Source organism: Papio anubis, chromosome 20, assembly GCF_008728515.1.
Source record: "Papio anubis isolate 15944 chromosome 20, Panubis1.0, whole genome shotgun sequence".
Taxonomy (NCBI): domain Eukaryota; kingdom Metazoa; phylum Chordata; class Mammalia; order Primates; family Cercopithecidae; genus Papio; species Papio anubis.
This window is the reverse complement of record NC_044995.1, coordinates 3,814,036-3,875,772: the sequence shown is the minus strand read 5'-3', so window position 1 is coordinate 3,875,772 and position 61,737 is coordinate 3,814,036. Positions and strand designations below refer to the sequence as shown.

Here is a 61,737-nt window from a genome sequence, read left to right as displayed (position 1 = left end):
GAGCCCGGGCATATGTGTTTCTGTAGTGTGGGGGTCCCAGTGATAACCCACAGCTGACTTCAGCCCCAGTTGTCTCTGGCTGGCCGAGTGTGTGGTGTTTGGGAGTGTTCCTAACATTGAATCTGGGGTGATGCTGTGATTGTTGAGGTGTGACTGCCTCACATGGCGTGAGGCACTTTTACTCAGTGGTTCCACGGGGCCTCTCTAATGGACCACATCTGTGGTTTTTTTGTTGTTTTTTTGTTTTGAGACGGAGTCTCACTCTGTCGCCCAGGCTAGAGTCAATGGCACGATCTCGGCTCACTGCAACCTCCACCTCCTGGGTTCAAAAGATTCTCCTGCCCCAGCCCCCTGAGTAACTGGGACTATAGGCGCGCACCAGCACGCCTGGCTAATTTTTGTATTTTTAGTAGAGACGGGGTTTTGCCACATTGGCCAGGCTGGTCTCAAACTCCTGACCTCAGGCGATCCGCCTGCCTTCGCTTCCCAAAGTGCTGGGATTACAGGCGTGAGTCACCATGCCCAGCCACACATCTGTAGTTTGACTCTGGGGTATGTCTCTGTGTGTCAGTTGGGGTTTGTAATGGTTTCCTGTTGCCACTATAACAAATCACAAATTCAGTGACTTGAAATGATGCTAACTTTTTTTTTTTTTTTTTTTGAGACAGAGTCTCACTCTGTCGCCCAGGCTGGAGTGCAGTGGCACAATCTCAGCTCACGACAAACTCCACTTCCCTGGTTCAAGCCATTCTCCTACCTCAGCCTCCCAAGTAGATGGGACTACAGGCCTGCACCACCACACCCAGTTAGTTTTTCGTATTTTTAGTAGACACAGGGTTTCGACAGTTTGGCCAGGCTGATCTGGAACTCCTGACCTCAGGTGATCCACCCACCTCAGCCTCCCAAAGTGCTGGGATTACAAAAGGTGTGAGCCACCGTGACAGTCAAACAATGCTAATTTATTCTCTTACAGTTCTGGGCATAAGAAGTCCAAAATCGAGGCCAAGCATGGAGGTTCACACCTGTAATCCCAGCACTTTGGGAGACTAAGGCAGGAGGATCCCTTGAGACCAGGAGTTTGAGACCAGCCTGGGCAATATAGTGAGACCCTGTCTGTACAAAAAAAAAAAAAAAAAAATAGCCAGGCAAGGTGGCAGGCACCTGTAGTCCCACCTACTCGGAAGACTGAGGTGAGAGGATTGCTTGAGTCTGTGAGTTCGAGGCTGCAGTGAGCTATGATCGCACCACTGACTCCAGCCTGGGCAACAGAGTGAGACCCTGTCTCAAAAAATAAATAAGTCAAAGAACCATGGTGTCAGCATCTGCTTCTTGTGGTGAAGGCTTCAGGCTGCTTCTACTCATGGCAGAAGGCCAAGGGAACCACACGTGTGCAGGGATCACATGGCAGGAGGGGAAGCGAGAGAGAGAGAGAGAGAGAGAGAGAAAAAAGTGCCAGGCTCCTTTTAACATACATCTCTCATGGGTGTTAACGGGGAGAACTCATTCACCTGCCAGGGAGGGCATTAATCTGTTCATGAGGGATCTGCCCCCGTGACCCAAACACACCTCACATTAGGCCCACCTCCAATCTTGGGAATAAAAGTTTTTTGTTTTATTTTTTTGAGACGGAGTCTCGCTCTGTCGCCCAGGCTGGAGTGCAGAGGCCTAATCTCGGCTCACTGCAGCCTTTGCTTCCAAGGTTCAAGCAATTATCCAGCCTCAGTCTCCCAAGTAGCTAGAATTACAAGCACGCACCATCATGCCCAATTAATTTTTGTATTTTTAGTGGAGATGAGGTTTCACCATGTTGGCCAGGCTGGTCTCGAACTCCCGACCTCAAATGATCCGCCCGCCTCAGCCTCCCAAAGTGCTGGGATTACAGGTGTGAGCCACTGCACCTGGTCCAAATTTCTTCTTTTTTTTTTGATACAGAGTCTCACTCTATCACTCAGGCTAGGGTGCAGCGGGAGATCCTAGCTCACTGCAACGTTGACCTGGTCTCCAGTGAGGGGATCAAATTTCAACATGAGGTTTTGAAGGAAAAAATATTCAAACCACAGCACGGAGGTGTTTTTTGTTTGTTTTTTGTGGTTTTTTTTGTTTGTTTGTGTGCTTGTTTGTTTAATCTGTGGGGGTTCTCTGGGTCATCATGGTGAGACGCTGTCGCTACGATAGACGAAAACATTTAATGGCTGACCATGGCACTCTGTGAATGTAGTTGCATCTACTTAGGAGGCCAACTGCCTTAACAACTTCCTGGATGTCATCGCTGGGATCCGTGAATGGCTGTGTGTGTGCACACAAACACTCGTGCACACGCACTTCTGGATGGCCTGTGTGAGCACTGACTGGGTGACTTGTGTGTGCCTGGCCCTCCTGACCGGGATGTCCATGCATCTTTCTGTTTGCAACCGTGTTTCAGTGTTTCTGACCCAGACCCTGGGCTCCGGTATCTCTGAAGCTGCCAGGCTTGAAGGGTATGTGAACGTCCTTTGCTGGCCAGGCACGATGGAACTACACGCCTGTACCATCACGCCCAGCTAATCTTTGGGGAAGGCAAGGTAGAGAGAGGGTATCACTATGTAGGCCAGGACTGGTCTCAAGACTCCCGAGCCCAGGTCAACATAGCAACACGCCTCGGCCTCCCAAAGTGCAGGGATTACAGGCATGAGCCACCGCACCCAGCCAATACTTATGTTTAATCCTTAGAGCAACTTGCAGGTTTGCTCCAAGGTTTAAATATGAATATCAGTCAAGCTAATTGTGCTCCCCTCCTCGTATGCAGTGGCCGCAAACAGCAGTGCCCTCCGTAGTATACACAGCCTGCTGCATGTAGGGATGGCCTTAAGGGACCTTGGAGATAGCCCTTTCCAATATATGTTCATGTTTCCGACTTTGACCTCACCCCAGTCTAGACTCCAGACAGGTATGCAAGGCGCCTTTGGAAAGCCCCAGGGTGTGGTGACCAGGGTTCACATTGGCTAAGGCATCACGTCCATCTGCACCAAGCTGCAGAACATGGAACATGTGATTGAGGCCCTACCCAGGGCCAAGTTCAAGTTCCCTGGCCACCAGAAGACCCGCATCTCAAGGAGGTGGGACTTTACCAAGTTTAGTGCAGATCCATTTGAAGACACGGTGGCTGAAAAGCAGCTCATCCCGGATGGCTGTGGCATCAGGTACACCCCCAATCATGGGCCCCTGGAATAGTGGTGAGCCCTGCTTACTCACACCCACCAATAAATCCTGCTTCCTGTCCAAACCGATAAAAAAAAAAAATGAACAGGGCACAGTGGCTCACGCCTGTAATCCTAGCACTTTGGGAGCTGGAGGTGGGCAGACTGATTGACCCCAGGAGTTCAAGACTAGCGTGGGCAATATGGTGAAACCCTGTTTCTCCAGAAAAAAAAAAACAAAAAAAGATCAAAGGAAAAACAAAAATTAGCCAGTGTGGTGGTGCACGCCTGTAGTCCCACCCACTCAGGAGGCTGAGGTGGGAGGATCACTTGCGCCCAAGAGGTCAAGGCGGTGAACCAAGATTGAGCCACTGCATTCCAGCCTGGGTGACAGAGAGAGAGACCTTGTCTCAAAAAAAAAAAAAGGGGGGGAGGGAGAATAAATTATGTGCAGTACTTATTACAGGCCATGGCGCTGAGTAAAAGCTTCATAAATGGGAATTGCTGTTGCCATCATCTAAGAATTTTTGATAGTTTTGATGTCGGAGGAAAAAAAGTAGAGATGATGAGACCTATTATTTGTCCTGGTGGAAAAAATGGAACAATGAGGTCATAGCCTAAATGTGTATTTTAGCTACATTTTTTATTCCACAGTTGTAACCAAATTAAAGAATATAGCTAGGCATGGTGGCACACACCTGTAGTCATAGCTACTTGGGAGGCTGTGGCATGAGGATCACTTGAGCCCAAGGGTTTTAGACTAGCCTGGGCAACATAGTGAGACCCCATTTCTTAAAAGACTGAAGTGGCTCACATCTGTAATTCCAGCACTTTTGGAGGCCAAGGCAGGAGAACTGATTGAGCCCAGGAGTTTGAGATCAGCCTGGGCAACATAGCAAGATCCTGTCTCTACAAAAAAAAAAAAAATTTATATTAGGTACCTGTGGTCCTAGCTATTCAAAGGCTGAGGCAGGGCACAGTGGCTCATGCCTGTAATCCCAGCAGTTTGGGAGGCCGAGGAGGGTAGATCACAAGGTCAGGAGATCAAGACCATCCTGGCTAACAGGATGAAACCCCATCTCTACTAAAAATACAAAAGCAAAATTAGCCAGGTGTAGTGGCAGGCGCCTGTAGTCCCAGCTACTCGGGAAGCTGAGGCAGGAGAATGGGGTGAACCCGGGAGGCGGAGCTTGCAGTCAGCCAAGATCACGCCACTGCACTCCAGCCTGGGCGACACAGCGAGACTCCATCTCAAAAAAAAAAAAAAGAGGAGTTTAAAGCTGCAATGAGCTATGATTGCACCACTGCACTCCAGCCTAGACAACAGAGACAGACTCTGTCTTTAAAAAACATATAAATAAAGGGCTTGACTAACATGGCCAAAGCCTGGGTAACATGACAAAACCCTATCTCTACAAAAAAAAAAAAAAAAAACAAAACCACACACACACACACACACACACAAAATTAACCAGGCATGGGAGCGTGCATCTATAGTCCCAGCTACTCAGGAGGCTGAGGTGGGAGGACCACCTGACACTGAGAGATCAGGGTTACAGTGACCTATGATTGCACCACTATGCTCCAGCCTGGGTGACAGAGTGAGACCCTGTCTTAAAAAATATAATAAATAAAAGAAGAAATATAGTAGCTTTTTTATTTTTATTTTTATTTTATTTTACTTTATTTTATTTTTTTGAGATAGAGTCTTGCTCTGTCACCCAGGCTGGAGTTCAGTGGCACAATCTCAGTTCACTGCAACCTCTGCCTCCCAGGTTCAAGTGATTCTCCTGCCTGAGCCTGCTGAGGAGCTGGGATTACAGGCACCTGCCACCACGCCAGGCTAATTTTTTGTATTTTTAGTAGTGATGGGGTTTCGCCATGTTGGTCAGGCTGTCTTGAACTCCCGACCTCAGGTGATCCAACCACCTTGGCCTCCCAAAGTGCTGGGAGTACAGGCATGAGCCACCACATCCAGCCTATAGTAGCTTAAATAAGATGAGTGTCTATTTTTCTCTCATGTAAAGGCCCAGTGAAAACCTACATCTAGAATAGTAGCCAAGGATGTCAGAAATCGAGGCTCCTTCCACCTGGTTGTTCTGCTGCCCTTACCTCACACTTCCATTGTGTGGTCCAAAATGGCTGCTCCAGCTCCTACCATCACATCCACAGTCCAACCATTGGGAAGAAGAAACAAAAATCAATTGTATGCCCCTACCCTTTAAAGTTACATCCCAGAAGTCATACACATCATACACATCACATCCTATTTGGCCAGAATTCAGTCACATGACCACACCTATCACAACAGAGGCTGGGAAATATGATTTTATCTGGGTGGCATGTACCCAGCCAAAATTCAGGGGTTCTGTTACAAAAGGAAAAGGAGAGAACGGTTATTGAGGGACCACACGTGTATCTGTCACAACCAGGGCTCTGCCACCAAATGACTAAATGACTCAAGGTAAAGTGACTTCACCACACTGAGCCTCAGTTTCCTCGCCTGTAAAATGGGAGTCCCCTCCACCCCTCAGGGTTGATGGGCTGTTGGGCATTTAATGAGAGCGTGGGTGTCAGGCACTTGGCACAGGACCTGGCCCATCAGCAGCCTGGAGTGTGTTGGAAGTCCTCTTGTGCTTGTGGGTCTAGGCTGTGGGTGATGTGGCTTTTTGTGTATGAGAAACTGTCCCCGGGCCTGAGAGCTGAACCCAGCACTGAACTTTGTAAGTAACTTCTCTAAAACAAGGGATCTGGCCTGTGTACACATGGAAATCCCCTCAGCCTCCTAGACCTTGGGACTGGGCATGTGTCCTTCCACACTCTTCCCCCTTCCGCTGGAGAAAGGCAGACTCCAAAGATGGGGGAAGGGTCCTGCTTGGGGCCTCCAGCCTCCCAGCCTTCACAGAATTAAGCACTCATAGCCTGGCCAACATGGTGAAACCCCGTCTGTACTAAAAATACAAAAATGTGCTGGATATGGTGGCACACATCTGTAGTCCCAGCTACTAGGGAGGCTGAAGTGGGAGGATTGCTTGAACCCAGGAGGCGGAGGTTTCAGTGAGCCAAGATCATGCCACTGCACTTCCGCCTAGGTGACAGAAAAAAGAAAAATTTAAGCACTCACCCCTCAACTTCCAAGTTCCTCATGGGTGACAGTCCTAGCATTCCGGGGACAGCTCTAACGCCAGAAGTCGTATCTTCAATGTATCTCTCAGGGCCCCCAGTCGCTTGTTCTCACATCGAGTAAACCCAGGAAGGCAGAGGACACCTCTCCTAGATGTGTGCATGAAATCTGCCAAATTCTAAATGCCTGTGACATTCCAAAAAATGACTTTAAGAGCATTGGCTGGGCGCAGTGGCTCACACCTGTAATCCCAACCCCTTGGGAGGCTGAGGTGGGAGGACAGATTGAGCCCTGGAGTTCAAGACCATCCTGGACAACATAGGTAGACCCCGGCTCTAACCCCAAACATGGTGGCACGTGCCTGCAGTCCCAGATACTCAGAAGGCTGAGGTGGGAGGATTGCTTGAGCCCAGGAGCTCGAGACTGCAGTGAGCTGTGACCATGCCACTGCACTCCAGCCTGAGTGACAGCGTGAGAGTTTGCCTCACACACTACACACACACACACACAGAGTCAGGGCATCGTGGCTCACACCTGTAATCCCAGCACTTTGGAAGGCCAAGGTGGGTGGATTGGCCAGGAAACATCACACAAACACAAATCAAGGAGAACTTCTCCAAAAGAACTAGCCTATAATCTTCAAAAATGTCAATTCCATGAAAAACAAAGAAAGGCTAAGGAACTGTGCCAGACTGAAGGAAACTGAAGAGATGAAAACTTTTTGCTATGACAGTTTGGGGATAGCTGGCAATTTGCATACAGGCTGCACTGTTAGATACTAGTGTCACTGAGAAATGGATACTGCTCCTCTGTACTGTGGTGGTGTAAGAGAATGTCCTTACACTTGGAAATACAACTGAAGCATTTAGAGACAAAGGGACATAATGTCTGAAACTATTCTTGCAACTTCTCTGTAACTTTAAAATGATTTCAAAAGAAAAGCAAATGATTTCAAAGTAAAAGTCATGGTTTAAGAATCTGTGGGTTTGACCGGGCCTGGAGGCTCTCGCCTGTAATCCCAGCACTTCGGGAGGCCGAGGCAGGCAGATCACTTGAGGTCAGGAGTTCGAGACCAGCCTGGCCAACATGGTGAAACCCCGTTTCTACTGAAAATACAAAAAATTAGCCGGGTGTGGTGAGATGAGCCTGTAATCCCAGCTACTTGGGAGCGTGAGGCACGAGAACCGATTGAACCCGGGAGACGGAGGTTGCAGTGAGCAGAGTTGGCGCCACTGCACTCCAGCCTGGGCGACACAGCGGAATTCCGTCTCGGAAAAAAAAAAAGAGAAAAAAAGAAAGAAAAGTCTATGGTTTAAGGTTCTATGTTTCCGAGGATCTCTAAGTCTGTGCATGCATTTGTGGTCAGAGTCTGGGGAGTTGGGGGCGTGAATGAGCTGCTTCAGACACTGCTTTGAGGGTGTGACCCGGACCTTAGGGTGTGGTTAAGGTCTAGGGGTGGGGCTAGGGCCTTGGGGGTGTGACCACAGTCCAAGAGGCGAGGCCAGGGCCTCAAAGGTGTGGCCATAGTTTGAGGCGTGGCCGAGAAACTCCGTTCCCAAGGGAGGCGGTAACCCTGTGCTCAGAGCGCCCTCTTGTGGCTATACTCAGGTCTCCACTTTTTATTTAATAGCTTTATTTCGTTTTATTTTTTTCAACTTTCATTTTAGATTCAGGGAGTACATGTGCAGGTTTGTCACCTGGGTATACTGCATGATGCTGAGGTTTGGGGTACGATTGATCCCATCACCCAGGTAGTAAGCATAGTACCCAACAGTTTTTCAGCCCTTTCCCCCTCCCTTCTTCCCTTCCCCCTTTAGAAGTCCCCAGTTTCTATTGTTGCCGTCTTTATGTCCCTGAGTACTCAACGTTTAGCTCCCACTTACAAGTGAAAATGAGCAGTATTTGCCTTTCTGATCCAGCCTGTTTTATTGAGATATAATGTGTATACCATACAATTTACCTCTTTAATGTGTACAATTCTGGCCAGGCACCGTGGCTCACTCCTGTAATCTCACCACTTTGGGAGGGCGAGGCAGGAGAATTACTTGAACTCAGGAGTTCAAGACCAGCCTGGGCAACACAGTGAGATCTCGTCTCTAAGAAAATTAAAATGAAATTGTAAAAAGTGTACAATTCAGCGACTTGGTATATTCACAGAATTGTGCAATTATCACCAGATTCTTTTTTCTTTTTTTTGAGATGGAGTCTATGTCACCCAAGTTGGAGTGCAATGGCACTATCTCAGCTCACTGCAACCTCCACTTCCTGGGTTCAAGAGATTCTCCTGCCTCAGCCTCCCGAGTAGCTGGGATTACAGGCGCATCTCACCATGGCTGGCTAATTTTTGTTTTTTAGTAGAGAGGAGGGTTTCACCATGTTGCCCAGGCTAGTCTCAAACTCCTGACCTCAGGTGATCTGCCTGCCTTGGACTCCCAAAGTGCTGGGATTACAGCTGTCATCTGCCCAGGCTGGCCAGTGACTGGCTTCTTTCACTTAGCATCATGTTTTCAAGGTTCATCCACATTGCAGTATGTATCAATACTTCATTCCTATTAGCGGGGGGTGACGTGCACCTGTGGTCCCCGCTACTCGGGAGGCTGAGGCAGGAGGATTGCTTGAGCCCGGAAGATCGAGGCTGCAGTGAGTTGAGATCGTGCCACTGCACTCCACTCTGGGAGACAGCGCAAGACCCTATCTCAAAACAAACAAACAAAAAATCATTCCTTTTAATGGCCGAAGAATTTTCCGTTGTATGAGTAGACTACATTTTGTTTATCCATTCTTCAACTGATGGACTTTGAGGTTGTTTCCACAAGTCTTTGGGTAGATATATGCTTCCAATTCTCTGGGATATATATATACACGTAGGAATGCTCTAGCCCTATGTTTAACATTTTGGGGAAATGCCAAACTATTTTCCAAAGCAGCTGCACTATTTTACATTCCCACCATCAGTGGAGAGGGTTCCAATTTCTCCATATCCTTGCCAACACTTGTGATTGTCTGTCTTGTTTATGACAGTCATCGTAGTGGGTGTGAAGCCGCATTCACTGTGATTTTCATGTTCATTTCCCTAATGCATCATATTGTGGAGCGTCTTTTCATGTCATTCACTTCATTTGTATCCACTTTGAGGCAAATCTGGAAAAAGACTTCATATAGTTACAAAGCGGATACAAAAAACCTGTCAAATCTGGGAAAAGAGTTCATATAGTTGCAGATTTTTTTTTTCTTTTCTTTTTTAGACAAGATACTGGGTCATCCAAGCTGGAGTACAGCAACACAATCATAGCTCACTGAAGCCTCAAACTCTTGGGGTCCAGCAATCCTCCCACCTCAGCCTCCCCAGTAGCTGGGATCACAGGCAGCATCCCACCACGCCCAGTTTTTTGTTGTTGTTTTGTTTTTGTTTTTGTTTTGAGACGGAGTCTCGCCCTGTCGCCCAGCCTGGAGTGCAGTGGCATGATCTTGGCTCACTGCAGCCTCCAACTCCTGGGTTCAAGCGATTCTCCTGCCTCGGCTTCCTGAGTAGCTGCGATTACAGGCACGTGCCACCACACCTGGCTACTTTTTGTATTTTTAGTAGAGACGGGGTTTCACCATGTTGGTCAGGCTGGTCTCAAACCCTGAACTTGTGATCCGCCTGCCATGGCCTCCCAAAGTGCTGGGATTACAGGCGTGAGCCACTGCGCCCAACCTGTTGGTCTCAAACTCCTGGCTTCAACCAATCCTCCCACATCAGCCTCCCAAAGTGACAGGCTTACAGCCGTGAGCAGCGTACCTCTTCCAGCTTGTGGTGTTCACTGGTAATCTTTGGTGTTATTTGACTTATAGATGCATCACTCCAATCTCTCCGCTGCCATCATCATATGTTGTGTGTGTGTGTATGTACCTGTAACTGTACCCAAATTTCCTTTTCATAAGGACATCAGTCAGATCTAGGACCCACCCTGATCCAATAGAACCTTATCCTAATCTGATTACATTTGCAAAGACCTTATTTCCATATAGGGTCACATTCATAAGTTCCAGTGAACATGAACTTGGTGGGGAAGGAAATGATTCAACCCAGGCCACTCATCATTATGTGTTTATGACATACACTGCTAGTATTTGTGTTCAGTTTATTCACCTTAAATGCTGCACAAGAGTTTATTGTGAGAATACACCACAATTTATGTCGGGCTGCTGGTGGTAAACACCCACCTTGTTGCTACTTTCCTCCACTTCCGACAAGAATGCAGTTAACATCCCTGAACATGTCTCTTGGAGTTTCTTAGGGCAGTATTTTTCAAACGGCCAAACAAGATCCATTAGTGGGTTGTGAAATCAATTTAGTGGGTTATACACAATTTTTCCTTTAATGAAATGGAATTAAATAGAAGCTATCAGAGTGCATGCTCATAGTCCGAGTGAGAGCTCGTCTGTGAAACTTTTGCTTCAGGTGTCTATAGCTGTATTAATGTCCAGCAAAAGTGTTTACAAGCCACAGCTCTGAAGGAGGTAGCTGGACAAATGACCTGTCCATTTGTCCAAAGGTCTCGTGGATGCTGCTAAATTGCTCTCCAATATAGTTTGTCCATCTGCACTCATAGCAGCTCCTTGCCAACACTTGCATAGTCAACACTTTGAACTTTTGTCAGGCTAATGGGTTTTCAACCTGTTTTGTTTTGTTTTGTTTTGTTTTGTTTTTTGAGACAGAGTCTCACTCTGTCGCCCAGGCTGGAGTGCAGTAGCATGATCTTAGCTCCCTGCAACCTCTGCCTCCCAGGTTCAAGCGATTCTCCTGCCTCCGCCTCCCAAGTAACTAGGATTATAGTCATACCAGCATGCCCAGCTAATTTTTGTATTTTTATTTTTATTATTTATTTATTATTTATTATTTATTTTTATTTTTATTTTGAGATGGAGTCTCGCGCTGTCACCCAGGCTGGAGTGCAGTGCCACAGTCTTGGCTCACTGCAACCTCTGCCTCCTGGGTTCAAGTAATTCTCCTGCCTCAGCCTCCTGAGTAGTTGGGACTATAGTCGCGCAACACCACGCCCGGCTAATTTTTGTATTTTGATAGAGAGGGGGTTTTGCCATGTTGGCCAGGCTAGTCTCGAACTCCTGATCTCAAGTGATCCACCTACCTTGGCCTCCGAAAGTGCTGGGATTACAGGCATGAGCGACTGCGCCCAGCCTAATTTTTGTATTTTTAGCAGAGATGGAGTTTCACCATGTTGGCCAGGCTGGTCTCAAACTTCTGACCTCAAGTGATCCGCCCGCCTTGGCCTCCTAAAGTGCCGGGATTATAGGTATGAGCCACCGCAACCAGCCCGATCTTTTTTTTTTTTTTTTTTTTTTTTGTCGTTTTTTAATTTAAAGAAAAATTTTAAGATTTTCAATTCCTACAAGATAGTGGTGGGGCTAAGGAGGGGCTCAGGGTGCACTGGGAGGTGTGGCTCTCATCCTAAGCCCCCTGCCCAATGACCTCAAAGGGCTCTTGAGAATTCGGTGTGCAAATGTTTGCAAAGCATTACACACAGGGCCTGACAGACAGCAGGTATTCAATAAATGCTAGCTATAGCAGGTGTAGTGGCTCACACCTGTAATCCCAGCATTGTGGGAGGCCCAGGCTGGAGGATCGCCTGAGCTCAGGAGTTTGAGACCAGCCTGTGTAACATAGTGAGACATTGTCTCTACTAAAAATTAAAATTAAAAAAAAAATAGCCAACGTGGCAGTGTATGCCTGTAGTCCTAGTTACTAGGGAGGCTGAGACAGGAGGATCACTTGAACCCCGGAGTCAAGGCTGCAATGAGTGGTGATCAAACCACTGCACTCCAGCCTAGGAGATAGAGCAAAACCTTGTCTCAAAAAAATAAAATAAAGTAAAAGTTAGTTATTACTATTATTCTCTGATTCGAAGTTCTCTAGATATGTACACATTTGCTTTCAGAAGTTGGCCTGTTCTGACCAGGCATGGCGGCTCATGCCTGTAATCCCACCTCTTTGGGAGGCCAAGCAGGCAGGATTGATTGAGCCCAGGAGATCCAGGCTGTAGTGAGCTATGATCAGTCCACTATCACTGCACTCCAGCCTGAGTAACAGAGCAAGACCAAGCAAGACCCTGTATCACAGGAAAAAAAAAAAAAAAAAAAAGAAACAGAACTTGGCTTGGCCTGGGATGGGGCGTGGCCAGAATGCCTTGCTTAGGTGCGAGGCCCACAGCGCCCGCCCTGATGGCTGCCCAGCGAAGGCTGATGTTACAGGTTCTACAGGTTGGGTGAAAGCCACGCCCAGCCACCCCTACACAAACAAGTTGCTCCCCGCCCCCACAGTCTTGAACCCCATCCACCCGCCTAGCTTCTTCGGGACTCAGGAGTATCTTAACTCTGACCTGATTTCTCCCATGCCACACCATTATTAGGACCCAGAAATCTTGTTGCCAAATTCCTGCCCCCTCAGACACCCACTTGCCAACCCTTGCTTCTAGGGAACCCACGGGCCTCGTGGCTCTGTGCCTCCTTCCTCGGAGACAGAGAGATAGCAATGCCTCCCTGACCGGTTCCCCTTTGACATCTCAGTTATCTGACCTTTAACCCCATGCCACGACCAAAGACCCAGACCTTCGACAAGGTGCTGTGTCCAAGTCCCACCTCCCGGTAGCTCCCAGCCCTTCCCATCCCCTCTCCAAGAAGAGTCCTGTGGCAGGGCAAAGTGGCTCACACCTATAATCCCAGCACTTTAGGAGGCTGACGTGGACGGATCGCTTGAGCTCAGAAGTTCAAGACCAGCCTGGGCAACATGGTGAGACCCTGTCTCTACTAAAAATACAAAAAATAAAATAAAATAGGGAGGACTGGGGATGAGTACCTGTGGCCTCAGCTACTCGGGAGGGTGAGGTGGGAGGATCACTTGAGCCTGGGAGACAGAGGTTGCAGTGAGCTAAAATCTTACCACTGCACTCCAGCCTGGGCGACAAAGCAAGACTCTGTTTTAAAAATAAAATAAAATAAAATAAAAAGTCCCAGGCCTCTCCTAGCCCCTTGCCCCCCTCTGAAGGAACCCAGACATCCTACCTGCACTTCCCACCCACCCATTGAGAAGCCCCCTCCTATCGCAACCCACCAAAGCCACCCCACCCTGCTCCTTTTTGAGAATCAAACTCAAACCGCATCAGCTAATTTTTTTTTCTTTTTTGTATTTTTAGTAGAGACAGGGTTTCACCATGTTGGCCAGGCTGGTCTGGAACTCCTGACCTCAGGTGATCCGCCTGCCTAATCGCCTGCCTCAGCCTCCCAAAGTGCTGGGATTACAGATGTGAGCCATCGCGGCTGGTCAAATTTTACTTTATTTTTAATAAATTTTTTAGAGATGGAGCCTCATTATGTTGCCCAGGCTGGTCTTGAACTCCCGGGCTCACGTAATCCTCCCACCTCGGCCACCCAAAATGCTGGGATTACAAGCATAAACCACCGCTCCCGGCCTCCAAATCCCACCTCTCGAAGACGCGCGTGCCAGATCCTCCAGCCCCCGCCCGCTTTGGAGACACTAGTACCTGCAGGCCCCTCCCCGGTTCTCTAGGGCCCGCCCTCTCCTTTCACTCTGGGCGAGGCGGCGCCTACCCCGGCTGCACCGGTCCCTCCCGGCATACGCGAGGCTCCCATGGCTGTGGCGGTGGCCCCGTGGGGGCGACAGTGGGAAGAGGCCCGCGCCCTGGGCCGGGCAGTGAGGATGCTGCAGCGCCTAGAAGAGCAATGCAGCGACCCTCGGCTGTCCCTCAGCCCCCCTTCGCTGCGGGACCTGCTGCCCCGCACAGCGCAGCTGCTTCGAGAGGTGGCCCGTGCTCAGCGGGCGGCCGGCAGAGGCGGCCCCGGGGGTCCCGGCGGCTCCAGGGACTTTCTCCTAGTCTACCTGGCCAATCTGGAGGCCAAGAGCAGGCAGCTGGGCGCGCTGCTGCCGCCCCGGGGCCGAAGGAGTGCCAACGACGAGCTCTTCCGGGCGGGCTCCAGTCTCAGGTGAGCCTTCGCCCCAGAACAAAGTCCTCAGGGGTGAAGCCCAGGTTGCTCCCAGCCCCCTCCTCCCTCAGACCCAGGAATCCAGGCCCCCAGCCCCTCCTTCCTCAGACCTAGTAACTCAGGCCCCATCCTCTCCTCCCTCAGACCCAGGAGCCAGGCCCCCAGCAGCTCCTCCCTCAGACCCAGGAGTCCAGGCCCCCAGCCCATCCTCCCTCAGACTCAGGGATCCAGGCCCCCAGCCCCTCCTCCCTCAGACCCAGGGGTCCAGACCCAGCCCCTCCTTCCTACTGGAACCTGGAAAATGGGCCACCCAGTTTTCTCCTTCCTTGGGTGCCCACGCTCTCAGCCCCATTTTGCCTTTTCCTCGGTCACCCAGCAGCTCGATTCTGGTTCCCACTATCCCACTATCTCAGAATTCGGGGACCCTATGGGGCTTCCTACGTTGAGGATAAAATAAAAGTTAGCTATTACTATTATTATCTGATTCAAAGTTCTCTAGATGTGTGCACATTTGTGATCAGAACTTGGCCTGGTCTGGCTAGGTACAGTGGCTCACACCTGTAATCCCAACTCTTTGGGAGGCCCAGCTGGGAGGATCAGGCCTCAGAATGTGGAGACCCCATGGGCTCCTAGGTTGAGGAGAGGTAGATGGACACACCCGAAGAGACTGATCATTAGGTCCCCGTCACGGTTTCTGCCTGGACTACCCACTTGGTCTTTAGTTCCTGAGGAATTAGTTCCTCCAAGACCTGCCTGGAGGCCACCTCTCTGCTGTACTGCACAGAGGAAGGAACCTCAGAGTGACAGGGCAGACGAGGTTTGGGGCCCAGAGCCCAGAACAAGGTCTAGTTCAGTGACTCATGCCACTTCTTTATATCAAATATTTTGTAGTGTCTCTAATTTTTTGGTTTTTGGGACACGAGGTCTTGCTCTGTCACCCAGGCTGGAGTGCAGTGGCACCATCATGGCTCACTGCAGCCTCAAACTCGTGGGCTCAAGTGATCCTCCCACCTCAGCCTCCCATGGAGCCGGGACCACAGGCGTGCACCACCATGCCAGGCTAATCTTTTTATTTTTTGGTAGAGAGGAGGTCTTGCTATGTTGTCTAGGCTGGTCTCAAACTCCTGGCCTTATGCGATCTTCCCACCTCAGCCTCCCGCAATGCTGAGATTACAGGCGAGAGCCACCATGTCCAGCCAAGTGCTTCCTTAATTCATCCTGAAATGATATGCAGAGGTTTAACAACATACCCACCTATAGTTTTTTAATCACTATAATGCCCAAATTATAAGCGAGTGATAAAAGGAATTTTTTTCATAAATATTATCTATGTTTTAAATGAAAATGCCGAGGCACAGTCACTCTTGGAAGGCAGAGTTGACTAGTCAGACACTCGTACCTGTAGGTAGAACCACCATCATACAGAATCAAATAGTCTTCCCTTAATATATAGGAAAGCTGGATTTCTGCAAAATTCAGCATAATTTTTTTTTTTTTTTAGACATGGTCTCATTCTGTTGCCCAAGCTGGAGTGCAGTGATTTTGACTCACTGCAGCCCCCGCCTCCTGGGTTCAAGTGATTCTCCTGCCTCAGCCTCCCGAGTAGCTAGGATTACAGGCACCCACCACCACGCAGTGATAATTTTTGTAGTTTTTATTACAGACAGGGTTTCACCATGTTGGCCAGGCTATTCTCAAACTCCTGACCTCAAGTGATCCACCCACCTCAGTCTGCCAAAGTGCTGGGATTACAAGCATGAGCCACTACATCTGGCCAAATCTAATAAAAGGCATATATATAGTTTTTACTTTTTTTTTTTTTTTTTTTTTTGAGACAGAGTCTTGCTGTGTCACCCAGGCTGGAGTGCAGTGGCACGATCTCAGCTCACTGCCACCTCCACCTCCTGGGTTCCAGTAATTCTCCTGCCTCAGCCTCTTGAGTAGCTGGGATTACAGATGGATGCCACCATGCCAGGCTAGTTTTTGTATTTTCAGTAGAGACAGGGTTTTACCATGTTGGCCAAGCTAGTCATGAACTCCTGACTTCAAGTGATCCACCCACCTCGGCCTCCCAAAGTGCTGGGATTACAGGCGTGAGCTACCACGCCCAGCAGGAATGGACTCTTACCTTACACTGATGAGCCAGAGTCCAGAGCCTTGTCCCTGCAGGTGTTCCCCATGACGGGAGGAAGAGGGTGTCAGTGGGAGCCTCGAGGATAGCCAGAGTCCTTGCCCATCCCCACAGGCGACAGCTGGCCAAGCTGGCCATCATCTTCAGCCACATGCACGCAGAGCTGCACGCACTCTTCCCCGGGGGGAAGTACTGTGGACATGTGTACCAGCTCACCAAGGCCCCAGCCCACATCTTCTGGAGGGAGCGTTGTGGAGCTCGGTGAGTAAGCCTTTGTCCTCAGGGACCCTCAGCTCCCAGAGCCCCATCCCACCCTGGCCCAGGGACCCAGGAGTCCAGGCCCACAGCTGCTTCCCTCCTGCAGAGCGTCCCATCATAGGCTCCGAGAGGCCTCAGCGGTGTCTCCCCCACCCCTCTCCCACCCAGGTGCGTGCTGCCCTGGGCTGAGTTTGAGTCCCTCCTGGGCACCTGCCACCCTGTGGAACCAGGCTGCACAGCCCTGGCCTTGCGCACCACCATCGACCTCACCTGCAGCGGGCACGTGTCCATCTTCGAGTTCGACGTCTTCACCAGGCTCTTCCAGGTCAGGGAAGGCCAAGGCTGGGAGCCAGACTTGGGTCCAGGAGGAAGAAGAGGGCTGAAACCTGAATTCCTGGGTCTGAGGGAGGAGGGGCTGGGGGCCTGGACTCCTGGGTCTGAGGGAGGAGGGGCTGGGGCCTGGACTCCTGGGTCTGAGGGAGGAGGGGCTGGGGGCCTGGACTCCAGGGTCTGAGGGAGGAGGGCCTGGGGCCTGGACTCCTGGGTCTGAGGGAGGAGAGGGCTGGGGGCCTGGACTCTTGGGTCTGAGGAAGGAGGAAGCTAGGGTCCCACACTCTTGAGTCCTGGAGAAAGAAGAGCTTGGGGTCTTATAAAAGGGATATGCCTGAGGCTCACCATGGGTGTGAAGGAGGTGGCTGGATCCTCGGGCCCCTGGGGACTACTTAGGGATGTGACTGCTTTCCTGGTCTCTCTCTGATCCAAACTCTGCCCCACCCCAGCCATGGCCAACACTCCTCAAGAATTGGCAGCTCCTGGCAGTCAACCACCCAGGCTACATGGCCTTCCTCACCTATGATGAGGTCCAAGAGCGTCTGCAGGCCTGCAGGGACAAGCCAGGAAGGTAAAGGGTCCAGGGCTTGGAGGAACAAGGCTGCAGGGCTCAGGGATCTGGGCTCTGGGCTGGTGCATGGTGGAGCCCAGATGTCCTTCCAAGAGTGGGAACAGAGGTACCCGGGACCCCAGAGAGTTGATAACTCAGAGGCAGGACACTGAGTGCCCCTCCCAGCCCGTCTCTTCTCTGGAGACCTCCTGTACTGTCCCATAATCCTGCAGCTAAGGGATAGTGCCCGCTGTAGCAAGGAGCCCAAAGACCCTGCTTCAGGGTAACGTCCATTTCTGGTAGGTCAGAGCCATGTTGCACCATTTGTTCAATATTTGGAGGGTGACTTTCCCACCTATTGGCATAGGAGACTGAAAAACAAGATGTGTGAGTCCTTAAATTATTTCAAGCCAGGAGTTTTGAGCTCTTGGGTAACCCCCCCCCCCCCGCCCCCGACAATTCTCAGAGGGCTGAGAATTGAGCTGTCTAGAATACCAAGAGAATGGGAGGTCAGGTTTGTGAGTCTCTGCAGGGCTGAGTTGCAGAAGTAGGAAGGTGAGTGCGTTAGCATTCTTCCAGTTACACTTCAAACTGATTTAAGGGAAAAAAAAAAGGAAATAATAAATTCCTATAATTGAAAAGGCCAGGCCTGGCACAGTGACTCACACCTGTAATCCCAGCACTTTGGGATGCCGAGGCGGGCAAATCACTTGAGGTCAGGAGTTCAAGACCAGCCTGGCCAACATGGTGAAACCCCATCTCTACTAAAAATACAAAAATTAGGCCTGTCACGGTGGCTCACGCCTGTAATCCCAGCACTTTGGGAGGCCGAGGAGGGTGGATCACCTGAGGTCAAGAGTTTGAGACCAGCCTGGCCAACATGGCGAAACCTCGTCTCTACTAAAAATACAAAAAAAATTAGCCAGGCGTGCACCTGTAATCCCAGCTACTCAGGAGGCTGAGGCAGGAGAATTGCTTGAACCCGGGAGGCAGAGGTTACAGTGAGCCAAGGTCATGCCGTTGCACTCCAGCCTGGGCAATAAGAGTGAGATTCTGTCTCAAAAAAAAAAAAAATACAGTCGGGCGTGGTGACTCATGTCTGTAATTCCAGCACTTTGGGAGGCCAAAGCAGGCAGATCACGAGGTCAGGAGATCAAGACCATACCGGCTAACAGGATGAAACCTTGTCTCTACTAAAAAAACAAAACGAATTAGCCAGGCGTGGTGGCGGGTGCCTGTAGTCCCAGCTACTCGGGAGGCTGAGGCAGGAGAATGGCATGAACCCGGAAGGCAGAGCTTGCAGTGAGCCAAGATTGTGCCACTGCGCTCCAGCCTGGGTAACAGAACAAGACTCTGTCTCAAAAAAAAAAAAAAATACAAAAATTAGCGTGGCATGGTGATGTGTGCCTATAGTCCCATTTACTTGGGAGGTTGAGGCATAAGAATCACTTGAACTCGAAAGGCAGAGGTTGCAGTGAGCCAGGATCCTGCCACTGCACTCCAGCCTGGGCAACAGAGCAAGACTCTGTCTCAAAAAAAAAAAAAAAAAGGAAGGAAAGAAAAGAAGGCCAGGGTGTGGGTTTCAGGCATGGCTAGATTCAGGTGCTCAATGGCTACTGTCAGGAATCAGTTCCTGTTCATCCCCTTTCTCTGCTTTCCTCTGTTTGCTTCATTCTCAAACATGGTTTCTCCTCATGGTGGCAAATGACTTCTAGAAGTCCCAGCTGTGTACCCTACCTTCTTAGCAACCTCTGTAAGAAAGGGGGCACCTTGCTCTGACGCTTCCAGCGAAAGTCCCAGAACAGACTCCCATCACTGTAGTCAGGGGTCCTGAAATGCACTGATTGGTCAGCCCAGCCTTGTTTAAACTCCAGTGAAGCAGGGAGAGATCTCCAAATACAAATAGGGCTGTTTTTATCATAAAAGAGCCAAGCAGGCAAAAACAGCAGATATCACCTATAGAGGCAGGCAGGGATCTAGCACATGCCGTTGCCTAAAGAATGGGAAACTGGGGGTGAGGACTTAGACACCTGGATTCCCAACAGGGCGGGGGACTAGGAGTTCGCAAAAGGGACTGTGGTAACCACTCCCTCACCCCATCCTACCTACCTCTCCCTCCAGCTACATCTTCCGGCCCAGCTGTACTCGCCTGGGGCAGTGGGCCATCGGCTACGTGAGCTCAGATGGCAGCATCCTGCAGACCATCCCTGCCAACAAACCCCTGTCCCAGGTGCTCCTGGAGGGACAGAAGGATGGCTTGTGAGTCTCTATTCTGGAAGGAGGAGGGTGTCAGCAAAATCTGATTAGAAAGATCTTGCATGTTGAGCACTGCCAGTAGCCACCACGTTTGAGGTTGCAACCATTCACATAGCGGACATCTCAAATCTTGCAGTACTACAAGGTTCCAGCAGGTGGCAGTCAAAGGTCTTGAGGAAGGGGCGCCTCTGAGGTTGGCACAAAGTGGCCATAAATAGGGCCCAGCCACAGCTCTGAGAAGTGTGTGGGGCGTTGGCCACAACCGCAGGGGCTCCATTCCTTGGAATGGAGCTCAAGAGCGTTTGATTCTATTTTCTTTCTCTTTTATTTTAGTTAATTTTTTAAAAATGAGATGGGGTTTCGCCATGTTGCCCAGGCTGGTCTCGAACTCCTGGGCTCAAGCGATCTGCCCGCCTCGGCCTCCCAAAGTGTTGAAATGACAGGTATGAGCCACCGTGCCCAGCCAGCTTTTGCTTCTAGATATCAGATCCTGCTCTAGAATCTAGACTGATGGTGCAGAAACAGAACTGGAGAACTTGCTAGACTGGTGGTTTTCTTTTTGAGATAGGTCTCGCTCATCACCTGGACTGAGTGCAATGGCGTGATCTCTCGACACTGCCTTCCTCCCCTCCAGGTTCCAAGCGATTCTCACTGCCTCAGCCTCCTGACTAACAAATTACGAGCACGCGCCACCTGCATACAACTGAATTTTTGTTTGTTTTGTTTTGTATTTTCAGTAGAGACAGGGTTTCACCATGTTGGTCAGGCTGGTCTTGAACTCATGACTGCAAATCGATCTACCTCGGCCCCCAAAGTGCTGAGATACAGGCATGAGCCTGCATACAACCCCTGACCTTTGGATGTTAGTGGAGATGGAGTTTCGCCATGTTGGCCAGGCTGGTCTCAAACTCCTGACCTCCAGTGATCCTCCCTCCTCGGACTGCCAAAGTGCTGAGATTACAAGTGTGAGCCACCATACCCGGCCAAGAAGGCAGGTTTCTTTTCAGAGTTTCGCCTTCTGCCAGAAATTTCTTATCAGTCATATCTATATGGCTACTGACATACAAGAGAGGAGATAGGAAGGTAGGTAGATAGCTAGCTAGCTAGATAGATAGATATGCTGTTGATTATTTGCAGTAATTATTAATTTTTTAATATATAATTTTTTCTAACATTTTTGGTGGGGGCACGGTGGTTCACGCCTGTAATCCCAGCACTTTGGGAGGCCAAGGTGGGCGGATCACCTAAGATGACCAGGTGATCACCTCAGACCAGCCTGGTCAACATGGCAAAACCCCATCTCTACTAAAAATTTTTTTAAAAATTAGCTGGGCGCTGTGGCGGGCACCTGTAATCCTAACTACTCTGGAGGCTGAGAAAGAATTGCTTGAACCTGGCAGGTGGAGGTTTCAGTGAGCTGAGATCACGCCGCTGCACTCCAGCCTGGGTGACAGAGCGAGACTCCATCTGAAAAAACAAAACAAACAAACAAAGAAAACATTTTTATTGTATTTTTGCTAGAGATGGGGGGGGGGGGTCTCACCATGTTGCCTAGGCTGGTCTCGAACTCCTGAACTCAAGCAATCTGCCCACCTCAGCCTCCCACAGTGCTCAGATTACAGGTGTGAGCCACATGCCTGGCCAATTTGCAGTAATTATCTTCTATAAAATCACCACACACCCTGAATTATTGAATAACAACCCGTTGCTCCCAGGGGAAATACATTCCTGGATCCTGAGTAGCTAGGACTACAGGTGCACGCCACCACGCCCAGCTGGGTCCCCACATTTTTGTCAATCAATCACAACATAGTAAACTTTATGTATGTTTTTGTTTAAAGACACTTTATTCAAGGCCCGGCGCGGTGGCTCACGCCTGTAATCCCAACACTTTGGGAGGCCGAGGCGGGCAGATCATGAGGTCAGGAGATCGAGACCATCCTGCCTAACATGGTGAAACCCAGTCTCTACTAAAAATACAAAAAAAATTAGCTGGGCGTGGTGGCAGGCACCTGTAGTCCCAGCTACTCAGGAGGCTGAGGCAGAAGAATGGCATGAACCTGGGAGGCAGAGGTTGCAGTGAGCTGAGATCACACCACTGCACTCTAGCCTGGGCAACAGAGTGAGATTCCGTCTCAAAAAAAAAAAAAGGACACTTTATTCAGTACCTATCATTGGTTCATTAACATTGAACTTACAACCAACAGCACTATGACTTGTGTCTCAAGGAAGCTTATACAACACACACGTTTTCTCCATAAGACACATCACAACCTTCTTTCACTTAGGAACAAGAAACAACACTTCAGCTACTCTTGGGGACCATTTAAAGCAGAAAAATCAGAGGCCGGGCACGGTGGCTCACGCCTGTAATCCCAGCACTTTGGGAGACAGAGGCAGGCAGATCACTTGAGGTCAGGAGTTCAAGACCAGCCTGGCCAACATGGCGAAACCCCATCTCTACAAAAAAAAACTCCGTCTCTAGCCAGGTGTGGTGCTGTGCGCTTACAATCCCAGCTACTCGGGAGGCTGAGACAGCAGAATCGCTTGAACCCGGGAGGCTGAGGCTGCAGAGAGCCGAGATCGTGCCTCTGCATTCCAGCTTGGGTGACAGAGATTCCATCTCAAAAACATAAAAATAAAGTCAATCATAGAAGTCCCTTCTTATTGAGTGTTTTTGCACAGAGGAGAATGCTGCATTTATATATATGAAATACTGAACCCTCAGACCCACAGCGGGTCATGAGTCCTTGAGGCTAGTGGCCCTGCCTGGCCTGTCATGTGGAGCAGTGCAGGATCCCTGACCTGGGCCCCACAGTGGCTGTCCCACTAACACACTGTATGACCTGCCTGGGGCCACTCTACCTATATATATATATATATATATATATATATATATATAATTAAAAAAATTTATTCACGCTGGGCTCAGTGACTCACGCCTATAATCCTGGCACTTTGGGGAGGCTGAGGCAGGCGGATCACCTGAGGTCAGGAGTTCAAGACCAGCCTGGCCAACATGGTGAAACCCTGTCTCTACTAAAAATACAAAAAGTAGCCAGGCGTGGTGACAGGTGCCTGTAATTCCAGCTATTTGGGAGGCTGAGGCAAAAGAATCGCTTGAACCTGGGAGGTGGAGGTTGCAGTGAGCTGAGATCGAGCCATTGCACTCCAGCCTGGGGGACAAGAGTGAGACTTCATCTCAAAAAAAAAAAAAAAAAATTTTTCTCCAGGCATGGTGGCTCATGCCTGAAATCCTAGAACTTTGGGAGGCTGAGGTAGGAGGATCACTGGAGTCCAAGAGTTTGAGACTAACCTGGACAACATAGTGAGCCCCCTTCTGAATAAAAAGAAAAAAAGAAAAAAAATTAGATAGAGACAAGATATTACTATGGTGTCCAGGCTGGTCTCAAACTGCTGGACTCAAGTGACCCTCCCTCCTCGGCCTCCTAAAGTGCAGGGGTTACAGGTGTAAACCACTGCACCTGGCCAGTGCTGCATGTTTTTTTTGGTGTTTCTTTTTTTTGTGACAGGTTCTCACTGTCACCCAGGCTGGAGTGCAGTGACATGACCACAGCTCACTGCTGCAGCCTCGACCTCCCAGGCTCAGGTGATTCTCCCACTTCAGCCTCTCCTGAGTAGCTGAGACCACAGGCACATGCCACCCATGCCCAGCTAATATTTTTAATTTTTTTTTTTTTTTTAGACATAGGGTCTTTCTGTGTTGCCTAGGCTGGTCTCGAAGCCCCGGGCTCAAGCAATCCTCCTGCCTCAGCCTCTCAAAGTGCTGGGATTCAGGCATGAGCCACTGCTCCCAGCCAGAGCTGCATGTTTTATAAGCACTGTCTTTCTTTTTTATTTATTTATTTATTTTTTTTAAAGTTTTTTTTGAGACAGAGTCTTGCTGTGTTGCCCCAGGCTAGAGTGCAGTGGTGTGGTATTCATTCACTACAATCTCTGCCTCCTGGGTTCATGAAATTCTCCTGCCTCAGCCTCCCAAGTAGCTGTGATTACAGACATGCACCTCCATGCCTGGCTAATTATTATTTTATTTGTTTATTTATTTATTAGAAACGGGGTTTCACCATGTTGACCAGGCTGGTCTCAAACTCCTGGCCTCAAATGATCCGCCTGCCTCGGCCTCCCAAAGTGCTGGGATTACAGGTGTGAGCCACCGCGCCCTACCAGCACTGTCTTATTTAATACTCATCACAAATCTTTGCCTCAGGCATGATCACGTCCATGTTACAGAAGAGGAAACTGAGGCCAGAAAGGTAGAGTGGCCCCAGCCAGGTCATACAGTGTGTTAGTGGGACAGCCACTGTGGGGCCCAGGTCAGGGATCCTGCACTGCTTCACATGACAGGCCAGGCAGGGCCACTAGCCTCAAGGACTCATGACCCGCTGTGGGTCTGAGGGTTCAGTATTTCATGTGGTATACATGTGGGAATAATTGGAGTAGAGTTGAGGCATGCCAGATAGGCTGAGGAAATGATGCAGTGGGAGACCCAGGGAGTCCAGAGCTTGCTTCTCCGGTGTCCTGGAGCCCAGTGCTGAGATCTCGCCTACAACCCTGGTTCTGAGTCTCTCTGGTCCTTCCTGTGTGACCTTGGGTAGGTGCCTTTCCCACCCTGAGCCTTGGGTCACTGTCTGTGAGGGAAGCAGTGGTACAGGTGTTCTCAGAGGATCTTTCCCATCCTGTTATTCTCAGATTCTAGGATTTGGTCACTTTCATGATCTGTGATGCTAAAATCTGTTACACTTGGGCATGGAGGAGAAGGATGAGGTTTTAGAAGAGCTAAGCCAGAGATTTTTCTTTTTTCTTTTCTTTTTTTTTTTTTTGAAACAGAGTCTCACTCTGTCGCCCAAGCTGCAGTGCAATGGCACGATCTCGGCTCACTGCAACGTGTGCCTCCTGGGTTCTAGCAATTCTCCTGACTCAGCCTCTGAGTAGCTAGGATTACAGGCATGCACCACCACGCCCGGCTAATTTTTATATTTTCAGTAGAGACGGGGTTCCATCACATTGGCCAAGCTGGTCTTGAACTCCCGACCTCAGGTGATCCACCCACCTCGGCCTCCCAGAGTGTTGGGATTACAGGCGTGAGCCACTGTGCCCGCCCTAAGCCAGAAATTTTCATCCCGTTTTCTGGTTCTTATTCTATCTCATCCTTGTTTCTGGAGCTTGAGTCACTGAGGTTTCGTGTGCCCTGCCTTGGGAGTCTGAGGGGACATAGCCCTGCCCTGGGGTATCTGAGAAGATGCAGTCCCAATTAGAGGAGGGCGGAGGGAAAATAACCCCAGGCCAGCAATGGATTGGGGACAGATCCTCATCTCAGGGAGATATGGGCCCTGTAGGGGATAAAGGTCCTTATTCATCTGGGGGTGGGAGATACTAGATGGCCCCCCCGTCACCCTCTCTTCCCTTCCCCCAGCTACCTCTACCCAGATGGAAAGAACCACAACCCAGACCTGACTGAGCTCGACCAGGCAGAAGCCCAGCAGCGCATCCACGTATCAGAGGTGAGACCTGTGCCTGCACCCGCAGTCCCGTTCCCTGACCCTGCCACCCCCACGTTGCCTTGGCTCAGAGGCCTGGGGTTGGAGTGTTGGCTTGGTGGCTGCGTGACCTTGGGTAAATCACTTGACCTCTCTGAGGCTCAGTTATTCTTCCAGAGAATACGGCTCCTCCTAGCTCTTTCCCAGGGGTGATCACAGGGATTAAATAAGGAACTGATGCTGCTGAGATCATCAGGACAGCTAATGCATTTGGGCATTTGCCAGCGATGGCCCTGTGCCAGCTCTTAATCTTCACAGCCACCCCCCGAGTGAGAGAAAAACAACAATAATAAATACATAATTTATATTTTATTTATTTTTATTTTTAGAGACAGGATCTCTTCTGTCACCCAGGCTGGAGTGCAGTGGTGCGATCATGGCTCACTGCAGCTTCGACCTCCTGGCTCAAGCGATCCTCCCACCTCAGCCTCCCGAGCAACCAGGAGTACAGGTGTGAGCCACTGCACCCAGCTAATTTTTTTATTTCTCTGTAGAGATGGGGTTTCGCCATGTTGCCCAAGCTGGTTTTGAACTCCTGGGCTCCAACGATCCTCCCACCTCCACCTCCCAAAGTGCTGGGATTATAGGCATGAGCCACTGTACCTGGTCCTACATTTTTTTAGTATAAATATATCCCTTGCAATATTTGGGACATCTTTATACTTCCAACTGTATTCACTGTTTACATGAAATTCAAATTTAGAGGCCAGGTGCCACCGCGCCCGTAATCCCAGCACTTTGGTAGGCCGAGGCGGGCAGATCACCTGAGGTCAGGAGTTCAAGACCAGCCTGGCCAACATAGTGAAACCCATCTCTACCAAAAATACAAAAATTAGCTGGGTGTGGTGGCTCACACCTGTAGTCCCAGCTGAGGCACTTGAGTTGGGAGGCTGAAGCACAAGAATCACTTGAACCCGGGAGGCGGAGGTTGCAGTGAGCCGAGATCACACCACTGCACTCCAGCCTGGGCAACAGAGTGAGGCTTGGTCTCAAGAAAAAAAAAAAAGAAATTCAAATTTAGGTTAGGCGCGGTGGTTCATGCCTGTAATCCCAGTATTTTGGGAGGCTGAGGCTGGTGGATCACTTGAGCTCAGGAGTTCAAGATGAACCTGGGCAACATGACGAAACCCCATCTCTACAAAAAATGCAAAAAATTAGCCCACCTACTTTGGAGGCTGAGGTGGGAGGATCACTTGAGCCTGGGAGTTGGAGGTTGCAGTAGGCCAAGATCGCGACCCTGCACTTCAACCTGGGTAACAGAGTGGTGCCCCGTCTCGCCAAAAAAAAAGAAAAGAAAAAAAAGAATGAAATTCAAATTTAACAGCATCCAGTACTTTTATTTGCTAAATCTGGCACCACTGGGTGTAGACAACTGGGGAGAAGAAATCTCATAACAAGGAGTGAAGATATGGCCGGGCAAGGTGGCTCCCACCTGTAATTCCAACACTTTGGGAGGCCAAGGCAAGCAGATCACTTGAGGTCAGGAGTTCGAGACTAGCCTGACCAACATGGTGAAACCCCATCTCTACTAAAAATACAAAAATTAGCCACGTATGGTGGCTCATGCCTGTAGTCCCAGCTACTCAGGAGGCTGAGGCACAAGAATCGCTTGAACCTGGAGGCAAAGGTTGCAGTGAGCCAAGATCACGCCACTGCACTCCAGCCTGGGCAACAGAGCAAGACTCCATCTCAAAAAAAAAAAAGAAAAAGAAAAAGAAATAAATAAATTTTAAAAACACACAAAAAAAATGAGTGAAGACATGTAGGAGGCCGTTGGACATGCCAACCTTGGACTTAGGAGAGGGTTCAGGTCTGGCACAGAAGTTTGGTTTATATTTTTTTACATAGAAACAGGGTCATGCTATGCTTCCCAGGCTGGTCCAGAACTCCTGGGCTTGGCCGCCAGAAATGCTGAGATTACAGGCATGAGCCACAGCGCCAAGACAGAGGTTTGGGATTTTCTTTATTTCTTTCTTTCTTTTTTTGAGAGAGTTTTGCTCTTGTTGCCCAGGCTGGAGTGCAATGGCGCAATCTCAGCTCACTGCAACTTCCATCTCCCAAGTTCAAGCGATTCTTCTGCCTCAGCCTCCCAAGTAGCTGGGACTACAGGCATGCGCCACCACGCCCTGGCTAATTTTTGTATTTTTAGTAGAGACAGGGTTTCAACATAGTTGACGAGATTGGTCTCAAACTCCTGACCTCAGGTGATCCCCCCGCCTCGGCCTCCAAACTGCTGGGATTACAGGCGTTAGCCACCACAACCAGCTGAGGTTTGGGATTTTCTTCCTGTGGCCCAAGGGGTGTCCTCATGGCTGACGCATGCCCCTCACTGTCTTCTCTATCCTCTCACCTGCCAGGAGCAGCTGCAGCTGTACTGGGCCATGAACTCCACATTTGAGCTCTGCAAGATCTGTGCTGAGAGCAACAAGGATGTGAAGATCGAGCCGTGCGGGCACCTGCTCTGCAGCCGCTGCCTGGCTGCCTGGCAGGTGGGTCTGATCCCTGCGCCGCCTTCCTGGCTGGTCTCCCTCTCTCTACAGGGAAAGTCCCAAGAGGATCTCCTCTATGCCTCATTGATCATATGGGGGAACCAAAGTCCAGAGAGGGCAGAGAGCTGCTGGCGACCACTCAGGAGGCCGGCTGTCTTTCCCCGGGCCTCTGGTTCCACCCCACTCTGCACATGCTGCCTCAGTTTCTCCCTCTCCGGCAATGTTATCGGTGGAAAGCTCTCCTTCCTTCCCTGCCTGGGTGATGCCCCGCTAGTGGCTTCACCTCTCTGAGCCTTAGCCTCGTCCCCTGGAGGACAGGGCTGAGAAAAGTGACTTCCCAAGGGCCACAATGAGGCTGGGCACAGTGGCTCACATCTGTAATCCCAGCACTTTGGGAGGCCAGGGTGGGTGGATCACTTGAGGTCAGGAGTTTGAGACCAGCCTGGTCAATATGGTGAACCCCCGTGTCTACTAAAAAAAAAAAAAAAATGCAAAAATTAGATGGGTGTGGTGGTGGGTGCCTATAATCCCAGCTGCTCAGGAGGCTGAGACATGAGAATCGCTTGAACCCAGGAGACAGATGTTGCAGTGAGCAGAGATCGCACCACTGCACTCCTGCCTAGGTGACAGAGCGAGACTCCGTTTAAAAAAAAAAAAAAAAAAAAAAAAACAAGGGCCACAGTGAGGATCTGAGCCTGGAAAGGCCTGGCCCAGAAGCTGCAGCCAAGGCTCCATGGGGATCCCTGGCCTGTGTGCCCCCTCCTGACCTTGACTCTGGTTCCGTTCCTCTCTCACCTTCCCTCCCAGCGTTTCCCTCCACATTCCCCTGCTCTCCACGACTCCTCTTCTCTCCTTCTGTCTCCCTTCCTCTCTCTGCCCCACATCAATCTTTTGGGCAGGGAACTCCTCATTGGCCCAAGGGACAGGATGGAGAGCAGGGGGGCACTGACCCTTTCCCTCCCGACCTCCCCCAGCACTCGGACAGCCAGACCTGCCCCTTCTGCCGCTGCAAGATCAAGGGCTGGGAGGCTGTGAGTATCTACGAGTTCCATGGTCAGGCTACTGCTGAGGACTCAGAGGACGGCAGTGACCAGGAAGGCAGAGAGTTGGAGCTGGAGCAGGTGAGCAGGGTCAGCCGGGAGCTGGAATCCACATTCCTGAGGCCTGAGGGAGGAGGGACTGGAGCCTGGACTCCTGGGTTTGAGGGAGGAAGGGCAGGGTCTGGACTCCTGAGTCTGAGGGAGGAAGGGCAGGGTCTGGACTCCTGGGTCTGAGGGAGGAGGGGCTGGGGGCCTGGGCTCCTGGGTCTGAGGGGGGGGGGGCTGGGGTCTGGACTCCTAGGCCTGAGGGAGGAGAGACTGGGGGACTGGACTCCTGGGTCTGAGGGAGGAGGGCTGGGGGTCCTGGACTCCTGGGTCTGAGGGAGGAGGGTTTGGAGCCTGTACTCCTGAGTCTAAGGGAGGAGGGCTGGGGGTCCTGGACTCCTGGGTCTGAGGGAGGAAGGGCTGGGTCTGGACTCCTGGGTCTGAGGGAGGAGAGACTGGGGGACTGGACTCCTGGGTCTGAGGGCGGAAGGGCTGGGTCTGGACTCCTAGGTCTGAGGGAGGAGAGACTGGGGGACCGGACTCCTGGGTCTGAGGGAGGAGAGACTGGGGGACTGGACTCCTGGGTCTGAGGGAGGAGGGGTTGGAGCCTGCACTCCTGGGTCTGAGGGAGGAAGAGCTCAGGGACGGCACTCCTGGGTTCTAGAAGAGGAGGGTGCTGATAACAAGATTCTCAGGTCCTAGGGAACTGGTCTTTTGCTTCCCCAAGGGCTGGGGCTGTGGCTTTCCTTGACTGTAACCCTCCTAAGTGTTGGTACGTTGTCTTGGTCTCCGTTATATCCTGAGTCTAGAACAGTGCCTGAATGCTGGGGCTCAGGCAAGAGAACATGGAAGTGAGAAGAAAATGGCAGCTCACAAGTCCACTCTCCTTCCTCTGTACCCTCCAGGCGCCCGTTTTGGCTCCTCAGTTGCCCCCACGGCCAGATCTGCCCCCCAGGAAACCCAGAAATGCCCAGCCAAAGGTGGTGAGTCAGGCACTGGTCTGAGGTTGGGGGCCGGGGTCTCATTCACCTCCAGGGTCCCTGGTTCACCTGCGCACTCAGGGGTGCCAGGGAAGGGACTCATCCTTGGCACCCATTTCCAAGGTACCCATCCCCGCTGTGACCTCATCCCTTGTTTTCTTCCTGGCTCATTCCCCCTCAAGGACTTTCTTTCTTTTTTTTTTTTTTTTGAGACAGAATCTTGCTCTGTCGCCCATGCTGGAGTGCAGTGGTGCAATCTTGGCTCACTGCAACCTCCGCCTCCCGGGTTCAAGCAATTCTTCTGCCTCAGTCTCCTGAGTAGCTGGTATTACAGGCGCCCGCCACCATGCCCCACTAATTTTTGTATTTTTAGTAAAGACAGAATTTCACCATGTTGGTCAGGCTGGTCTGGAACTCCTGACCTCGTGATCTGTCCCCTTCGGCCTCCTAAAGTGCTGGGATTACAGGAGTGAGCCACTGTGCCCGGCCTCAAGGACTTTCCTGCTCTCCTTCCAGCATCCCAGATGTGTCCTACCTCAGGGCCTTTTCACAAGCTGTTCCCTTGGCCTGCACCGCCTTTCCTGAGGCTCGCCTTCCCATCCCTTCTCAGGGAGGCCTTCCCTGACCACTCTGTTCAAGATAGTACCTCCAGCTGGGGTGGTGGCTCATGCCTGCAATCCCAATACTTCTTTTTTTTTTTTTTTTTTTGAGTAAGAGTCTCGCCCCTGTAGCCCAGGCTGCAGTACAGTGGAATAATCTCAGCTTACTGCAACCTCTGCCTCCCAGGTTCAAGCAATGCTCCTGCCTCAGCCTCTTAAGTAGCTGGGAGTACAGGCACGTGCCACCATGCCTGGATAATTTTTGGATTTTTGGTAGAGACAAGGTTTTGCCATGTTGGCCAGGCTGGTCTTGAACTCCTGCCCTCAGTTGATCCACCCACCTTGGCCTCCCAAAGTGCTGGGATTACAGGCATGAGCCACCATGCCCGGCCTGCAATCCCAACACTTTGGGAGTCCAAGGCAGGAGGATGGTTTGAGCCCAGGCGTTTGAGACCAGCCTGGGCAACACTGTAAGACCCCAACACTACAAAAAAATTTAAAAATTAGCCCAAAGTGGTGGTGCACGCCCGTAGTCCCAGCTGCTCGGGAGGCTGAGGTGGGAGGGTCCCTTGATCCCAGGAGTTGGTAGCTCCAGTGAGGCATGATCACACCACTGCACTCCAGCCTGGGCAACAGAATGAGACCTTGTCTCTAAACCAGTAAAGAAAAAAAAGAGTCTGTAATCCCAGCCCTTAGGGAGGCAGAGGCAGGAGGAAAGCCTGAGCCCAGGATTTCGAGACCTTTCTGGGCAATATAGCGGGACCCCGTTCTCTAAAAAGAAAAAAGGAAAGGGTGAAAATAGCACCGCTGTCCCTCCGGCCCCTGGTCTGCTGTATGTTCAAAGATCTTTCGCCACCCGGCAGAGCTTAGGGTTGGTTTTGTTGGCTTTTATCACTGTCAGGTTGCAACCTTCCTGCAGGTCAGGCCTTTGTTGTCTTCTCCATCATATCCCCAGAGTCCAGAACAGTGCCTAGCGCACACACACACATCATAGGTGCTCAATAAATAGATACCAAATGAATATACTGAAGTGAGTCTTCCCAACAGCACTATGAAGTCAAAAATGTTCCTCTCCCGGCCAGGTGTGGTGGCTCATGCCTGTAATCCCAGCACTTTGGGAGGCTGAGGCAGGTGGATCACTGAGTTCAGGAGTTCGAGACCAGCCTGACCAACATGGTGAAACCCCGTCTCTACTAAAAATACAAAAATTAGCTGGGCGTGGTGGTGCACGCCTGTAATCCCAGCTACTTGGAAGACTGTGGTAGGAGAATCGCTTGAACCCGAGAGCTAGAGGGTGCAGTGAGCCAAGATCGTGCCACTGCACTCCAGCCTGGATGACAGAGTGAGACCCTGTCTCAAAAAAACAAACAAACAAATGTTCTTCTCCCCATTTTCTGGAGGCAAAAAGTTCAGAAACGTGACAGTACCTGCCCAAAACCACACAGCCTGAAAGAGGAGAAGCCAGTGTTGGAGTCTTTAAGGCCCCCAAACCATCTACTTTTTTTTTGTTGTTTTCTTTGTTTGTTTTTCTTTTGAGATGGAGTTTCACTCTTGTTGCCCAGGCTGGAGTGAAATAGTATGATCTCGGCTCACTGCAACCTCTGCCTCTGGGGTTCAAGCGAATTCTCCTGCCTCAGCCTCCTGAGTAGCTGGGATTACAGGCATGTGCCACCACACCTGGCAAATTTTGTATTTTCTAGTAGAGATGGGGTTTCTCCATGTTGGTCAGGCTGGTCTCGAACTCCCAACCTCAGGTGATCCACCAGCCTCGGCTCCCCACAGTGCTGGGATTACAGGCGTGAGCCAACACGCCCGGCCTACTTATTTTTTAATGAGCCCTGTCCTGGCTTTCTTTTCTCCCCATGCCACCACCCCAGGGTTTTTGGGACCCTGGATTGCTGGGAGAAGCAGATCTGTTAGCATCTCTGGCTCAGTACACACAGGCTTCGATCAATACTGAGCTGTCTTCAAACAAACAGCTCAGGAAGTCCGGGAACATTATTCAACCACAGCAAACAAGAGAGCCAGCAGGAAGCGGGGGGTGGCGGTGAAACCAGCCAGGGAAGCTAAAAACAGATCCAACCTGCCGCCAAAAGCAAATGGAAACATTAGGAGGCACTCAGCCGGCTCCCTGAGGACAGTGATGGGGGACACAGCCAGGATGGCAGGCTGACAGGGACCTCGGGCCTGATGATGACACCTTTGCCTCGGCCGTACCCTCCGCCTTGCCCGCCCTTTCCTCCTCTCCCCAAACCCTGCCTGATTAAAATTCCAGTCCACTCCCACCTACTCTTTCATTCTTCAAAACATACCATGGAAGAGACGGCCTTGGGTTTGCTATTTCTCAGCAAGCCAACTGTCGTAACTTTTTTTTTTTTTTTTTTTTTTTGAGCTCTGTTGCCCAGGCTGGAGTGCAGTGGCACAATCTTGGCTCATTGCAACCTCCGCCTCCCAGGTTCAAGCGATTCTCCTGGCTCAGCCTCCCGAGTAGCTGGGGTTACAGGTGCACACCACCACGCCCTGCTAATTGTTGTATTTTTAGTAGAGATGGGGTTTCATCATGTTGGCCAGGCTGGTCTTGAACTCTTTATCTCCGGTTGTCTGCCCGCCTCGGCCTTCTAAAGTGCTGGGATTACAGGCGTGGGCCCCGCCTGTCATAATTTTTGCTATGTGCCTGGCATTGCTTTTTTTTTTTTTTTTTTAAGATGGGGCCTTTGTCTAGCCAGGCGTGGTGGCGGGCACCTGTAATCCCAGCTAATCAGGAGGCTGAGGCAGGAAAGTCACTTGAACCCAGGAGGCAGAGGTTGCAGTGAGCCGAGATAGTGCCATTGCACTCCAGCCTGGGTGACAGAGTGAGACTCTGTCTCAAAAAAAAAAAAGAAAAGAAAAGAAAAAAAAATGGGGTCTCTGTTACCCAGGCTGGAGTGCAGTGGTGCAATCACAGCTCACTATAGCCTCAATCTCCTGGGCTGAAGTGATCCTCCCTCCTTAGCCCCCAGAGTAGCTGGGACTACAGGTGCATGTCTCCACACCCGGTTCATTTTAAAATTTTTTTGCAGAGGTGAGGGTGGGGCTGCTGTGGACACTGGATGTGATGGGACTTGGGACTGTGTCAGTGGTCAGTGTCACTGTGGTTGTGATCTGTGTATGGTGCTGTGGCCCCTGGGGTTGCTCTCTGCACACTTTTGTTCTCCATCTGAGAAACCTACCTTTAGGGGACGACACTGCCATTGAGCTGGATCTCATCGCCCCACTGAACACTGGGGACCTCTCTGACCCTCGGTGTTTTCTTGGGAAAAATGGGGAGCAGCCTGACACAAGCCCCACGGGCTGGGTTTTTTTGTTTTGTTTTGTTTTAATTTTTTAATTTAATTAGAGACACAGTCTCACCGTGTTGCCCAAGTTGGTCTCTAACTCCTGGGCTCAAGTGATCCTCCTGTCTCAGCCTCCCAAAACGCTGGGATTACTGGCATTAGCCACTTCGTCTAGCCTCCCCATGAGTTTTGATGAAGCCAGTAAGCTCAGTCACCTGTAACCTGAGTCATATCCTCTCCCTCACCTCTCAGAAATCTCCACTGGCGGCCAGGCATGGTGGCTCACCTGTCTCAGCACTGGGAGGCCCCGGGTGACCAGAAGTAAACGAGGTCAGAGTTCAGGACCAGCCTGGCCAACATGGGTGAAACCTGTCTATAAAAATACAAAAATTTGCCAGGCATGGTGGCGGGCACCAGCCAAATCCCACCTACCTGGGGAGGCTGAGGTGGGAGGTGCTTGAACTCAGGCCCGGAGTTGCAGTGACGAGATGGAGTGCCACTGCACTCAAGCCTGGGTGACAGAGCAAAAACTCATCTCAAAAAGGCAGACACGGTGGCTGGCATACCTGTCCCAGCACTTTGGGAGGCGGGCGAGGCAGGCGGATCATGAGGTCAGGAGGTCAGGAGATTGAGACCATCCTGGCTAACCACGATGTAAAATACATTTGTGTATAACTTAAAAATCCAAAAATTAGCTGGGTGTGGTGGGGCTCCTGTAGTCCCAGCTACTCCCGGAAATGAAGCAGGAGAATGAATTGTGAACCTGGGAGAGGCTGAGGAGCTTGCAGTGAGCTGAGATGGTGCCACTGCCCTCCAGCCTGGAGCAGCAGAGTGAGACTCCATCTAAAAAGGCCGGGCATGAGTGAAACAAGCCTGTAATCCCAGCACTTTGGGAGGCGAGGCCAGGCTGAGGATCCGCGAGGTCAGGAGGTCGGACCATCCACAGAGAAAGCTAACTGCGGTGAAACCCCATCTCTACTAAAAATACAAAAACACTAGCAGGCGAGGTGGTGAGCCTGTAGTCCCAGCTACTGGGAGGCTGGGGAGACAGGAAGGAGGCATGATAAACCCGAGGCTGAAGACTTGCAGTGAGCTGAGATCCGGCCACTGCACTCAACACAGGCGACAGAGCCGAACTCAGTCTCAAAAATGAAAGAAAGAAATCCCCACTGGCTTCTCAGGGTTCCAAGAACTCAAGCCAAAGTCCTTTCCACTGCCCAAAGACCTGGGGCTGGGGATCTAATCCTTCCCCACCTCTCTGATCTCCCCCACTCCACCTCCTTTCCAGCGACATTGGACCCTTGCTGCTCTTCTAACTTGCCAGCAAGCCCCCACCCACTTGAAGCCTCTGTCTGGATCCTTCCAGCACTCAGGCATCAGCTGGGTCATTCCCATCTCCAAGAGGCCTCCCCGGCATCTTCTCTCTCCCAGGCACTTTGAAGGAGACGGAACATGCTCTGAGACATATCCTTTTTCAGGAGCTGATCAGTCACTGCAAGCCTCGGGCTCAGTAGAGCATCAGCTCCACCAGGACAGAGATTGTTTTCTGTCTTGTTCACGGCTGTCTTCTCAGAGCGAAAAACAAGGCCTTGGCCTGGTGCAGTGGGTCATGCCTGTAATCCCAGCACTTTGGGAGGCTGAGGCAGGAGGATGGTTTGAGCCCAGGAGGTCAAGGCTGCAGTGAGCTATGGTCATTATCACTGCACTCCAAACTAGGCAACAGAGTGAGACCCTGTATTGCTTTGTTTTGCTTTGAGACAGAGTTTCACTCTTGTTGCCCAGGCTGGAGTGCAGTGGTGCAATCTTGGCTTATGGCAATCCCCACCTCTTGGGTTCAAACGATTCTCCTGCCTCAGCCTCCCAAGTAGCTGGAATTACAGGAATATGTCACCACGATTGGCTAATTTTGTATTTTTCATAGAGACAGGGTTTCACCATGTTGGCCAGCCTGGTCTCAAACTCCTGACCTCACATGATCCACCCACCTCAACCTCCCAAAGTGCTGGGATTACAAGTGTGAGCCACCATGCCTGGCCCCTGTTGTTTTGGTTTTTTTCTTTTTCTTTTTTTTTTTAAAGAAAAGGAAAGAGAGAGAGAGAGAAAGAGAGAAAAAGAAAAAGAGAAAGAAAGAAAAAGAAAGAGAAAGAAAGAAAGAAAGAAAAAGAAAGAAAGAAAGAAAAGAAAGAGAAAGAAAGGGAGAGAGGGAAAAAAAGGGAGAGAGAGAGGGAGGGAGAGAAGGAGAAAGGAAAGAAATGGAGGGAAGGAAGGAAGGAAGGAACGAAGGAGAAAGAAAGAAAGAAAAGAAAAAAGGAAAGAAAAGAAAGAAAGGGACTGACCCATTGGAGAGGCTCGGGAACTGTCTGTGGGGCGCATGAGTGAGCAGAAGGGATGGACACATGGGTGGACAGGCAGACAGACAAACTAAAACTTCTTCCTACACAAGTTAGAGGTGAGAGGGAAAAGGCAGCATGGACTAGGGACAAGGCCAAAGGTCCTGTCAGACGGTGGCCGCCACCACTGTGTCACCCCTGTCCGGGGCCTGTGAAAGGACATCCACTCAAGCTGCAGCCTAGCAGAGACATTTCTTAATCTCCTCCTCCCACTTCTGGCCCTCCCCAGACTTCAGGCCCCTCTTGTCTTGCCAAGAATTAAGGCTGTGGCCTCAACCGGGCAGGAAGCCACCTCCAGCCCCCAGGCCAGGGAGGGGGCCATAGAGTAAATGGAAGGGACTGGAGGGTGGCCTGGGACTCCCAGGTCTAAGACAAAGAGGACAGGGAAGAGGAGCCGAGGGAAAGGTTGGATGCCGGGAATCAACCACCCTCTCAAAATCTCTCCATTGCAGAGACTCCTAAAGGGGAACTCCCCTCCAGCTGCCCTGGGACCCCAGGACCCTGCCCCGGCCTGAAGGCCAGGTGAGTCCACTCCCTAACCCTCCCTGGCCCACTCCACCCCACTCCACCCTTCTCCACCTGGAGGTGACCTCATCTAACCCACCCCTCTCTCCACCTGCAGGGCACCGAGATGTGCTGCTAAAGGGAGCCCCAAGGGCTGGAAGGGGGTTGTGATACCGAAATAAACTGCCAAGCCTTGTCTGTCCTCCAGGGTGCAAAGGAAGAGTGCAGTGGCCAGCAGGGGGCAGCAGGGGGCAGAGGGCCCAGGGAAAGAGCAGTCCCCAGGCCTGGTCCCCACCTGAACAACAGGAGTCCAGGCCCCAGCCCCCTCCTCCCTCAGACCCAGGAGTCCATACTCCAGCCCCTCCTCCCTCAGACCCAGGAGTTCAGACCCCCAACTCCCTCCCTCAGACCCAGGAATCCAGGCCCCAGCCCCTCCTCCCTCAGACCCAGGAGTTCAGACCCCCAATTCCTCCCTCAGACCCAGGAGCCCAGACCCCAGCCCCTCCTCCCTCAGACCCAGGAGTCCAGACCCCCCAGTCCCTCCTTCCTTGCACTCAGGAGTCCAGACCCTAGACCCTCCTCCCTTGGACCCAAGAATTCAGACCCCCAACCCTCCTCCTCAGACCCAGGAATCCCAGGCCCCAGCCCCTCCTCCCTCAGACCTCCAGGAGTCCAGACCCCCAGTCCCTCCCTCCTCCCTCAGACCCTAGTCCCTCGTCCCTCAGACCCAGGAGTCCAGACGCCCCCCCAGTCCCTCCTCCCTCAGACTCCCTAGTCCCTCCTCCTCAGGACTCCAGGGATGCCCAGGACCCCCAGTCCTCCCTCTTCCTTGGACTCAGGAGTCTCAGACCCAGGGACCTCTTCCTTGACCCAGCTCCTGTGACCCCAGCCCCTCCTCCTCGTGACCCAGGGAGTCCAGGCCCCCAGCCCTCCTCCTCCTCAGACTCCAGGAGCCCAGCACCCCAGCCCCTCCTCCCCTCAGACCCAGGAGCCCAGGCCCCCAGCCCTCCCTCAGACCCAGGAGCCCAGGCCCCCAGCGCCCCTCCTCCCTCAGGACCCAGAGCCCAGGACCCCAGCCCCTCCCTCCCTCAGACCCAGGAGAGTCTTCAGGCCCCAGCCCCCTCCACCCTCAGATCTTCACATGGAATCTGGGACCAGGCACGGTGGTACACGTTTGTAATTCCAAGGCTTTGGGAGGCCAAGTGGGAAAGATTGAGCCTAGGGAGCCGAGGTTGCAGGGAGCTGTGATTCTGCCACAGCAATCCAGCCTGGATGACAGACCGAGACCCTGTCTTTCAAAAAAAACAATGAAAGAAAAAGAAACTGGGCCCCCAGCCCTCTCTGTGATACCCAGGAGTCCTGCTCTCAGGATTTAGAAGTCCAGAATCTCAGAGAACCAGGCATCCAGCCCTCTCCTTCATCATGGCAAAAAAAAATCCCTGCACCCAGACCCAGACATCCAGATTAAGTCCCTGGTCAAAAGACCACACATTTCCCCGATGGTTATCCACCTTGCCTTGCCACAGTCTGTTCTCATCCCTCTCTCTGTCCTTCATTGCTCTCTGACATCTTTCTCCCAGAGTAACTGCTAACTTCCAGTCTAAATCTTGCTGAGGAAGAAGAAATACCACCTCATGATTCATCGTGGATTGACCCAAGCCTCCCTTCACCTTGTTTAAAATGCCCCATTCCCGGAGACCTTGCCCTGTGCCCAGCCCTGGGCTGAGCGATGCTGACCAGGAAGCAGTGATCACTGCCCCACAAGGGCTCACCTTCCAGTAGAGGAAAGAGACCCGTCCCTAGATAGTGATGACCCAGAGTGGGCATGGCTGGGGTAGGGAATCCCAGGGGGCTACAGGAACCCAGAGTGGGCACCTCACTCAGCCTGGGAGGTCAGGGACTGCTTCCAGGAGGAGGTGATGTCTGAGCTGAGACTTAAAAGATGATGAGGCCAGACGTGGTGGCTCATGGCTGTAATCCCAGCACTTCGGGAGGCTGAGGCAGGCAGGTTGCTTGAGCTCAGAAGTTCGAGACCAGCCTGAGCAACATGATGAAACTCCATCTCTACAAAAAATTTTGGAAAAATTAGCTAGGCATGATGGCACATGCCTGTAAGTCCCAGCTACTCGGGAGGCTGAGGTGGGAGGATGGCTTGAGCCCGAGAGGTCAGGGCTGCAGTGAGCCGAGATTGCACCACTGCACTCCAGCCTGGGCAACAGGGCAAGACCCCATCTCAAAAAAGAAAAGAAAATTTTTTAAATGATGAAAAAGTATTCTAATGGACAGGAGGCTTGAAAGAATGTATCAGGGCCGGGCGCAGTGGCTTACACCTGTAATCCCAGCACTTTGGGAGGCCGAGGTGGGTGGATCATCTGAAGTCAGGAGTTCGAGACCAGCCTGGCCGACATGGTGAAACCCCGTCTCTACTAAAAATACAAAAATTAGCCAGGCATGGTGACAGGCAGCTGTAATCCCAGCTACTCCAGACACTGAGGCAAGAGAATCACTTGAACCCGGGAGATGAAGGTTGCAGTGAGCTGAGTACACACCACTGCACTCCAGCCTGGGCAACAAGAGCGAAACACTGAAAAAGAAAAAAAAAAAAAAAGAAGGAAGGGAAGGAAAGGAAGGAAGGGAGGAAAGGAGGGAGGGAGGAAGGGGGAGAGAGAGAGAGATTGCAAGAGAGAAAGAGAGAAAGAAAGAAAGAGTTATCACAGATTTAGTTCCAAGCAACAGATGCCACCTCAGGGGCAGAAAGGGAATTTATTGAGAGGAGTTGGGGTCGCTCACAGAATCCCAGGAGTGAACTGGGGAATCAGGATTGGAAAGTGAGCAGGAAGGATCCTGGCAGCTGGCCAGCAATGGTAACCCAGCCACAGTGACACCACAGAACCGGTCTGATGAGGCCATGCTGGTGATGGCCACTGGACACTGTAGTTGTCTCGCTGCCTCTGCTGCCCCAGAAATAGGATATGGCTGCTCTTCTCATTCACTGTTGCTGGTAATAAATCACTTAACAACTTAGCCGCAAATGACAGCAATCATTGCATTAAGTCTCACGGTTGTTGTGGGCTGGAATTTGAAGAAAGGTGTGGCTGGTTTGTTTGGCTCAGGATGCAAACAAACGGTGCAATCAGTGATGCTGGCCGCAGGGTGGCTGGTGGGCATCTCTCTGTGGTCTTAGGGCCTCCCCCACCATGTGGTCTCTGCACTAGCCAGGTTGGGCTTCCCCACAGCATGGCTGCCTCAAGGTAGTCAGACTTTATATGGCCGCTGAAGACCTAGGCAGAACCTGCATGGCCTTTTCTAGCTCATTTTGGGAGTTCCGCAACTTCACTTCAGCTGAATTCTGTTGGTTGCATGCAAGTCACCAGACTACGCAGATTTGAGAGGAGGGTGCCATAGACCCCCACCTCTTGATGGAAAGAGTATCAAGCTCTGATTGTAGAAACACATGTGGGATGAAAGAGACTGTTGCAACATGGTGAAACCCCATTTCTACAAAAGAAAAAAAAAATTGGCCGGGCGCGGTGGCTCAAGCCTGTAATCCCAGCACTTTGGGAGGCCGAGACGGGCGGATCACGAGGTCAGGAGATCGAGACCATCCTGGCTAACACGGTGAAACCCCATCTCTACTAAAAAATACAAAAAACTAGCTGGGCGCGGTGGCGGGCGCCTGTAGTCCCAGCTACTCGGGAGGCTGAGGCAGGAGAATGGCGTGAACCCGGGAGGCAGAGCTTGCAGTGAGCCGAGATCCAGCCACTGCACTCCAGCCTGGGCGACAGAGCCAGACTCCGTCTCAAAAAAAAAAAAAAAAAAAAAGAAAAAAAAAATTAACTAGGAGTGGTGGCGCACACCTGTACTCACAGCTACCCAGGAGGCTGAGGTGAGAGGATCACTTGAGCCCTGGAGGACGAAGCTGCAGTGAGCCATGATCATGCCATTGCACTCCAACCTGGGTGACAGAGCAAGACCCTGTCTCAAAAAGAAAAAAGAAAGAGAGTGTTGTAGCCGTCTTTGGAAAATAGAATCTGTCCCAGCTGCCATGTGTGGCTGGAAGAGATGGCCAATTCCTGATATTCAAAAGTGTGGAAGGATTTGCCAAGTGTGGAAGGATTTGCCAAGCTTAAGTCACCTTAGCTCCAACAGATGCAGGAAAGCAAACATCCATTCTTGTTGGCTTCAACAGACAGTAGGCTTTCAGACAGTAGGAATTTCCTTAAATGTGGGAAGGGACTGCACATGCTAGGTAATCCTTCCCCAAAAATATCTACTATAGCCTGCTCCTTTGGGGTTTTTTTGTTGTTGTTGTTGTGTTTTGTTTTTGAGACAAGGTCTCACTCTTTCACCCAGGCTGGAGTGCAGTAGCACGATCTTGGTTCATTGCAGCCTTGACCTCCCCAATTCAAGCGATCATCCCACCTCAGCCTCCCAAGTAGCTGGGACTACAGGCACACACATCCACACCCTGTTAATATGTATTTTCTGTGGAGACAGGGTTTCACCAGGTTGCCCAGGCTGGTCCCAAATTCCTAGGTTCAAGCAATCCGCCTGCCTCAGCCTCCCAAAGTGCTGGGATTGCAGGTATGAGCCACTTTACCTGGCTTTGAATGTTCAATATCAATAGACCCTTTGCAGAAGTTCTTATCGAAACTCTCCCTGCACAACCATCTCTCGTTGTACAATCAAAAACGCATTCACGCTGCCACCCAAGACAAAAAATTTCAATAGTTCCATTTTCCAGATCTGAGACTGGAATCAGGGAAGAACCATTCCCCTCCAAATGTGTCATTCTCCCCACATTCCACAAGCTGTGAGCTAGTTTTAAGGTTAGTAATCACACGCAAGCCGGGCACTGTGGCTCCCGCCTGTAATCCCAACATTTTGGGAGGCTGAGACTGGTGGATCATCTGAGGTAAGGGGTTCGAAACCAGCCTGGCCAACATGGCGGAACCCTGTCTGTACTAAAAATACAAAATTAGCCAGGCGTGGTGGTGTATGCTTGTAATCCCAGCTACTTGGGAGGCTGAGGCAGGAGAATCGCTTGAACCTGGGAGGTGGAGGTTGCCGTGAGCCAAGATCGTGCCATTGCACTCCAGCCTGGGCAACAAGAGTGAAACTCCGTCTCAAAAACAATGAAAAGGTAAGTCTGGCCAACCGTGGTGGCCCACACCTGTAATCCCAGCACCCTGGGAGGCCGAGGCAGGAGGATTGCTTAAGCTCAGAGTTTCAGAAAACATAAGCCTTGTTACTTAAAATATATGAGGATATACACCTGCGACAGCATGGATGGAATTAGAACTTTTTTTTCTTTTGTTTCTTTTTTTTTTTTTTTTGAGACAGAGTCTCGCTCGTCGCCCAGGCTGGAGTGCAGTGGCCTGGGTTCACGCCATTCTCCTGCCTCAGCCTCCCGAGTAGCTGGGACTACAGGTGCCCGCCACCACGCCGGGCTAATTTTTTGTATTTTTATAGAGACGGGATTTCACCATGTTAGCCAGGATGGTCTTGATCTCCTGACCTCGTGATCCACCCGCCTCGCCTCCCAAAGTGCTGGGATTACAGGCGTGAGCCACCGCGCCTGGCATTTTTGGGTTTTTTTTGAGACCTAGTCTCGCTCTGTCACCCAGGCTGGGGTACAGTAGCGCAATCTAAGCACACTGCAACCTCCACCTCCTAGGTTCAAGCAAATCTCCTGCCTCAGCCTCCTGAGTAGCTGGGATTATAGGCGCGCGCCACCATGTCTGGCTAATTTTTGTATTTTTAGTAGAGACGAGGTTTCACCATGTTAGCCAGGCTGGTCTCAAACTCCTGATCTCGCGATCCGCCCATCTCGGCCCCCCAAAATGCTGGGATTACAGGCATGAGCCACCATGCCCAGCCTTAGAACTTTATTTAATTCAGTCCACAAATATTTACTCATCTCCTCTTCATGCCAAGCACTGTTCTAGACACTGGAGATAACAGTGGTGAACAAAAGAAAGTTACTGTTCTCTTGCACTTTAAATTCTGGACAAGATTAACAATAACAAATAACTAACTATAATTTATCTGACAGCAATAAATGCTACCAAGGAAAATGTAAGATAAGAGAAATAAGGAATGGCTGATATAAAAGGAGTTGCCATTATATCTTATTTTATTTTATTTTATTTTTATTTTTATTTTATTTGAGACAGGGTCTCACTCTGTCACCTAAACTGGAGTGCAGTGGCACAATCACGGCTCACTGCAGCTCTGACCCCCCCTGGCTCAAGCAATCCTCACACCTCAGCGTCCCGTTTAGCTGGGACTACAGGCATGCACCACCACGCCCAGTTAATTTTTTGTTGTTGTTGCTTTTTTTTAAGACAAAGTCTCGCTCTTGTCCCCCAGGCTGGAGTACAATGGCGCAATCTCGGCTCACTGCAACCTCCGCCTCCTGGGTTCAAGCAATTCTCCTGCCTCAACCTCCCGAGTAACTGGGATTACAGGCACCTGCCACAACGGCTGGTTAATTTTTGTATTTTAAGTAGAGAGGGGGTTTCACCATGTTGGCCAGGCTGATCTCGAACTCCTGACCTCAGGTGATCCACCCACCTCGGCCTCCCAGAGTGCTGGGATTATAGGCGTGAGCCACCATGCCCGGCCATTTTTGTATTTTTTGTAGAGACCGGGTTTCGCTATGTTGCCCAAGCTGGTCTCAAACTCCCGGGCTCAAGCAGTCCTCCCGCCTCAGGCTCCCAAATTGCTGGGATTACAGACATGAGTCCCTGCGGCTGACCTGGACCTCAGCTTTTACCCTAAGTGAGGCAGAAGTCATGGGACAACCCTGGGGCAGAAGAGTGACATGAGTTGACTCATATTTAAAAGGAATCCCTCAGGCTGTTTTGTGAGAATAAATTACAGGTGACAAAGGCAGATGATGGTACAAGACTAGTTTCTGCAAGTCTCCAAGGAGCCATGGCTGCTGTTTTGGTGTTTCTGACTTTTCTCCTTCATACACGTGCCATAGAGTTCTCCTCCCTCACTTAGAACCTCAGATGGTTAGGTTTTTTCTTTCTTTTTTTTTTTTTTTTTTTTTTTTGAGACAGAATTTCACTCTTGTTGCCCAGGCTGGAGTGCAGTGGCAAGAGATCAGCTCACTGCAACCTCCACCTCCCGGATTCGAGTCATTCTCCTGCCTCAACCTCCCGAGTAGCTGAGATTACAGGCGCACGCCATCATGCCTGGCTAATTTTGTATTTTTAGTAGAGATGCAGTTTCACCACGTTGGTCAGGCTGGTCTCGAACTCCTGACCTCAGGTGATCCACCCACCTCGGCCTCCCAAAGTACTGGGATTACAGGCGTGAGCCACTGTGCCCAACCTCAGCTGTCTGGGTTCTTGAGGGAGGTGGAAGAGGTGGATGGCTGCTGAGAGGGCATGTACCAGGGTCCTGCCCAAGCAGAAGGTGCACAGGCCAGGGACAGAAGAGCTAAGGAGTGTGTGTCGGTGCTCACAGTGTGTGAGCTTGACAGCAGCCGGGACTGTCTTGGAGTGCTGCCGCATTCCCCATGAGTGAGTTTGTATTGTGTATCCTGGGATGCTCCGGTGTGGGTGGAATCTGCACGTGAGCTTGTGTGCCTTGCAAACCTTCCCTGAGCACCTGCACTGTGTCTGGTCTTGTGCTGGGTGGGGTACCCAGGGGAGGGGCCCTTAGCTCACCACAGTGATCAAGACATCCCTGGTCCTGCCCTGCACTCACAGGCTCACAGTCCCCAGCCAGGGACCCTCAGAGCATGCAGGGCTGAGGTTGGGGAGCCCAGAGGGGGAATCTGACCCAGCCAGGGAAGGCAGAGGGGACTTCCTGGAGGAGGGGATGGTACAGGTAATCCTAAAGGTAATCTTTTCCGATGTAACAGTTGCTCCCTAGGATGGACGCAGTGGCTCATGCCTGTAATCCCAGCACTTTAGAAGGCGGGAGGATCACTTGAGCCCAAGAGTTGGAGACCAGCCTTGGCAACATAGTAATACCCTGTTTCTATTACCAAAAAAAAAAAAAAAAAAAATACAAAAATTAGCTGGACATCATAGCACAAGCCTGTAGTCCCAGCTACTTGGGAGGCTGAAGTGGAAGGATCACTTGAGCCAAGGCGGTCGAGGTTTCAGTGAGCTATGATTGCGCCACTGCACTCCAGCCTGGGTGACAGAGCGAGACCCTCTCAAAAAAAAAACAAAAAAACAAAACAAAAAAGAAACACGTTGCTCTCCTGTGTGACCAATACATAAAGTAACCTTGACCAGTCTAATAACTCCCAGGCTGACCTGTAATCCAAGCCTTCTCTGTGTATCGGAGCAGGCAAAGCCCAGATCCAGGGCTACCCCAACCCCCAGGCTAATGAGAAGCCTGGGGAACCTCTCCCAGTGTGGCCAGTGACCCCCCCCCCTCCCACGTTCTGACCACTGTCCCGAGCAACTAGTGACATCTAGTGGGGGGTTTTGTCCCAGTCTGACCTGGCCTATAGGGGCCTTGGGCGGTCGGACCTGGGACCCACCCTTCCTAGCAGTGGCTGGACTCCTCCGCCTTCCCGCAGGTGCCCTGGCTTCTTCCCCTGCCCTCCTCACCTGCTCTGGCCAGCCTGACTCCTCCCCTCCCCACAAGGTTGGGAGGGAATGAAGGAGAGAGCGGGAAGGAGGAAGGGAGGGTGGCATTCCTGGGATTCCCTGGACAGGGGGAAGAGTGGGAGGGCCTTCCACGGGTAAGCAAGCGAGAGGGCACCCCGTACCCCACCCCCAGCCCCATTATCGAAGCGGTCTAGGAGGAACTGGATTTGAAGACCATTGAAGATAAAAGATTAAACTGGTTGATTCCAGGCTACTGGTCAGACGAGGAAAGCAGCCCAGAGCACTGACCACAGGGGAAAACGTCTCCGGGCATCCTGGGAACAGCTGCTGGGGGCCACTGGTCAGGCTGCGGGGGTCACTGGTTGGACTGGGAGAGGCCAGTGCAGGCCACTCAGACGGCACACTTGGGGCCATTAGTTACACTGGGAGAGGCCATCGCAGGCCACCGGTTGCAGTGGGGTCGGCTGGTTAAAATCGACAATGCCAGCCTAGGCTGCTGGTCACAGTGGGGACGAGTCCCCAGGGCCCCTGGTCAGAATAACGGGGAGAGGGTCCGCGATTGCCTGGTGAGATCCCAGCTCGGGTCACCGGCTACACTGGTCCATCAGGCCTCCCCGCTGCGGGCGCTGGTCAGTAAGCCTGGACAGTCCTGGGCTTGGGGGCGGAGGAGCCCCGAGCCTGGCCCCGTGCACTGGGAGGTCCCCTCCGGGCAGTGGGAGGTCCTGGCCCCGCGCCCGGGCTTGGTGGGGACGAGGGGGGCCTGGAGGGCGGGGCGGGGCGGGGCTGCCGGGGGCGGGGCCTCTAGCTCCCAGCCCCGCTGCGGCCGAGCTGCAGCCGGGGCTCAGTCGCCGCCGCCGCCGTGAACATGGAGCCCCCGGACGCACCGGCCCGGACGCGCGGGGCCCCGCGGCTGCTGTTGCTCGCAGTCCTGCTGGCTGCGCACCGAGGTATGGCTCGGGCTGAGGGCAAGGTGGGACTCGGGGGAGGCCCCTGGGGACCCCGGGAAAGCAAAGAGAAAGGGCTTTACCCTGACCCCAGGAAGCAAAATGTGGGGACCCCAAGAAGGAGGAATATGGGAGTGTTGGAAGGTACACCTTCCAGTGAGAGATCTGGGGACAGCCAGGCAAGAGAGCTGGGGATACCCAGGCGGTGGATCAGAGACAACTAGAGAAGTCAGCCCCCTTTCCACTCAGCACCCTGGAATCTGCGTCCCACCTGCCTCCTTCCTCAGACCCTGGAATTTGGGCCCCCAGCCCTCTTTCCTCAGACCCAGGAGTCCAGGCCTCCAGGGGCTAGAATGGCTTCCCCCAGGGCACAGAGGATCAAAACCCCAGGGCTTCCTCCCTCAAAGGTTCTCAAGTTTTAAGAGGTCCAGGGACCCCTTAGAGAAGCGAGGACCATGTTTCCCCACACCAGCGATCCGTACATATTTAGGAGTTTCCAGAGTCCAGTATAAAGAACCTGCCTCCCTCAGGAAAGGGCTGGAGCACCAGCCCTGGGCAGTGACAGTGGAACAAAGTGTTTCCAAGTGACAGGCCCTCTTCCTGGGGCCTCAGCTACATTTACGCACCTGCATGGGCATGGCGATAGAAGGAGAGGAGGCCCTGGGTGGGGGGCTGGGGACAGAGGGACAGAGAGATGAGAGAGATTGGGGAAGAGAGAGGACCTCTCTGCCTCCACTTGCTGTCTGCAGCTCAGACCCAGCCTTAGGCACCAGCCTGGCCCCCATTACCCCTCCCTGGGGACAAGCTGGGGCCAGAGGTGAGTGCCTGGGAATCCAGGCCCCTGGCACACTCATGGTCAGTAGTGGGTCCCCAGGGGTGGGGCTGGGCCAGATTGAGCGGAGAAGGGAAGGGAGTATCTAAGAAGCACTGAGAGCTGATGCCAGGATGCCAGACCAGAGGGTGAGGGAGGGTGGTGGTTTTTCTACAAGAACTACTCCACCCAGGCCCCAGCCTCCTCTTCCCTCTGATCCCAGGAGTCCAGGCACTCAGCTTCCCAAGATCCTGGGCCTCAACCTTATCCTGTTGCGCGATGACTCACCTTATATCCCGTTTGCTGTTGTATCAAACGGAGAGGGGGGCCAAGAGGCGGTTGGGGGCTCTGGCTCCAGGCCGGGCAGGTCTCAGCCAGCCTGTCCCTCCCACATTCCTGAAACCTGCCCAGCCCTGTCCCCCCTCACCACCCCCACACACCTATCCCGCCTAAGCTCCGGGCCCAGCCGCAGCCCACACCCCAGCCCCTCACTCATGGGAAAGAGGAAGAGACCCAGGGACTGAACGGTGCAGGTGCAGAGAGAGAGGCAGAGACAGGGACAGAGATGAAGACCCAAGAGGAGAGACACACGCAGAGGTGGAGACAGGGATGGAGAGAGACATTTATCCATCATCATGGAGGTGGCCCTGCCCAGGGTGCTGGAGGCAAATGACTGAGCCAGGCCTGGCCCTGCCCTGGGGGGTGGCATGTGCTCTGTTGGGAGAAGCAAGGGCCGGTGCAGTATTACCCCAGGGCCCTGTGCAGCCCAGAGGAGGAGCCCTGAGCTCTGCAAGTGCAGGGAGGGTTGGATTTGAGACCCAGAGATGCAGGGAGAAGGGATGGAGGGCGAAAGGATCTCAGGGAGGAGGGGCTGGGGGCCTGGACTCCTGGGTCTGAGGGAGGAGGGGCTGGGGGCCTGGACTCCGGGGTCTGAGGGAGAAGGGGCTGGGAACCTGGACTCCAGGGTCTGAGGGAAGAGGGGCTGGGGGCCTGGACTTCTGGATCTGAGGGAGGAGGAGCTGGGGGACTGGACTCCTGGGTCTGAGGGAGGAGGGGACAGGGGCCCAGACTCCTGGATCTGAGGAAGGAGGAGCTGGAACCTGGACTCCTGGGTCTGAGGGAGGAGGGGCTGGGACCTGAACGCTTGGGTCCTGGGGGAGACAGAACCCTGTCTGGAGGGCTCTTCCTGTTGGTGTGGTGGACAACAGCTCAGATGCCCTCTTGCAGATGCCCAGGCAGAGGTGCGCTTGTCTGTGCCACCGCTGGTGGAGGTGATGCGAGGAAAGTCTGTCATTCTGAACTGCACCCCTACGGGAGCCCATGACCATTATGTGCTGGAATGGTTCCTTGTGAGTGCTTGGGGCTGGGGGGCCTGGAGTCAGGGCACAGCAGGGCAGCAAAGGTTCATTCTCTCATCAGTGCCTAAGGTCTGTAGAGATCCACCAAGCCACACCCCTTGTTACAGATGGGGTCACTGAGTCCCACTGAGGAGAAGGGATTTGCAAGGTGCCCCATGTCTGGGCACAGCTGAGTCTAGAATGACGTTGACCTGCTCTGGACTGTGGGCTCTTGAGAGAGAGAACAGAGACAGACACCAAGAAAGCAGGAGAGGCTGGGTGCGGTGGCTCATGCCCGTAATCCCAGCACTTTAGGAGGCCCAGGCGGGTGGATCACCTGAGGTCAGGAGTTCGAGACCAGCTTGGCCAACATGGCGAAACCCCGTCTCTACAAAAATACAATAAAAAATACGGTAGTCCCAGCTACCCAGGAGGCTGAGATAGGAGAATCGCTTGAACTTGGGAGGCGGAGGTTGCAGTGAGCCAAGATCGTGCCACTGCACTCCACCCTGGGGAAAAAGAGCGAAACTCCATCTCAAAAAGAAAAAGAAAAAAAGAAAGCAGGAGACTCGAGGGGTCAGGGAGGACTAACGAGGAGAGAAGGCTAGGCGCAGTGGCTCACACCTGTAATCCCAACACTTTGGGAGGCCTTGGTGGGTGGATCACAAGGTCAAGAGATCAAGACCGTCCTGACTAACATGGTGAAACCCTGTCTCTACTAAAAATACAAAAATTAGCCGGGCGTGGTGGTGCGTGCCTGTAGTCCCAGCTACTCGGGAGGCTGAGGCAGGAGAATCGCTTGAACCTGGGAGGCGGAGGTTGCAGTGAACCGAGATCGCGCCACTGCACTCCAGCCTGGTGACTTGTCTCTCTCTGCTTGAGAGACAAGCGGAGAGGGAGAGATGGGGAGGAAGAGGGATGGGACTGGAATGAGATGGAGAAAAGGAGACAGGAAAAATCAAGAACTGATAGGGAATAGGGGCAGAAGGTGGAGAGGGACAGAGGGACAGAGGGACCAGGGAAACCCATAACAAGAGGAAAAGAGGCAGAGCCAGGAGCTGCAGAGAGAAAGGGCCCAGAGAGAGAGAGAGAGAGAGACTGAGGAGCGCTGGGACACCAGGAGCTGAGACACTCCCGTGTGCCCGCAGACCGACCGCTCGGGAGCTCGCCCCCGCCTGGCCTCCGCCGAGATGCAGGGCTCTGAGCTCCAGGTCACAATGCACGACACCCGGGGCCGCAGTCCCCCATACCAGCTGGACTCCCAGGGGAGCCTGGTACTGGCTGAAGCCCAGGTGGGCGACGAGCGAGACTACGTGTGCGTGGTGAGGGCAGGGGCGGCAGGCACTGCTGAGGCCACTGCACGGCTCAACGTGTTTGGTAAGTGTCCACAGACATCCCCCGAAGGGAGGCAGGCAGGGAGGGGCACAGGGCAGGGGCTTCTGACGTGAACATCTTTTTCACAGCAAAGCCAGAGGCCACTGAGGTCTCCCCCAACAAAGGGACACTATCTGTGATGGAGGACTCTGCCCAGGAGGTACCTCTCGGGTGGACCTTGGTCCCAGGGTCCTGGAGGAGGAGAAAACAGGGCCCTGGACTCCTGGGTCTGAGGGAGGAGGGGCTGGGGACCCCTGGGTAATGAAGGATGATGGGCAAGGCCCGGCAAGGTGGCTCATGCCTCTCATCCCAGCATTTTGGGAGGCAGAGGCAGGCAGATCACCTGAGGTCAGGAGTTCCAGACCAGCCTGGCCAACATAACGAAACCCTGTCTCTACTAAAGATACAAAAGTTAGCCAGGCACGGTGGTGTGCAACTGTAATCCCAGCTACTCAGGAGGCTGAGGCATGAGAATCACTTGAATCCGGAAGGCAGAGGCTACAGTGAGCTAAGATCACACCACTGCACTCCAGCCTGGGCCACAGAGCGAGACTCCATCTCAAAAAAAAAAAGAAAAGAAAAGAAAAAGAAAGGAAAAAAAAAGGAGGGGCAGAGGGGGAAGACTCCTGTGTCCTGGGAAGGAGAGAGCTGGGGGACCCAGAATCCTTAGTCCCTGGAGGATGGTGCTGGAGGCCTGAACTCTTTAGTCTGAGGAGTCGGGGACTAGGAATTCAGACTCCTGGGTCCTGGGAGAGTCAGGAGTTAGGAGCCCGGCTCCTGAGTCTGAGTGGCAAGAACTGCTGAGAGAGGAGCCCCGACTTCAGAGTCCCAGCTCCAAACCCAGGGCCACACCTGTGTCTGCCTCAGATCGCCACTTGCAACAGCCGGAATGGGAACCCGGTCCCCAAGATCACGTGGTATCGCAACGGGCAGCGCCTGGAGGTGCCCGTAGAGATGAACCCAAGTGAGCAGCGCAGGAGCTCGGCGGGATGTGGGCTGGGGTGGGTGGCGGGACTGGGGCCTGGCTGACTGCCACCTCCCCTAATCTCTCTCAGAGGGCTATATGACCAGCCGCACAGTCCGGGAGGCCTCGGGCCTGCTGTCCCTCACCAGCACTCTCTACCTGCGGCTCCGCAAGGATGACCGAGATGCCAGCTTCCACTGTGCTGCCCACTACAGCCTGCCCAAGGGCCGCCACGGCCGCCTGGACAGCCCCACCTTCCACCTCACCCTGCACTGTGAGTCTGTGCTGGCCTTTGACCTCTGACCTCAGGCTCCACACCTCATAAGGCCTGACCCTCCACCTGGTGGCCTCACACTCCCCTGTGACCCTCCACCTCCCTACTTCATGCTAAAAAAATGTGCTAGTGCTGGCCGCTGACTTCTGACCTCAATTGGTCACACAAGCGCCATCATGACCTCTGACCTCCAACCTCCACTTAGCACCCTGGACCCCGTGGAGTTTAGGACTAAATGGTGCTTTACACTCTCTCACACTGAATCAGGTCCCCCTATGACATCTGGCTCCAAGTCTCACACTGACCTGTCGCCCATACGGACCTCTGACCCTTGACCTATACTCACAGTTTATTTCAACCTCTGAACTCTGGCACTTTGCCTCAGAATAAGTGTGAGCCTGAGGCTTGAAACCTATGACCCCTAACCTTTGACCCGCCATAGCCCTCTACTGGGATGCAGGACTGACCCCTTGTCTGTCCTCTAGCCTTGACCCTTCCCCTGATCACGATTCCCATCTCCCTGCCCTTCCCTTAGATCCAACGGAGCACGTGCAGTTCTGGTTGGGCAGCCCATCCACTCCAGCAGGCTGGGTACGCGAGGGTGACACTGTCCAGCTGCTCTGCCGAGGGGACGGCAGCCCCAGCCCGGAGTATACGCTTTTCCGCCTTCAGGTGACCCACCCAAGGGTCCCTCTGGGATCCACCCCCCAGCCCCTGACCTCCATGACCTACTAACCTGCATAACTTCTAATGTGGGACCTGGGAGGCCCCTGGCTTAGTCACCACCTGATCTGGTGGCCCACGAACTAAAAGGACCTCTGACCCCTGATTTGAGAGAGTCAGGACTTAGCATGCCACCTGACTTGACGAACCCTGACCACTGATTCTGGCTTAGCATGACACTAATCTGGTGGCTTCTGACCTAGCATAAGCCTGCTGAACTAGGGTGGCTTCTGAGCCTGGTTCCTCGTCCCCTGTCTCCCAGGATGAGCAGGAGAAAGTGCTGAATGCGAATTTCGAGGGGAACTTGACCCTGGAGGGAGTGACCAGGGGCCAGAGCGGGACCTACGGCTGCAGAGTGGAGGATTACGACGCAGCAGATGATGTGCAGCTCTCCAAGACGCTGGAGCTGCGTGTGGCCTGTGAGAGCCCTGGGGGAAGGGGCAGGCAGGAGGGGCCCTGGCATCAGTGCCTCTGCACCCTCCTCCCCACAGCCCTGAAGTTGCTCTGTCATCCCAAACAGTCTGCCTTCAACCCTTTCTCTGCACTTCTTGTGTTTTGGGGTTTTGTTTTGTTTTGTTTTTTCAGACGGAGTCTCGCTTTTGCCGCCTAGGCTGGAGTGCAATGGCACAATCTTGGCTCACTGCAACCTCCACTTCCCGGGTTCAAGCAATTCTCCTGATTCAGCCTCCCAAGTAGCTGGGACTACAGGCATGCGCCACCACACCCAGCTAATTTTTTGTACTTAGTAGAGATGGGGTTTCACCATGTTGGTCAGGCTGGTCTTGAACTCCAGGCCTCAGGTGATCCACCCGCCTCAGCCTCCCAAAGTGCTGGGATTACAGGTATGAGCCACTGCACCCGGCCTTTCTCTGCATTTCTGTGGTGTTTGTCCTGGTTCTCCGAGCACCTGCCTCCATCCCCTCTAATCTGTCCTACACGAGGCAGCTAGAGAGACCAGAGAGCTCTCTTTTTTAATTTCTTCTAATATTTTTTTTTTTAGAAATAGGATCTCGCTCTGTTATCCAGGCTCAAGTGCAGTGCCATGATCACAGCTCACCACAGCCTTGACCTCCTGGGCTCAAGTGATTCTCCCGCCTCAGCCTCCCAAGTAGCTGAGACCACAGGTGCTCCACCACACCTGGCTAAATTTTTTTTTTTTTTTTTTCCCCAGAGACAGGACCTGGCTTGCTGTGTTACCCAGGCTGGTCTTGAACTCCTCATGAGATCCTCCTGCCTTGCTCTCCCAAAGTGCTGGGATTACAGGAGTGAGCCACCGCATCTGGTCAAGAGCTCTTTCCGTAGCACAAACTTGACCCTCCTCTGCTCAGAATCTGCCATGGCTCCCCAGTACCCTTGGGAGAGAGCCCAGGTGTCTCACCATAGCCTTCGAGGCCCACCTGGCCAGCTTCACCATTAGCTGATCCTTCTCCCCAGTCAAGGCTATCTCCTCATCACCCCCCAGGCTCCTCTGGTTCCCACCTTCACTGCCCATCCTCCCCTACCATCTGTTTCTAACCAATCCCTTGAATCCCAGGCTTCTAAGAACACTTTTCAGTTCACTTTTATCCAGACCCTGGGGAAAGGCTGTATTCTCCCTTAGCACTTCTTGCATATCCCTTCCTGGGGTAGACCCTGCGCCAGATGCTGGGAACACGTCTGTGAACAAGACAGGCCACCGCTGTTACTTCAGTAGGGGAGACAGATGGTAAATGCTAACAGAGCCCTTTCAGTAACAATAGTGTGTCTACAGGTGATACCACCAGTGAGAGAGAGCGGGAGAGGGGATTATTTTAGGTGGCGGGTGTTGCAGTCTGCTTTCCTGGGAAGCACATTCTGATTTGGATGTTTTCAGGCAAGAAGTTTATGGGAAGTACCCCGGGATCCACACCTCTTGGATCTAGGGAGGTAAAGGAAGCAAGATTTAGCAAGATTTAGAAGTTGGACTGAAGTCTAAAGAAGGCCTCGGGCTAGGTGCAGTGGTTCATGCCTGTAATTCCAGCACTTTGAGAGGCCGAGGCAGGAGAATTGTTTGAGCCCAGGAGTTCGAGGCCAGCCTGGGCAACAGAGGGAGACCCCATTTGTATTAAAAAAAAAAAATTAAAAATGAGCCAGGCATAGCGGCACACTCCTGTAGTCCCAGCTACTCAGACGCCCAGGTGGGAGGATCGCTTGAGTCTGGGAGGTTGAGATTGCAGTCAGCCAAGATTGTGCCACTGCACTCCAGCCTGAGTGACAGAAAAAGACCCCGTCTCTGGAAAAATAAAAACAAAAAAGTAGGCCGGGCGCCGTGGCTCATGCCTGTAATCCCGACACCTTGGGAGGCCGAGGTGAGTGGATCACCTGAGGTCAGGAGTTAGAGACCAGCCTGGCCAACATGGTGAAATCCCCTCTCTACCAAAAGTTAGCCGGGTGTGGTGGCAGGCGCCTGTAATCCCAGCTTCTCAGGAGCCTGAGGCAGGAGAATCACTTGAACCCAGGAGGCGGAGGTTGCAGTGAACCGAGATCATGCCATTGCACTCCAGCCTGGGCGACAGTGAGACTCTTGTCTCAAAAAAAAAAAAAAAGAAAGAAAGAAAGAGGGCCCTTGGTCAGCCCCACGGGGCACTTGGAATCCAGGATGGCCCTTCACAGTTGTCCCCAGTTGGGGTGAGGGGGCTGGGCCTTAATAACCCCTACATCAACCAGTCCTCAGAGGTGTGCTGGCCTTAGGCAAGGGGCTCTCAGCAGCTGAGGCAGTTCCCAGAGAGGGCTGACAGCTGCGGGCTGACAGCTGTCATCCTTCTCAGCAGCTGGTGGAATAAGTCTTTCCATGCTGTAGGAAAGATCTGGGTGTCCAAAATAGGGTAGGTCAGGGAAGCCTCTGAGAAGAGATATTTGAGTGAGAAACCAGAGTGGACTCAGAAACGCAGAGAACGGCCAGGCACGGTGGCTCACACCTGTAATCCCAGCACTTTGGGAGGCCGAGTCAGGTGGATCATCTGAGGTCAGGAGTTTGAGACCAGCCTGGCCAACATGGTGAAACACATCTCTACTAAAAATACAAAAATTAGCCAGGCATGGTGGCTGGCGCCTGTAATCCCAGCTACCCAGGAGACTGAGGCAGGAGAATCTGGGAGGTGGAGTTTGAAGTGAGCTGAGATTGTGCCACTGAACTCCAGCCTGGGTGACAGAGCAAGATTCTGTCTCAAAGAAAAAAAGAAAAAAGAAAAGAAACGCAGAGAGCTATAAAAAGAACACTGCAGACGGAGTGAGCAAGTGCAAAGGCCCTGGGGCAGGCCCCAACTTGGTCTGCTCAAGAAAAACAGCAAGACAACAGGGTAGCTGGGAGCACAGGAGGAGTGGGGGAGAGTGGGAGATGGTTCAAGAGGTGGGTGAGGGCCAGATCAGGCAGCATCTTTTAGGTACCCTCAAAAAGTTTGGCCTGGATGCCAAGAGTATTGGGGAGCCACTGCAGAGTTTTATGCAGAGGGGAGGGATGACCAGTGGATTTTTTTTTTTTTTTTTTTTTTTTTTTTTGAGTCAGAGTCTCACTCTGTCACCCAGGCTGGAGTGCAATGGCACAATCTCGGCTCACTGCAACCTCTACCTCCCGGGTTCAAGCAATTCTCCTGCCTCAGCCTCCCCAGTAGCTGGGACTACAGGCACACGCCACCATGTCCAGCTAACTTTGATTTTTAGTAGAGACGGGGTTTCACCATGTTGACCAGGCTGGTCTCGAACTCCTGACATCAGGTGGTGCACACATCTCAACATCCCAAAGTGCTGGGATTACAGGCATGAGCCACCGCGCCCAGCCTGACCAGTGGGTGTTTTAAAGAGATCCCTCTGGCTGCTCAGTGGAGGATGAACGAGAGGGAGGAGCAGGCTAGTGAAGAGGTGGTCGGGACAGTCAAACCTGGGGCCAGAGATGGAAGGAGGCAAGAGGATCCGTCCTGAGAGCAGACCAGATAAAGACCTGCTGAGGCCAGGAGCAGGGGCTCACACCTGTGATCCCAGCGCTTTGGGAGGTCAAGACAGAGGATCACTTGAGGCCAGGAGTTTGAGACCAGCCTGGCCAACATAGCAACACCTTGTCTCTATTCAAAAACAGAACAGAACAAAACAAAACTTTGCAGAAAAGATGTTTGGGTGTAACAGGGAGGTGACCCCAAGGGTTGGGGTTTGAGCAAAAGGTTTGGGTGCTAAAGTCACAGAAGGGACACCTTCCACACCTAAGGTTATTCGTTAACCTTGGGCTCAGATGTCAGCTCTGAAGAAAAGTCATTGACTTGGGCATGTATTTTGGGGTTAGACTGCTAGATTTTTGGTTGGAGAGCCTGGATGGGAGAATGGAGATTTCATGGAGATGGGGTAAGCCAGGAGGAATACTTGCTGTTCTCTGCTTCCAACTGTTCATTCATATTTGCACCCCCAGTGGCCCCTGGAGAGCCCCTAATTGAGTGGGTGGGGGTCTGTGAAGAGTGACAGACTGTCCCCCACTGCAGATCTGGACCCCCTGGAGCTCAGCGAGGGGAAGGTGCTTTCCTTACCTCTAAACAGCAGTGCAGTCGTGAACTGCTCTGTGCACGGCCTGCCCACCCCCGCCCTACGCTGGACCAAGGTGAGAGGGAAAGGAGCCCCCTCGGGCCCCACACTTGCACCCTCCTCTCTCCCCTCGCTCCTCGCCGTCTCACAGAGTCCTCCTCCTCCTCTGCCCTCCCCAGGACTCCACTCCCCTGGGCGATGGCCCCATGCTGTCACTCAGTTCTATCACCTTCGATTCCAATGGCACCTACATATGTGAGGCCTCCCTGCCCACAGTCCCGGTCCTCAGCCGCACCCAGAACTTCACGCTGCTGGTCCAAGGTTCAGGGGGCAGGGAGGGGGTGGGCTTGGATGGGGACAGTGTGGGGTGTGGGACCTGGACAAACAGGACGAGTCCCTGAGTCCTTGGCTGGGGGCTCCGTCTTCTGCTGGATTCCTCTCTTCTCTCTCTCCCTCCTCTCCCTTCACTTTCTTCCCATCCCCACCACCCACAGGCTTGCCAGAGCTAAGGGCAGCGGAAATAGAGCCCAAGGCAGACGGCAGCTGGAGGGAAGGAGATGAAGTCACGCTCATCTGCTCCACCCGCGGCCAGCCAGAGCCCAAACTCAGCTGGAGCCAACTGGGGGGCAGCGTAAGGGACCTTCCTCTCCACCCTGAGCCCCCTCTCACTCATCCAAGTATTGCATCCTCCTTTTCACTTCCTGGGAGACTGGACGTCTTTCACCTCTGCCCTCACCCCCACCCCTTGACCCCACCAGCCGGGGTCTGATCGGAGCCTCCACAGCCCGCAGAGCCAATCCCCGGACGGCAGGGTTGGGTGAGCAGCTCTCTGACCCTGAAAGTGACCAGTGCCCTGAGCCGCGATGGCATCTCCTGTGAAGCCTCCAACCCCCACGGGAACAAGCGCCACGTCTTCCACTTCGGCACCGGTGAGTGACTGAGGTGGTGGCAGAGGAGCCGGGCGTGGGGCAGACAGAGCTCATTGCCTGACCCGTGCCTCTCTCCATCCTGTCCCTGCAGTGAGCCCCCAGACCTCCCAGGCTGGAGTGGCCGTCATGGCCGTGGCCGTCAGCGTGGGCCTCCTGCTCCTCGTCGTTGCTGTCTTCTACTGCATGAGACGCAAAGGAGGACCTGGCTGCCGCCGGCGGCGGGAGAAGGGGGCTCCGTGAGTGGCCTGCTATCTGCAATGACCACCATAGTTTAACCCCATCCCTACCCTCAACCCCAAGCTCAACCCATAACCAAGTTCAACCACATCTTATTCTCCACCCTACATCCCACCACATCCACCTCCATCCCCAATCCATGCTCATCCCCAGCTACAACCCAACCCAGATTAATCCACAGCCATCCCCAACCCATCCTTACCCCAACTACAGCCCCAAACCCAACCCAGACTAATCCACAGCCATCCCCAACCCATCCTTACACCCAACTACAGCCCCAAACCCAACCCAGACTAATCCACAGCCATCCCCAACCCATCCTTACCCCAACTACAGCCCCAAACCCAACCCAGACTAATCCACAGCCATCCCCAACCCATCCTTACCCCAACTACAGCCCCAAACCCAACCCAGAGCCTTTCCGAATCGATCTCGAAAGTAATTATACATTCTTTCGGGATTTTCTTTGTTTCGGAAATGAGCCTTTTGTTCGACCGATTCTGAGCCTCGGGATCTCGACCTGATTTTATTTTATAGTCTTAATTATTCCCGACGAATTTTGTTTTGATCTCTCATCTCTTCCTTTAATCTCTAGCTCACACCGGATTATCTCTTTGGCTTTACTCGTGACCGAAAGTCGACCACGATACGATTCAGTTTCTTTTACTTAGCGCATTTCTCTTTAATTCTGATCTCACGATCCTAAAAGCATCCATCGAGAAACCCTTATCTCTCGACTACTTTGTCCCCATTCCTGACTCCAAATCCAACCCCTAAGCCTCCCCAAGCCCCTCCTCATCTAACCTTGTCTCCAGCCCCAACCACATGGCCATCCTCACCTCCAATCCGTAACCATCCCAGACTGATCCTAAAACCAACTCCAGCTCCATTCCCATCTCCAACCCCAATAGCTTCTGCATCCCCGTGCCCAAGCCTAACCCCAGTGCCATTACCAGCCCCTACCCTATCCCCATGCCACCCCCACCCAGCACACCCCCATCTTCGCCTCCATCCCCAGCCGCATCCTAGCCCCACCCACCCCCATCCTCAGTTCTTCCCCCTGCCGGTGTGTGCACCTCCAACACTACGCCTCCGCCCGATGCCTCTTCCCCCCAGGCCACCAGGGGAGCCAGAGCTGAGCCACTCAGGGTCGGAGAGGCCAGAGCAGACCGGCCTTCTCATGGGAGGTGCCTCCGGAGGAGCCAGGGGTGGCAGCGGGGGCTTCAGAGACGAGGTGGGTGAGGGCCTGGGCACCCTGGTGAGAGGGACCTGCTGGGCAGTGGAGCACGCTCATGGGCACAGGCTGACCTCTCCATCCACTCCCCAGTGCTGAGCCAAGAACCTCCTAGAGGCTGTCCCTGGACCTGGAGCTGCAGGCATCAGAGAACCAGCCTTACTCACGCCGCAACCACCCCCGCCTTCCCTCTTCCCTCTCCCTGCCCAGCCCTCCCTTCCTGCCTCTGCCGGCAAAGCAGGGACTCACAGCGGCTGCCTGCCTCCGGGAGGGAAGAAGAGGGAGGGGGGTGGGTGGGAGGGGGCCTTCCTTCAGGGAATGTGACTCTCCCAGGCCCCAGAATAGCTCCTGGACCCAAGCCCAGGGCCAGGCCTGGGACAAGGCTCTGAGGGTCGGCTGGCCGGGGCTATTTTTACCTCCCGCCTCCCTTGCTGGTCCCCCCACCTGACGTCTTGCTGCAGAGTCTGACACTGGATTCACCCCCCACCCTGCCCCTGGTCCCGCTCCTGCCCCCACCCTACCTCCACCCGACCCCATCATCTGTGGACACTGGAGTCTGGAATAAATGCTGTTTGTCACATCAACACTATCCTGTGGCCAGAGCTTCCTCTGGGAGTAGGGAAGGGAAGGGCGATGCAGGTGATTCCCCCCTCTCAGCTGCCCCCACGTCCACCCCCTTGCAAGACCTTGGAAGAAGTCTGATGTCATGGAGAAAGAAATGAGACAGGGCTGGGCACCGTGGTTCATTCTCGTAATCTCAGTGGTGGTGGCTCATGTCCGTAATCCCAGTACTTTAAGAGGCTGACACTGGAGGGTGACTTCAGGCCAAGAGTTAAAGACCAGCCTGGGCAACAGATCGAGACCCCATCGCTACAAATAACAATACTAATAATACAAAAATTAGCCAGGTGTGCCTATAGTCCCAGCTATTCAGAAGGCTAAGGTGGGAGGATTCCTTGAGCCCAGGAGTACGAGGCTACAGTGAGCTATGATTACGCCATTGCACTCCAGCCTGGGCGACAAAGTGAGACTTCATCTCTAAAAAAAGAAGAAAAGAAAAACAGGCCAAGCTTGATGGCTCACACCTGTAATCCCAGCACTTTGGGAGACCAAGGTAGACGGATCACTTTAGGTCAGGAGTTTTAGACCAGCCTGGCCAACATGGTGAAACCCCGTCTCTATTAAAAATACAAAAAAATTAGCGAGGCATGGTGGTGCCAGCCTGTAATCTCAGCTATTTGGGAAACTGAGGCAGAAGAATCGCTGGAACCCAGGGGGCAGAGGTTACAGTGAGCTGATACCGCACCACTGCACTGCAGCCTGGGCAACAGAGCGAGACACTCCGTGAAAAGAAGAGATAAAGAAATGACAGCATGAGAGTGGGTGAGCACGCAGAGGGCAACTTAGCTGGCCGAGGGTGGAGGGAAAGACGCCGGGTCCTGAGGGCGCTGGGCTTGGTCCCCAAGGACCATCGCCTGCCTGGAGGTGGGGTGCTGTCCCCTTAAGTAAAAGTTCCCAGTCTGTTTTGCCAGAGCCCCAGAGGGAATTGAAGCTGGGCGAGGAAAAACTCCCTCTCAACTGTAGAGTCGATGGAATTAGGGATGGAGCCACCTCCTCTGGGGACGAGTCCCTTGGGAAAGAGGGGGGAGCTGGGAGGAATCCAGAGAAAAGGGGGCCTGGGGCAGAGAGGACACAGAAACATTACAAGGCCAAGAAAGAGGGACGTGAGAAAGGGATGGAAAGATTTAGGGGGAGGCAGGAGGGATGGGTTGGGAAGCTCCAAGAGAGAGTCCCGGAGTAAGAGACAAAAATAGATTTGGGGAGACAGAGAGACAAAAAGAGTAGTGGGCCAGGTCCGGTGGCTCATACCTATAGTCCCAGCACTTTGGGAGGCTGAGGCAGGAGGATCTCTTGAGGCCAGGGGTTTGAGACCAGCCTGAGCAACATAGCAAGACCCCATCTCTACAAAAAAATAAAAAATTAGCCAGGTATGGTGACACACAGCTGCAGTCCTCAGCACAGGCAAGAGGATCACTTGAGGCCAGCAGCTCAAGACCAGCCTGGGCAACATAGTGAGACCCCATCTCTACAAAAAATAAAAAATTACCCAGGCATGGTGGCAAACACCTGTGGTCCCCGCACTTTGGGTGACCAAGGCAGGAGGTTCACTTGAGGCCAGCAGTTCAAGACCAGCCTGGGCAATGTAGCAAGACCACATCTCTACATAATTTTTTCTTAAGAGAAATACAGAGAAAGAAGAACTGGGGTTCAGAGAGATCATTGCAGTCGGAAAGGGACAGAGGAAATGCAAGCAGCAGCCTAGAAGCACAGAGGAGGGTAGCGGGAGGTCAGCACGGGTGACTGGCTGGCAACCTCACCTCTCTGAGCCTTTCTTGTGCATCGCATGGGAATCAATTGCACTTTGGCCACGGCAGGCTGCTGTGAGGTGTGTCAGTGTCATCTTACAGCCATGTGGGGTGATGGGAGCACTGCACTCACACACCACCCAGGGCCTCCTAACATTGCCTCCTCAAATCTCAGGCACGCAACTCCACTCTCTGCTCTCAGTCGGCTCAGCCACAAAGTGGACAGAGTGGGATCTGTCGCCATGGGAAATTGTTGGGATGCTACAGAAGCCTCCTGCCTGGTAGGTAACCAAGCAGCCTCCCCCAAGCAGAAGAGCTCATGGGCCACGTTAAGGCGCTCAGATTCCATGGTTTATTGAATTCGTTTAAAACAAACACAAGGTTATTGTTTGTTTTTCAACTGTGTGGTGGTAGGAAGTGCTCCTGACAGTTTTCCCATGGCAATAATTTACTCTCTGATTTCACCCACCGCTACTATGACAGCTTTCTCTCACTGATTCACCAAAAAATTGGGCTTTTCTTTTGTCATTCTTTTTTTTTTTTTTTTTTTGATGGAGTGCAGTGGCAAAATCATAGCTCACTACCTCAAACTCCTGGGCTCAAGTGGTCCTCCTGCCTCAACTTGCTCTGCAGCTAGAATCACAGGTACGTGCCATCACATCCAGCTAAATTTTTATTTTTATTTTTTGTAGA

The 61,737-nt window shown here is 52.5% G+C and overlaps 2 protein-coding genes and 1 pseudogene across 4 annotated transcripts; all 3 read left to right on the top strand.

Moving 5' to 3' along the window:
- Positions 1-2,741: 2,741 nt before the first annotated feature.
- LOC116271773 lies at positions 2,742-2,866 on the top strand (annotated as a pseudogene).
- Positions 2,867-13,868: 11,002 nt separating this feature from the next.
- Positions 13,869-36,947, top strand: CBLC (Cbl proto-oncogene C). Of its 3 annotated transcripts, XM_003915690.4 has the most exons (11): positions 13,879-14,301; positions 16,547-16,693; positions 16,859-17,015; positions 17,470-17,591; positions 19,692-19,829; positions 25,261-25,348; positions 27,742-27,873; positions 28,848-28,994; positions 29,864-29,941; positions 36,694-36,763; positions 36,864-36,947. In XM_003915690.4, exons 1-10 carry the CDS (start codon positions 13,949-13,951, stop codon positions 36,754-36,756), a joined length of 1,425 nt encoding a protein of 474 aa, XP_003915739.2. In that variant the 5' UTR covers positions 13,879-13,948; the 3' UTR covers positions 36,757-36,763; positions 36,864-36,947. The 3 variants fall into 3 exon arrangements, with proteins under 3 accessions (XP_003915740.2, XP_009192973.1, XP_003915739.2); XM_003915691.4 differs by lacking the exon at positions 19,692-19,829 and having other exon boundaries at positions 13,869-14,301; XM_009194709.3 differs by lacking the exon at positions 29,864-29,941 and having other exon boundaries at positions 13,878-14,301.
- A 9,185-nt stretch (positions 36,948-46,132) lies between these two features.
- BCAM (basal cell adhesion molecule (Lutheran blood group)) lies at positions 46,133-59,267 on the top strand. The gene is made up of 15 exons (XM_003915692.2): positions 46,133-46,274; positions 48,310-48,431; positions 49,568-49,796; positions 49,883-49,953; positions 50,661-50,757; positions 50,849-51,031; positions 51,567-51,703; positions 52,017-52,173; positions 56,239-56,354; positions 56,458-56,599; positions 56,773-56,909; positions 57,063-57,207; positions 57,299-57,443; positions 58,561-58,678; positions 58,772-59,267. The coding sequence occupies exons 1-15, from the start codon at positions 46,193-46,195 to the stop codon at positions 58,775-58,777; spliced, it is 1,887 nt and encodes a 628-aa protein (XP_003915741.1). The 5' UTR covers positions 46,133-46,192; the 3' UTR covers positions 58,778-59,267.
- The last annotated feature ends 2,470 nt before the right edge of the window (positions 59,268-61,737 follow it).

What these genes read in the sequence shown, in the direction of transcription:
- CBLC (XM_003915690.4), top strand. Translation starts at nt 13,949, where the DNA reads ATGGCTGTGGCGGTGGCCCCGTGGGGGCGACAGTGGGAAGAGGCCCGC. An exon ending in AGGGAGCGTTGTGGAGCTCG is followed by an intron (nt 16,694 to 16,858) that starts GTGAGTAAGCCT and finishes TCTCCCACCCAG; the next exon opens with GTGCGTGCTGCCCTGGGCTG. An exon ending in TCTTCACCAGGCTCTTCCAG is followed by an intron (nt 17,016 to 17,469) that starts GTCAGGGAAGGC and finishes GCCCCACCCCAG; the next exon opens with CCATGGCCAACACTCCTCAA.
- BCAM (XM_003915692.2), top strand. Translation starts at nt 46,193, where the DNA reads ATGGAGCCCCCGGACGCACCGGCCCGGACGCGCGGGGCCCCGCGGCTG. An exon ending in ATACGCTTTTCCGCCTTCAG is followed by an intron (nt 51,704 to 52,016) that starts GTGACCCACCCA and finishes CCTGTCTCCCAG; the next exon opens with GATGAGCAGGAGAAAGTGCT. An exon ending in CTTCACGCTGCTGGTCCAAG is followed by an intron (nt 56,600 to 56,772) that starts GTTCAGGGGGCA and finishes CACCACCCACAG; the next exon opens with GCTTGCCAGAGCTAAGGGCA.